General features: G+C 45.6%; 1 protein-coding gene across 1 annotated transcript; it reads left to right on the forward strand.

The window, feature by feature from the left end:
* Positions 1–444: 444 nt before the first annotated feature.
* XPNPEP1 (X-prolyl aminopeptidase 1) lies at positions 445–32,195 on the forward strand. Its single transcript, XM_082486201.1, has 20 exons — positions 445–543; positions 3,275–3,405; positions 9,351–9,414; positions 11,159–11,263; positions 11,572–11,664; positions 13,098–13,241; positions 13,612–13,707; positions 15,949–16,030; positions 17,000–17,210; positions 20,732–20,821; positions 22,156–22,206; positions 23,327–23,385; positions 24,067–24,144; positions 24,682–24,753; positions 26,506–26,566; positions 27,400–27,469; positions 28,662–28,835; positions 29,718–29,794; positions 30,507–30,605; positions 31,645–32,195. The coding sequence occupies exons 2-20, from the start codon at positions 3,289–3,291 to the stop codon at positions 31,771–31,773; spliced, it is 1,872 nt and encodes a 623-aa protein (XP_082342327.1). The 5' UTR covers positions 445–543; positions 3,275–3,288; the 3' UTR covers positions 31,774–32,195.
* Positions 32,196–71,137: the final 38,942 nt, after the last annotated feature.

Consider the following 71,137-nt stretch of genomic DNA (forward strand, 5'->3'; position numbering starts at 1 on the left):
GAGATGCTGTTCAGGCGGGATCTGGCCTGGGCTCTTGGAGAACTGAATCCTGTGGTCTGAGTGAGGTGTAGATAACATATGTCTAGGCAGTGACAGATCTTGGGATCCAACCCTGACTGCCATCGTGCTGCAGTGATACTTTGCGTGTTACTTTTGCTCTGCCTTAGTTTCCCCATCTGTGAAATGAGGTGTGGCCTCTGGCAGAATGATTGTGAAAACAAATTCACATAAAACAGCACACGTGTGCAAGATTTAATCGTAAGTCTTGACAAGCAAATGCCTGACCCTTGATGTTCCCTGCTCCAGTATGGGTCACCCTCGGTGCATCTCTAATCTTGCCAGTGGAACGTGGTGTTAATGCATTTTCAGCTCTTTGCTGGAGGAGGAGAACATTTTATGGGGGCCAAAGTTTGTTAGCCATTTCAGTTTTGCCCTTTGCTTTCTCAGGCACAGAGGAGCTTATGAAGGCGAAGCAAAGAGCTGAATGGTATTTTATGTGAGCAGAGGCAAGAGGCGTCCAGACGTGGGGAACTACAGAGGCAGGTAACACAGCAGTCTGGTACGTTTGAAAAAGGTAGGGCAGGGAATGGGACTGTTTCTTGCACTGCTAAATCCACTATCTTCATTTCACCTGTGCTTGGTTTTAATCACTGGAGTGATGAAATAATGATAGAGAAGCTGTTTTAACTTTGTAGAGGCTTATAATTATGGCCAAGAAAGGAAAGCTCACCTGTTAAAAATTATAGGGGGACCAGGGTAAATAACTACCCAAGGTCTGGGAGAAAACGGCTTCTCATTCTCTGGAAATTGAAGGCAAATTTTATTGGAAAGTTTGTGGAGGATTTTTTAAAAGTGATTTCTTTTATTGTAGGGGTTATCTAAAATAGATGTCCCCCTTAATATGGGTTTTGTTGCTAATCTAGCTTAGTTGTGTTTTTAATATTGCAAGCAAATCTTTCAACAGTGAGAGTACTTTTTAAATGAATTTTTTTTTGTCCTTGAGAGAATCTCTTGCTTGCTAAGAAGACTGTGGCTTGTCAGCAAGGAGCTTTATTAAAAGGCAAAGCCTTGTCATTCCTTGCCTGTTTTAATGAGACTTTCAGGCTCCTGGAGACGAAACCCAGGTCAAGAAAGGAAGCTGTGTCCTTATGAGTTTGTAGAAAGAGATTCTTTTCTGCTTGCTAATCGGTATGTTGTTGCTCTCTGTCCTTTGTGTTTTTCCTCTGTCTGAACATAAATCAGCAATGTTATAGAATGTTACAACAGCTCGTTACAGAGGACAGACAGAAACAATCACAGTATAATAAAGTTCAGTGTAGCTTGCAAACACTGTATAAAACTATGAAATTTTTCCTAGAAATAAATCTGAGGTGTAATCTAATCCCAGCAAAGGCACTGGAGTCAAGATACCAGTTTGATGATTTAGTGTAGGGTGCCTTTGGAGCTTGATTTGCTTCTTGTGGTCTGGGTTTTAAAATACAATGTACCTGTGGGCAGACAGTCAGTCACACACAAGTCTGTTGTGCTCTAAACTTCCTGTCATGAGATGTGTGAATGTTGGTCTTGGGTTGAGATTTTTCCACCTGAATGCATCAGATCTTGGTTCAGTTCCTGACTTGGTCAAGGCACTGCTGTGTGACCTTGCTCAAATCATGTCTTCCTATGGCTTGTGAAATGGAGGCAGCTCTTCTGCCTTCCCGTTTAGATGGCAAACATCACAGAGCAGGGACTGTGTGCCTTACTGTGCTTTGGCATAAGATCGTAATGTCACTTGGGTCTCCTGGTAGTTACTAAGGTGTAAATAGAATAAGTGCCTGGATCAGCAAAAGATGTTTGAGATTTGCATGCTATTTGCTTCTCCCATCTATGATCTGTTCGTGGACATGGCTTTGAAATGAGCTGGTCAGAATAAAATAACTGCATAGCGTGTTATTGGAGAGCACAGAGCCTACCCACCTTGCCCTGGAAAGTGACAGCATTAAAGTTGTAAGATCCCAGCACGTTCTTAAAGATTGTGAAAGGAATGGGTAGATAACCAGGAAGGGGATTATCCCACTTTGGGCATCCTTTGGAGATGTGAGTGAGGCAAAGATGGAGAGAACCTCTGAAGAGGTTCAGGTTACTTGATTTTCGTAGGCTTTCAGGCTAGGCCTCCCCCACAACCTAAACATCCTCTGCAGTCAGCTGGTGCCTTTCACTGCAGCCTTCATTCATGCCAGCGCAGCAGCATGGTCTGATGCACCGCTGTGCATGGTGCTCACAGCAGGACCCAGCTATTGGCAGTTTCTGAGTAGCAAACTGAGAGGCTGGTGTTCACTGCAATGCCAAAGATACATCCAGTGCAAAAACACAGCAATGGAGGGTGATTGGCCTGTGCCCTTGTTTTCCCCTCTGATCTGCTGTCTTCCATCCAGCCTGTGCCCCACCCCTGCCTGCTTGACACCAGCTGAGATCTGTAGAGCATTTGCCAAAGGTCTTTAGAGGAGGTTCCTTTAAGCCTCCCTAGTTGTCCCCTGGCAGTCACTTGTGAGAGCTCTACGGGCTGTTCTTATTTGTTATAGTTGTGTTCTTGCTAGGTGAACTAATGTGCAGCCCAGAGGTAAATATGCCCGGTGAATGCATCCTTGTGTATGTCCTTGGCAGCAGATTTCTTTTGTCTGAGTTAATCTGATCACCAATCCACTATGAAATCCTGGGCTATGGTGAAACTTTTAAAAATTGTATTCTTAACTGGTCCATTTCTGAGTTCCTGACATGCATGGCTTGTTCTCCTAGCAACCTGTGCTCCTGTGGCATATAAGACACGGTGTCTCTGCCCCCAGAGTGAAAGGACTGAAAGTTTCTCTCTGTGCACACAATGGGTGGGGTTTCTTGTAATCTGTGCGTACTTAGGACCTTTAACATCCCATGCTAAGACTTTTCCTGGCTGTCACAGTGCATGTCTGAGGTGCTCTGGTTCCTGGTCTGTCCATGTGCAAGAAGGGCTGGCAGGTGTGTTAAGCTCATGTGTATCACCACTGGGCATGCCAGTGCTTCACCAGGTGGGTAATGTCCTTTACAGGATAGACCAGCTTTGACTCTCTAGCCTCAACCTGATCCCTCATTCGCAGGGAACATGAGTGAGGTGACAAGACAGGAGAAATTCTGGGCTGAGAGCGGTGACATTGGCACAGTTGTCCTCAAGGGGAGTTTCCAGTGGTGACAGCCCCCAGCCTGTGCACATGAGTGGCCTGGGATGGCTGGAGAAGCTCTGAAGTTTTGTGCTTTGTTTTAGTTGCAGGTAGGAAGATGAGTCCAAAAATTACAACGGAGCTGCTGAAGCAACTGCGTCAGGTAATGAAGAATCCCAAGTATGTCCAGGAGCCTGTCCAAGCCTACATAGTGCCCTCCGGAGATGCCCATCAGGTATGCATGCATGGATGGATTATGGCAATGAGTGGACTTCCCTTCCCTGCAAAAAATACAAGCCAGGGATAACTAAAATCATCCTTCATTCACTCGCTTTAATGGTTCTAGCGTAAAAGCCAGGGTAACCTGAGAAACATCATGTTGGAAAAAGTTTCTGGAGACTATTCAGGAGACTGAGGTTTTTACATTCTTGTAACAAATCAGTGTTGATGTTCCACCAGCAACATCTCATCAGATTGTCTCCAGGGAGCTCACGCTGCAGAAAAGGGAGCTTGCCAGAGCACTTGCTGCCTCCATCCTGGCTGTTGGGATGAATGGATTTATTGGGGGAGGAAAAAGCATTATCTGGGTTTTAGTTTCTCCATTAGCACCTCCTGATCAACGCATATTCTTAAGCGAGGTGGCAAAGGATTAATTGCAGAGCTTTCCCTTTGCTAGATCCGGTTCTTGCTGGAATTTGCTGCCTTATGCTAAAGCCCTTCAGGTCCCACTCAGAGGGGCCTTTGGAGAGGCAGGGAAGTAACAGGCCACAATGACACTTCCCTTTTGATGCTGCTCTGCATCAGCTTGTTCTGTGCCCTAAAGACAGGAGAGAAGTCTGGACCCAGAATGGTAACCCGTGGTGGTAACTGTGTTGTGTGCTGCTTCCACCGTTAAGATTTTTGTAGTCTGTGATATGAATTCTGAATTGCTGAACTGCCTTTTATCTCCCCTGCCTGCTCATATGCTAGTTTCATTCTTCTGTCTGCTCTGTTAGGAGACCCAAGGACTGCCAAGGGTTTTTCCCTCCTTAGCCATTTTCAGGAAACAAAAGACCTGAAGCTTTCCTGGCTCGCACCCAAAGCTGTATTTTACCCCAGGATGCATGAGAGCAAAAGGCAACTGAATCGGAACCTTTGCCCTTGACTTGGCACTGGGGTGAGCTGGGCCCAGACATGCCTGTGCCCTGGGACCGTATGTGCAGCATCATGTTTCTTCCTAGGGAGATCCAAACTTGGGCAGGTAGAGGGAAGGCGTTTTCTGCAGCTGCTATTGTCTGCTGCATTCCTGCCTCAAGCTGCCTCTGTCCATATATAACTCTGGTTTCATTTTGCTAGACGTTAAATGCTGTCATGTGAGTTGAAGAATGTGACCCTCAGGACTTCTGGGTTTTTCTGTTGCTCTCTTTCCTTGACAGAGTGCAGTTAAGCAGAGAACCCCATGTTGCTATTTCCTGCTGGGCGAGTTGGTCAGGTTTCTCTGCAGAGCGACTCTATCTGGATGGAAACGATTACTAAAAGCTGCTGATTCTGGCGCCTCCTGACTAGCTAGTGCAGGATTTTGTCTGTGAGGTTTGGGAATTAGTGCAATTTTAGGCATTGGCGGAAACCTGTTGATCCCAGAACAGACTTACTGATTCCAGGTAAATTGTGATGAGCTGAGATTTGCAGCTTCCCGATGTTCCCAGCAAGGATTTGTTTCCTGTACACAAATAAGAACTTTACAGCCCTGCAGTCAGATTTTGCTCTAAGGCAGCTCCCTCCATGACTCAGAAGACTGTGGTTTAATGATACCCAAGCTTTTGGTGGCTTGAGCCATTTCCTTCCCACAGCCCAAGCTACTTGTTGCTGTCCTTGCCTCTCTCAGCTGTTCCTGAGGCTGTCCTGGGATCCACATCAGAGAACATGTCAACAAAGAGGGCTTTCCCTCCTGTGATGTTGACACAGAGTTTAGATTGGGGGAACTTTATTCCCTTCTACGTTGCAAAGGAACCCCTGGATCGGACTGATGCTGATACACCATGATGCTGTAACTTGCTGACTAATTTCTCTTTGTAACACTGGGAATGTTTGAGCTCTGAGCTCTCTGATGCTTTTAATAATGGTTTTCCTGCCAAGGCTGGAAGGCTTAGGTTATAATACTGCCAGGAGGCTTACCACCAGTTGTATCCTTTGCTTTCCATGACTGGTTGTGTAAGGAGCTGAAAGACTTGCAGAGCTTCTCAAACACAGCTGGCTTTGACTCTGGCTTAACCAAGGCTGCTAATACCTTGGATTTGTGGCTCTTGCAGCCAGCCCTGGATATTGGCTGCTTTGATTTTTGAAACTTGATGCTGGTGATAAGAAATGGGCTGTTTCCTTGGGGACCTGGGTGGTCCAAAGGCTGGTGAGAAAGGAGGGCAGTCCCAGCCAAAAGTGAGCTGAAGAGCCCACTTCCTTTCATGAGTGCTGGGTGGAACTTGTTGCTGGGGATGTCGAAGGAACATGAAGGGGTGAAATGCCACGTGTTTGGGAATGAGGCATCTAGGTCCTTTGTGGTTTGGTTAAAAATGCCGGTCTGAGCTTTTGGGGTGTTGCAGTGGTAAATGCAGGATCCATTTTTATGTTGAGTTGCCCAACTCCATTAAATTTGGAGTTTGCTTATCTAGGAATATTCAGATATTGGAGGAGCTTTCTTCTTAATGGGAGGGAATGATATTTGGATTAGAGCTTGGGTTTGGAGCCAGTCACAGCTTAACTGGAGCTGGCTTCTGCCCCCAGGCCTTGACTCAGTGAAAACAAATTTGGTCAGATCTGGCTGGTCTTCCACATCCCAGCTGAGGGCCCCGTGTTTGGGTTGGCAGAGATGCTGTCTTCTGCTCAGGACTGTCTCTTCTGACACACACTTATTTGGAGCCGAGAAATCAGCAGAATTATAAAGCAAGAGAGGAGACAGCTTATGCACAGGTTACACTGACCTGTTCCAGATCTTACCAATGCAGTTAGGTTTTTGGCAGTGAATTCCGACCTCCCTCCAAGTACACAGCAGTGTTTGTTCTTTACTGGCATCAGTATCGTAGCTCTAAGGGCAGTGAGCTGCACTTTTTATTGCTGATCTCAGTTGACATCAGAATAGAATAAGCTTTAACATGTTAATGGCCCAACCATGCAGGCTCTGGTGATAAGCATCTGTGATTTTTTTGGGTTCTTCCTGGCTTAGCTGAAGGTTTCTGTGTCGCAGCCCCCAGTTTTGTCTGTGTGTCAAGGACTGACAGGTGTGGTGGACAGCAGATGTGAAAGGCCAGGTTGAAGGCCATCAGAGCTGCAAGACAAGCCCTGGGGAATACCTTGTTCTGACTGTGCTGTGGCCTGTACTTTGTGTGGTGTATGCAGGTGTTCTCCTTGTAATTTTAGCTTATGCAAAACATGGGTTCATCTTTGCACAGTAGGGGTTGCTGCATGGAACAGAACAGGTGGACGTGCAAGAATTCAGGCTGACAGATGAATGAACCGTCTTCCTCTCCAGATCCCTCGTAGTCCCTTTTAAAGCCCATCTGCTCATTGTAAACTCTTAAAACATTCACTGGATTTGTCTGTGAATGGGACAGCATGAGATATTTCCCACTCAGTCAACGTCTTTGTTATCTTAGGTCAGCTTTTACCAGATCTAAAACTGGTAGACTTTTTTTTTTTTTTCATTGTAGATGATTTTTTTTTTTTTGTTTAAACTTATTTCAATCCATTTCACTGTTCTGTGCTGTTAATGCAGCTAGCTCAGTGTTAATCCTTCCTATGAATGTGAGATTGCACAAGCAAACCAGCCTGTAGTCTTTGCTGGGCTGGTCAAGAGATTCATAGAATGGTTTAGAGTTGGAAAGGACCTTGAAGATCATCGAGTTCCAACCCCTCTGCCATAGACAGGGACACTTCCCACTAGACCAGGTTGCCCAAGGCCACGTCCAGCCTGGCCTTGAACACTTCCAGGGATGGGGCCTTAACAGCCTCTCTGGGCAACCTGTTCCAGTGCCTTACAACCCTCAAAGTGAAAAACTTCTTCCTAATATTTAATCTAAACCTGCCCTCTTCCAGTTTAAAACCATTCCCCCTCGTCCTATCACTACATGCCCTAAAAAAAAAAAAAAGGAAGAGAAATCACTGGTCTGATTTGGAATGTACTTAGTGATATGATCCACAATGGGAGATTTCCAGCATCCCCTTCAGGCGTTGGACCCTGGGACGTGGTGTCCCAGCTTTGAGCTGAGGAGTGTAGGAGAGGGAGAGTTGTAGCAGTCAACAGGCTGAATAATTGTTAGGAAATGTTGAAATGGGGAATCCTTAGGTCCGGCATCACCCTGCCTTTATGTTCTGTCCTGCTGCTGTGAGACAGGCAGCCAGGGAAATGGGCGCTTGATTCTGTTGCCAGAGCAACTTTGGCTTCTCTATCTACTGATGTCTCTGTCATTATTTTAAAGGGGGTTAGTGGTGATGGTGGTGCTGTGATGGGCTGAGGTGAATTCACCCTATCAGCTAGAGGTATGCAGAGAGCAGTCATCCCTTCTCAAAGTGGGTATTCTGACCCCTCTCGTCCCCACAGCTGTTGAGTATGTCGCAGCCCTGTGGGATCTGTGGGGCTGGACAGGAAGAAGCACAGGCAAGTGGTTTGACTCAGAGATGAGGGCACCTGTGGTGTCAATACCTGCCCTATTTCTGCCAACTTTCATTAGTGGTTGGATAAAACAGGATTTCTTGGGAGCATAACCCAGGGGTCTTCCCTGGCAATTGGGAGCAAAAGCTACTGAGCCAGATCCTCTGTTGGGCCATGGGTTTTGCTGTCCCAAGGCTCAGTTTCAAAACATTAGTGGTGAGTGGTTGGTAGCTGCTGCCTAGGGCGTCTCCCAGGAGGGGAGAGACATAGCTGTTCTGGAGGGGTTTTGACTGTGGGGTTATTAGGAGCAGAGATAAGTTGTTAGTCGCAGGTGCTGCGATTTGTGCTTCTCACTCACTTTTGTGTGTTGAGCCTTCTGCCTTCTGTAGAACAGTGAAGAGTAACAGATTTGAAAGGAGTATTTTCTAACAATCACGTGATTTAAAAATAGCCCTGGCCAGAGGCAGGGAAATGCAGTATTTATCACAGTAGGAACTAAAACCTCCTGAGATTGGGCTGTGATTTCTCAGCTCAGTCCCCAAAGTTTTTCTTTTTCCACAGCACAGCTGGGGGAAGAGAAACTTTATGGGCGGAGGAACAGACTTTGGTTTCAGAGGTACAAATCCAGGGGTTTTGCAGCTCAAACATTGGTGCTGTCAGCCTGGATTAAGCTGATTTGCTGAGTTGCACTAGTTAATTAACAGGCCAACTCAGCAGTTCTGACCTCCGAACTTGCCAGAATGGGATCCCATCAAAATGGTGTGTGGGCCATTTCAAGGTACAATTGTTCTTTTAATTTTGGCAGCTCGTGTGGATGTCGGGTATCTGTACATTCTCAGGCTCTTCTGTAGTGCTGCCAACAGATGTGTCCATACACAGAGGTTATGATGGGTTTGAGATGAGGATGGACTAGTAGTCTTTGATTCCCTCTTACCCACCAAACCACGGTCAGGTGGTTTCTGGTGAAGTTGGATTTTGAGTAGGTAAGGAAGAAGTGAGAGGATCAGCATCTAATTATGAAAGGTCCTAAGGCTTAAAGCTTTTACAGTTTTATCACCTTGATGATTTTCTTTCAATGTCATTGTTGTGGAAAAGAAAGTTTTAAAGGAATTCTTATAAATGCCAGTGAGGGGACTTCACTGGAGATAGCGAGTTTTACAGATTTTACGCGCTGATTACTCTGGTCTCCAAGATCAAGGGGTGCTTCTGGTTTCTCTTCCTTTCACATTGCAGCTTCAAAGGCAGCATTTGTTTGTTGCCCAAAGGGGAGGCTGAGTGTGAAATAAACATCTGCAAACTCTGAAGCACTTCAGTGTTTACAGACGTTTGTGGGAGAAAAGTGCTGCAGCTTAAAAAAACCCAACCCAGTTGGACATAAATACAATATAATCACAGATGATTAACTGTTCCAGTGGAGTAGAGCCTAGGATTTTTTAACTCATTTCTTTCTCTCTGTGGTGTCCTTTAGAAGGAAAAGCTTATCAAAGTATTTGTCATCAGCTGATTTTTTTTTTTTTCCCCTGCTGCTATAAATAATTGCTGCCTCTTTTGTTTTCTAGAGTGAGTACATTGCACCCTGTGATTGCAGACGGGCGTTCATCTCTGGATTTGATGGCTCTGCAGGTACCTTTCCAGAACTTGGGTTCTTTCTACTGTACATAATTCCCCTGTAAAGAAATAGTGTCATTCATGGCATAGAGGCAGGATGGAAAAGAAAACCTATCCAGCTTGTTTGGACTGTTTTCTTCCCATTTCAGCATCTGCAGAATTATGTCTTGGCTACCCGCTGGAATTATGTAATATCAGTGCAATAACAAGTTTTCAGAAAATGTTTGACCCCTGAATGAACTGCTCGTAAAGTAAAATCCTGTTAACTCTTTAATGTGGTGCTTGTAACCTACAGTCATTTCTTTTGATGTGCAGCCAGTACGAACAGATTTTCACATTGCCCGTTTGGGCTGGGTGAATAGTAGGTGGACTTTAGCTAGCCTTTCTGTTTGAACAGAGCCAGGGCCAGAAACACTGCATTTGGAAACTGAACACTGTGGAAAAGTTTGCTTATCTTGCCGAGACAGGATGTTTTCTTGGCTGTAGGATAGGTCTGTTTCAAGAGACATGGTTTTTACCCTAGCTGTACCCTAAGTTCTGCAGCTTACTCTGCCGTGTGATTGTTGGAAAGTCGCTTTAGTCTATTGAGGTCTATTTCTCTCCCTAATTGTAAATCGAGTTAATAAATACTGCTACCTATGTGCTTAGAGGGTCCATTCATCAGTTCCTGTGAACTACTCTGGGACCTCATGTAGAAGGTGATAAATCCAGGGCTGTGGGCTGCTGTTAATGGGTAACATGAATCCTGTATTAATTTCACGCCTTCTGCATGGCCTCTTCATAACCTTCCTCTCTATTTTGGGCCCTTGTTATGTACTTGGAAGGTCTGTGTTCCCAGCCTAGTGCTCAGTGAATCAGTGAGGTTTCACACAGGACCTCATCTTGTGTTTCTTGCTCCATCTTTTCAAACTGAAGCAGCTTAAATGGGGTTTGTGTTGGGGAAGTTTGGTAGAAGACAGTGAGTTAATATTTGGAATCTCTGCTCTGCTAATCTGGGTTTCAGTTACCAAGAGTATGGTCAAGATGCAGAGACTCAAGACATTTGGATCCAGTTTCTGTTTGTGCCTTGGTTTGTTTTTTGGGTTTTTTTTTTTTGTTTTGTTTTGTTTTGTTTTTTTTTAATTGCTAGAGTGCCTTGCTGAGATCTCACTGCCCCTCAGCTGTCTGCTTGCATCCCTTCATCTGTAGTCAGTGGAATAGGACAGACACTGAAACAAGCAGAAGTTTATGTTCATATTTCCTGTTCAGTCATCTCTGCTCGAGCTGTAGCATTTGGGAAGAGGGTGCAGCTGACAGCTGGGAGTGATACCCACGTCTGCTAGCCTAGTGACAGCTGTTTCTTGTGGATGGCCAGAGCTCAGGCTTACTCCCCTTAAGATGGTGGGATGGAGTCCAGGGATGTACAGTATGTGTTACTGTGACAAACAGCCAGGTGGAGACCACAATCTCTCTTACAGAAAGTTTGGAAAGCCCCATTTACCCAGTTCCACTGACTGGCTGAGATATGCTTAAGTTGAATTCATCTGAGGCAATTCATTAAGCTGCATCCTTGTGCATAGTGTCTCTGATAGGATTTGCAAGGTGGTAGTGCAGGAGGAACGGTAAATATCTCCACTGAAACAGGACTGACTTTTGCAAAGTGAGCAGAGCTGTCTTTTGGGGTATTGGTGTGCATTTCAAACACTTCCCCAGCTCTCTGTGTCTCTGCATGGTGGCTGACCACCTCTAAATCACTGCATCTTTCTGCTTTCTTGCCTAGGTACTGCCATAGTAACTGAACAGCATGCAGCCATGTGGACAGATGGACGCTACTTCCTGCAAGCTGCACATCAAATGGATAACAACTGGACACTTATGAAAATGGGTACGCAGGAGGCTGGGATACTGCTCCCTGATAAACAGAGAATAGTCACAGGCTATGTGGTCACTTTGCCCATGTTACAGCTTGTGCTGTAGGGATACCCCATCATGCAGGGGCTTAGGGACATCCTGGATACACTGCTGCTCCTGCTTTAGTGTCCTGTGACTTCTTGCCCATGGGTCTAGTATTCATTAGCAGATGTAAGATGTATCTGATGTGTTAGCTTGGACTTTTTGGGTAGTGTGGGAATGCTTCAGTATGACTGCTTCTTTGAATCTTTTTTTTTTTTTTTTTTTTCCAAATCCGTGGAGGTCTGAAAGATACACCGACTCAGGAGGATTGGCTAGTGAGTGTCCTCCCAGAAGGCTCGAAGGTGGGAGTGGACCCTTTCATTATTCCGGCTGGTTGGTTTTACTTTAATTTATAACTCTGGGTTGGGTAACTAGATTTTGCTTCCTTGCTTCTCTGGCTAAGCTGGTGTGTGATGGTATGTAGCTAACCATGTTTCAGCCCAGATGGGGTGGTGGGTTGAACTTTTAGGCAAAACAGGTTGGATTTCAGTTTTAGGCATGTGTTGCAAGAGCTCTACAGCAGTGCATTGACTCTGAAACACAAAGGATAAGAACTACTCTCTGGGCTTGCAGTGACCTTACCTGAAGAGCAGAGTCATAGAATCACAGAATAGTTTGGGTTGGAAGGGACCTTTAAAGGTCGTCTAGTTCCTGCCCCCTCGCAATGAGCAGGGACATCTTCAACTAGACCAGGCTGGTCAGAGCCACGTCCAGCCTGACCTTGAATGTTTCCAAGGATGGCACACCTACCACTTCTCTGGGCAACCAGTTCCAGTGTTTCACTACCCTCACTGTAAAAAATGTCTTCCTTGTATGTAGTCTAAATCTGCTCTCTTTTAGTTTAAAGCCATTACCCCTTGTCCTGTCGCAACAGGCCCAACTAAAAAGTTTGTCCTCATCTTTCCTGTAGGCCTCCTTTAAGTACTGGCAGGCCACAATGAAGTCTCCCTGGAGCCTTCTCTTCTCCAGGCTGAACAACCCCAACTTTCTCAGCCTGTCCTCATAGAAGAGGTGTTCCATCCCTCTGATAATTTTGTGGCCCTCCTCTGGACCCACTCTGCCTCCTTGGAGCATGGAGTCCCAATCCGCCTCCTTTTGTCTGTGCTGTGGCTTGTCATGGGCATTTCAGTACAAAGTTGGTGAATGTCTTGGCCGGTATGTGAGCCTGAATACCCAGGCAAAACTCACACTGCTAGTCCTGCTTGGTGGTTTTGGCACCTCTGCAGCTCTCCCTGTAGGAAGCACATTCCTGGAAAGGTACCATTTATATCAGATGAATGAGCCTCCATCTACATATGTTTCAGAACATGGGTCCCAGTCCAAAGGTCACTGGAGGCAAGGGGAAACATTTGCTTGATTCAGACAGGCTAACGATCAGTCTTGTGGCTGTGTGGAAGCCCATCTCATCTCTTGTCTAGTTTAGATCTAGCATGGTACTGCACTGGGGTAGAGGACACCCTTATGGCAGCCTCTGGGATGGCTTCTTCTAGTGACTTCGGTCTCCCAGCTGGAGCAGTTCTTCTTCAGCTCAAGCATGAGGCTCCAGGGCTGTGAGGTTCTGTACCTGCTGCTGGCTGTAGTGGCTGCGTTTGTGGAACTATAATTGTAATAGCTTTTGCTTTGTTTTTTAAGGGAATGGGAAGAAGGAGAGTCTGTAAGGACAGGAGGAGTCTCAGATTCTTCAGTTTGCCCCCTGTGAATGGGGCTGTTGCTAAACCAGTGTGTGTTCTTTAAAGTCATCGCTCTTGACTCTTTCCCTTTGGCAGACCAGTGGAAGAGGATGTCCAAAGCCTTGAGAAGTGCTGGTCACGACCTTGTGCCTGTCAAAGAAAACCTTATCGATACAATCTGGACAGACTGTCCTCAGCGCCCCTGCAAGCCTCTCCTCACGCTTGATCTGAGTTACACAGGTGAGAAGCTTAACTCCCAATAGACAAGGACTTTTTCTACTGCCCTATCCCCCTTTGCTTTCCTCTTACAAAGTAGTGAGAAAAACAGTACTACAGTGCAATATGACCCACTATGAATAGATCAAGAAAGTGATAGAACCTCAGCTAATGACCCCTTTGTCCTCAAAACTTCAAATAACCATTTGCTAACTTCAAAACAAATCCATGGATGTCTGGAGGGTAGCTTGTTTGAGATAGTTCATATCAGTTATTAGAAAGGAGTGAGAAGCACAAGCCAAACACAGTGTGTTTTGGGTACTTCCAAAATCCAATGCATTGGTCTGTGTTTACGTAAAGTTGGTGGCTGTAGCTTTTATATTGTGTTTTGCAGGGGTCAGCTGGAGAGACAAAATTGTAGCCCTCCGTTCAAAAATGGCTGAGAGGAAAGTCCTGTGGTTTGTGGTTACAGCCTTGGATGAAGTAGCATGTAAGTCTTTGCATCTTCTTCCTCAGTTCTTCCTGCAAAATGAATGTCCTTCCTGCCTTGGAAAGGAAGTACCCTGCCAGGGTGGAGGCACTCATGAGAGCTGATGTGTTTACTAGAGGTCAATTAACTTGTATCGAGTGCAGTGGTGATAACAGGTCACAAATGGTGAGCCTGTATTTTTACACAGTGCCTTTTTACACCAATACGGCTCCTGAGTACAATTTTTTTCCCAGGAAATGCAGCAAATCACCACCTTTGAAAAACAGCCCAGACAAAGGGAAAGGAAGGTTATATATAAAGCCTGAGGCAGTTTGAAGGGGAAAAAAAAGACCTGTGAGATTTTCTGGCTTTAAAATATCCTGATGCTGCCTCACCTTATGGAAAGATGGAGACTGACTTCTGCTGTGGAGGCTGGGCTATAAACAAAGCAATGTAACATGTGGCCTTGTATACATAAGGCCAGGGTGGGGTACACAGCATTCACAGTAGTCTTCCTAATTGTCCCGACTTTTTAAGTCAGTCTCTACCTCTCCAGTCTTTGGCAAATGCTTTGGTTAAAACAAATAAGTCAGGGCTCAACTTGTATTTCCAGATCATTTCAACCCACGGTCCCACTAGAGAGTCCCCTCCATGTTTGGGGCCCCAGGATGACTAGGGCTCCACACCCTGGCTCCCAGCCCAGTGCGTAGGAAGGGAGAATGGCCAGAAACAGCAGTGGTTCTCCCAGGGCTGTTGTTACTAGTGCTGTGTATCCTTTGTGCAGAAATCACCAATGTGCAGATTTGGTGCAGTGGGAACATAGTGCTGGCAGGGTGTGAGTGCAGCTAGTGCCTGTGCCCTGTGTCTGATCTGAAAAGGTAGAAATGAAGATGGCATGTTCCTAGCTGCAGCACTGCCAGTGCAATATCTCTGGCGCTGAGAGAAGCCAGCTTGCTGGGGTCTGTGGACTCTCCTGGATCTGGGACACTGAGCAGAGAGCTTGTTTCATGAAAGAAATACTTCTGAAAGTGGTGATATGACTCCTCCCTGGGGAGGCCTGTGTGAGCAGAGATTGAGTGTTTCACCTTTTCAGGCTCATCTCCAATTAAATTAATGATAAATTGGTGCCCCAAGGTGGTTTCAGATTAAATGTCTTCAGCAAAGCCAAGCTTTGTTATGAATTGAGGGTTTTAAGATGGACCAGAGGAGGTTATGAGAGAAGCTTATTGCCGAGTGCCTGGTTGATTCCCATCCTAAAAGGGGAAGAGAGAGAAGATGTCTTTAATTTTATCTAATGCAATTCACTGTATTAAACTCCAGATGAGTTTCTGGGGACAGAAGGAGAGCCACAGAGGAGGCTGTTGCCTCCCTACTTCATTGGGAGTCGGCTGAGCAAGGAAGTTTGTACCCATGCATTAAAGATTTCTTTGTGGCTCCTTCCTGCTTTCAAGTGACCTACTCCTTCCCTGGGGAGAATCAAACTCTATTTTTACTTTTGTGGCAGAATTTGCACAGTTCGATGAATACAGTGCTGGGTTGTGATTTAGGACATGTTGGTTCTTTTCCCAGCTGTCCTGCTGGCTGGCCTTATTGCCTTGAGTAACTCATTTCAGCTAATTGGATACCCTGGGGTTTTTATTTGACCCTAAAATCAAGAGTCTGGAGATACTGAACATCTACTTCCCCTCTTGACTTTGCCTGGAGTTATTATAGGGATAAAATCTTTGTGAAAAAAACTAAGGCTATGCAGTCTGAATCTGAGACGTTGGAGGCACCCAAATGAGAGGCCTTTTTGGAGTATTTTGATCTTGCCTATTGCGTCTCCCTTTTCCCTCAAGTATCAAAAGAAGCACTGGAATGAAATTATAACTTGTAACTTTGAAGTCTTCTGGCTGTTGAGAAGTGAGCTTTTATTGCATTGCACAGACCAGAAGGAGGAAACGCTACTTTCTTTTTACATGACCTTATCTTTTTTTGCCTGTACTTGCTTTATTGCAAACCAGCCCTCCTTCAGAAGTTAAACTCAAATGTCCTTGCCCAATGGGAGTGTTTAAACTGCAGTTCTGGTGCCATCTCCTGGCAAAAACTTAGGATTGCCAGAAAAGGAGCAGGCCGTGGGACAGCTGGGTGGGAGCTGGACCCACGGCCTGCACCCATGACGACCCATTGACTTGACTGTGTTTTGCTGAGATTATTTTTGGCTTTCTCTAATGTTGCAAAAGATGAACCAGGACTGTGATTCTTGGCCTTCTTATTTTCCAGGGCTTTTCAACCTCCGAGGCTCTGATGTTGAGTACAATCCTGTGTTTTTTGCATACGCCGTCATAGGAATGAACACAATCAGGTGCTTGTATTCCCCTCTTCTGTCCCCCAAGATGCATTTTTCCGTGGGAGAGCTGTTCTAGCAAAGCATTTGTCTTTTTAAAATGCCTGCACTTGAGCACTTTAATGTCCCTTCTGAACACTTTTGTCTTTAACGATAATTACTCTCCTCCCCTGATCAGACCTAGAGAGGCAGCCAAGAGCTCTGCTGTGCTCCTCAGCACCTTGGCTGACTTGATGGCTGACCTGCTGGCTGACCTTGGGCAGGATGGCTGACCTCTCTGTCTGTCACCCTGAGATAACGTGGAGGGCCCTCAGAGCCCTGGGTGCAATGTGGGTAAGAGACACCGCTGGCCTCGACATTGGAAAACTTTTCTCTGATGTCATTGCTGAGTCACCTCAAAAATGCAGAGACTGTGTAGAAAAGTTTCGGGGCTGGTTTATGACAGAAGGCTTCTTTCCTGCGACTGCCTGTACAATGAGCCTCAGTAAGCACAAGTCTTTTAGAGACATCTCCAAGCTGCTAGCTAGATGCATCCGAGGTAAAATCTGGCTGGGTGGGTACAGGTTGTATGTGAAGGTTGAGCTGAACTTTCCAATTCAGTGAAAGCAAGAACAGTGTGGTACATAGAACAACGGTAGCTTTTCTATTTGCAGATGTTGCACTTAAAAATAGAGGATAATAACTTTTTCCTCTGTAACTTTCTCCTGCTTAATGCGCAGTGATGGGATGCAGCCATTTTGAATGTGTCATACAAACAAAAACACTATCAGCTCCTTTGCTCTCAGCGATGTGGTACGTCTTAATTTCAAAGCAGGATTTACGCTGTCTGAAGGCCAGTGGTTAAAACAATATAGAACAGAGTATAGTACATAATTAACGAATTCCTTTCTCCCTGAAATGTCACCAGAATGGTTTCTCCTTCCCTCCTTTACTCCAGCACCGTCAGGTATGGTCCCGCTTATCTGCTCTGTCCGATTTGTTTCTAAGGCTCTTCATCGATGGTGACCGTATGATGGACCCAGCTGTGAGGGAGCACTTACAGCTCAACTCCATCCTGGAACCTGAGTTTAAAATCCAAGTGATGCCCTACGGATCTATCCTGTCAGAGCTGCAGGCTGTTGCTGCAGGCCTCTCACCCAAGGAGAAAGTGTGGCTCAGTGACAAAGCCAGCTATGCTCTGACTGAGGCCATTCCCAAGGTTAGTGGCCCTTGCAAAGGAAAATACTTTTCTCCCCTCTGCTCACCATTGTCAGGAACGGTGTTAACGAGGGCAGCTGGCTTCAGCTTCCTCTGTGCAAAGCATGATGCGGGCTGGAGGGTGTATGGAAGGGATCCAGCCGTGCTGAGGTATCGAGGGGTTGTTAATCCTGTGGTTGCTCTTGCTGGAGCTGCCCTTCCAACTTGCTAAGCCGATTTACCCGAAGAATTGTCAGCTTAAGATAAGACAAGTACAGTGAGGTGGGGGAGGGAGAGAGGGAACAGGGTAAACTTGGGTCACTGTGCCCATGGCTGGAACACCAGCCTTATGTGTACCAGCAGTAAGAGCTGGAAACTTGCAGAAACGGAAGCAGGGAAGTTGGGCAGGACTTTTGGGACAGGGCATTGGGCTTGATCTGAATGTCTGAAAATGGTTCCCCTTATTTATTTCTGTGGTTTGAGGATATCAGGCAATATGCGATGTCTTGTATCAAAGATGGGAGGGACAGGGCAGCAGAGTTGTTGCAGCAGGGGACCTTGTGAGGGCATGGATAGCCTGCAAGCACTGGTTGTCCATGCAGTGAGTGCATCTGCCGAGGGACAGTTTTAGCTGTGCTTGCTCTATCTTACCCTTGTACTTGAACTTGGCTGTCTGGGAGTCCTTCAGTCCACCTAATATTCCAATAGTCATGAAAGGAGATACTTGGGGAAGGGCACAGCAGACACTATGGACAAATAAGCTATTTTCCATGCATCTTTTGCATGTCTTCTGTTTGCTACACGTTCTCTGGAATGCCATGCAGTTTACAGAGATATCTAGTACCTAACAGATACTGTGAGTAAATATGGCTGGGAATCAGGGACCAATGGGTATTTTCCAGATGTTGCCTTGGAAGACAGAGCCACAGAACAGAATCTGTGCTTGTGTCGGGTTACTAAGCAGTCCAGGCTTCCTGGCTGAGAATCACAGGGCTAAGATGAGGGGGTTGCTGAAGGAAGAACTAAATTGTAAAAAGTGTTTGTCTGCAAGTCTGCATTCACCCACCACCAGCTTTCTGCCTCCACCAGGCAGGCAGATATCTCCTGCCTGTTCCATGTGCTGCATGGTTGTGCTGCAGGCGCACATACGATACAGCCCTACCTGTGGCAACAGAGCTAACTCAGGGGACCTGAAGGCTTTTTCTGTATACAGGAATTTTAAGAGTGGTCTCAGCTTTGTACCTCCCAAAAGACAAAATCCCAAGAGCAGGGTCTGGTTTTGTATCCCCAGGCTGCCACAGTTTGATACCACCACAAATCTCTGCTTAAACTCTCCAGCTGTCACGGCCAAAATAGCAGGAACCATGCATTATTTTTCCCCAATGATGACATGTACTTAAATACCTTAATAGCTTCACTGCACTTGGTGCATCAGGACAGATGGTAAAACCAAACAGGTCTGGAAAGTTTTGTTGGTTTCAACATATCCCTTTAATATGGGATGTGGCACTCTGTGCTTTTGCACTGACTTGTGGGAATGTGCAGTTTAAAAAAAAACCATGATGTATACATGGGCAAGATAGTTTTTTGCCCCTGCCCAGGGTTAAGTCTTCTGACACCATCAAGCCATTTCAAGGTGCAAATCGCCTGTTAATATAGAATACTGAAACTTTTCCCACTCTCTTTCATTCAGGGTAGCAGAAAGCATAGAGTATATAGAGAATTCAGGATAAATTGTTGTTGCTCTTTTGACTTCAGAGTAGAATACCCCTTGCTGTAGTTGGAGTCAATGAACTAACCGCAGTTTGGGTAAATTACTGTAGATGATTTATGCAGAGCATCCCTATGGAGAAGTACAGCAGGTCTGGCCTAGGTTAAGGAATGTAATGAGTTGTAGTGACATTATTTACCCCTTTAGCACTGGAAGTTTTGGCTGATACAGAGTCATTATAGTACTACATGCTCTCTGTATGCAATGTGAGAGTCCCTGCCTCAAGGAGCTCTGTTCAATAGAATGCAGGAGAGGAGACTGAAATGTCTTGATTAAAAACCACTGAAAGAGCCAAAGGTTTCCCAGTTCCTCATTCTGGGTATTTTTCTCTAGTTCTACACCACTTTACACCAGCTGAGCAGCTGGCCTGGCTGTTTTGAAGAACCACAGTGCTGGAAGTCCATCTCCTTCCATCAAAGCCAAATACTGACATTGGCAAAAATCCAGTCCACTATTAGACACAGATCTGCAAACCCTTTATAGATTTGTCTACAGTTGCATGCAAATATACTTTATACTATATATAGTTTAGTAGAATTTACCAGTACTTGTAAAAGGCAAGCCAATCTAAGAATCTGACCATTGGGAACTTTTGTCCTGACTCTGATAAAGTCAGGATTTTCCTGACTTTCTTGTGACTGCTTCAGTACTTTAGTTTCTGCATAGTGCAGTGTAATTGTCTTGCTATTTTTAAGTATTTGGAAACTGTAAACCTGTAGGATTTGTTTGAAATTGGTCTTTGCTGAGGGTCTACCAGGCCTGTTGCATGAATTTGAGTGGTGTTTATTTGTATGCTGGTGCATTGAGAATAAGAAAACAGCATGTTGCTTGGGCTGTGCTTTTGTAGGTGCTCATCCCATCTCATGGTATATAATGGGTAGAGCAGAGAACTGTGAGGCAAAAGACTATGGTTTTGTTCCTTCTTCTGATGCCAAGTGTGACAAGGCTTGGGAAAGTCACTTCAGTTGGTGAATTTCTGTAGATGTGCTCAGAACCAGCCAAGCATTCCTGCTAATTTAAGGACAGCTGATGTTTGGGGAAGTGCACAGTGGTAAGGGATCAGTTACTAGTTCTTAATTCAGGGCCACCCTGTCCAGGCACAGGAAAGCTTTGTCTCAAGCCATTGGTGTAAGCTTCTTTCAGAAGTGGACAGCATGTAAAGCTCAGGTTTGTAAAGGCCTTTTGTGTTTCTTGGGGCTGTGGTGTGTTTATGAGAGCTGCTGAGCACTAGAAGTGGTGATGCTCAGTTCTGGAGGAGCCAGAGCCTTGGGGGAACCTCCAGGTTCAACTCCAATGCTCAATACCTGAGCAGGGTACCCTTTGTTCCCTGCTGCCTGAGGGTAATGGTAAGGTGACAAGTCAAGGTGACTTTTTAGGTCTGTTTGCACAGCCTAGGTTCCACCTGAGTCTCTGGGATTGGTGTTTCTCATTGACTGTCTCTGGGCCTTTAGTGTACAGCAATAACAGGAAACCAATAGTTCAGATGTTGATATATGTGGTATTTAGGATATCCAAATCTTCACCCTGTTTCATGACAAGCTGTTGACCCTTTAGTTCCTTGGATTTCCCTGTGGCTGTTCTTCCTTCAGTCAGGGACTGTTTCTCCTCTTTATTCCGCAGTGCACTTAGCTGACTACTGGCAACCAGTATCTTGCAGCGCTGAAGGTTGAGATAGAATGCCAAAGTACAAATTGTGGCCAGGCTGAGTTATTAAACCTGTAGGATTATGTAGTCTGAGTAATCCACAAGTAATCCCTGTCCTTCTGCTGCAGGCTTACAGATACCTCACCCCATATACCCCCATCTGCATTGCAAAAGCTGTGAAGAATGCATCGGAAACAGAAGGCATGAGAAGAGCACACGTAAGTGAAGCCTTGAGAGCCTTCTTGCACATGGCAGGAGGTTTGCTTTGCATTTAGGGAAAGAAATTACATTTTCCTTTCAGTTTCAGTGTTTCGGATTAAAAAGCAAATAAGAATTTGGATGGCAGGATAAAAATGTTTTTTTGTCAGACATCTACTGCTGTTGAAGCAGTTTTTTTGCTTGTTTAGCATTCCCTTGGAGTGAAGAACAACATTTGTAATAGCGTGAGGAATCAACCTTGCTCTGTTGGAAGACTGCAGACTTGAGAAGTGTTGTTTAGAGTATAGGCCCTCAAAGGGATGTTCTCTCCCCTTTGCTAGTTCTGTTGTCTTTCTCAGTGGAGTCCTCAAATTATCACTTGAATAAACACAGTGTAAAGAACACAGAGAAATTCTTTGACACTTGGTGCAAAACACAGGCCAAGATGTTCAGAAGCAGCCAGTGTCCTCAAAGCACTCTGGTTTTGTGTCATCATCATGACACTGGAAATGAGGCTGATTTCCCAAGAAGTTTCATAATTTCAAGCAAAGACGCTGCCTGTGAAACAGGTTCATGGTGGGGCTGAAGTTATCTCTTGTTTATTTCCTGTTAATTTTCAAGCAGCAGTTTTCACAACAGGAGAAATGTGCCAATTAAAGCAGGGCTTACAATTCTGGGCTTGTCCCATATTTTCTGCTAGTTTCTTGGGAACTGCTACTTTCTATTTCAATGCTTTTCTTTCCCTGTTAGTTAATGGGAAGTAAAAATACTTGTACTGAGCAGAGACGCTTTGTCACCTGCCACCTAAGGACAAAATTGTGCCTTGCTCTTGTACACTTGTCTCTTGTTTCTTGCCCCTGCATACTGCAAACATGTAGAAAAAAGGAAGAAAAATGGGGGTCATCAGGCAAGAGAGAAGCCAGAAGCTGTGTGACAGAGACTGTGTGATGCCTTTGTGTCTGAAGAGCATATTCCTCTGTCACATTGCCGTATGTGTTGTGTGGTTACCTTCCATGATCTGAGATGCAAGATCTTTCTTGTGTGCTGAAGCAAGACACTTGAAGGTCAGGTGTGGGGTAAAGCCAGCATTTGCTGAGTTCTCGGTAATTCTTCACAGTAACATACTTCCCAGCAGTAAACCTTGATTAACGTTTATTTAATTGTCCAGATACATTTCCAGTGCTTGTATTAATCACAGGATGCAGAACCTGGAAAGACCTCTTAAATCATGTCTTAGTTTGTGTTTCTGAAACTTGCAGGTCCAATTCTTTTGCATCAAAAACTATTTATGCTAAGGCTTGATAAATCTTTTTTTTCCTCTCAATTCCCTTTCCTTCTGCCTATTTTAACATAGGTTAAAGATGCTGTTGCCCTGTGTGAGCTCTTTAACTGGCTGGAGAAAGAGGTAGTGTATTAATTTTTTTTAACTTGGAGATTTTATTGCTATGTAAAATTCTTCATTAGCCTAAACTTTTTGATAGTCTTCATAGTGCCTTAGCTAAAAGTGGGGAAACAGTTGGGGTTTTATCTGTTTTGGGGTGGTGGATTTCAATCATGCTTCCATCCATGGCTGAATGAATTTTTTTTGAAAACGTACTCCTATTCATTTTACACAGACCAAAGCCAGACTAGGTGAGAAATTACCTGAACAGGCTTAATATAGTGTTAATACTGTCTTATGGTGGTTTGGTAGTGTAAATCATTAAATAATATCCGGTTTGGTGCAATACTTTGGAATTACTCTTGTGATAATCAGTGTCTGGCAGTATGGGCAGATTTGGTGTTTATGAATGGAGAGGTGCAGTCATGCCCATTGCAGTGTAAATGGGATGAAGAAAAATTACTTGTGTTTGCTCTGGTTTAGAAGTACACAGTGAAGGTGCAGAGTTCCAAGTGTTACACAGCAACTTACTAAGCTGTGCTCCTTCTCTGCTACTGCATGTCTAAGTCCATTGACTTTACCTATGGAGATGGCTTGATGACTTCCAGAAGGTGCCTTTTTACATGTCTGAGTACCTCAAGAAGTCTGCCTCGGGGGTTATGAGACCTAGCTCTTGCTCCCCTTTGCCTGTTGTCCAATCCTGGGGAAGTTCTGTCACAGGTTTTAATTTATTGAATGCCTAAAGTAGAATTTAACATCGTTTGTTTATCCTGCAACTGCTTCCATTTCTGATTTAAAAGCATAAAAATTCTGCTAATACTGTAGGCTGTTGGAAAGAACTGTTTAAGCTTAGTGTAACTTGTCTGTGAAGAGATGTTGGCTTGTGAGATGTTAACTTCTGTGAAGTTAATACTACACTAACTGCACAATCCTGCTGTGACCGTCTCTGCTTCCTGCTTCTCCCATGCCCTGCACAGTATTGCTAGGTTTATGTTTGTCATTACTGAGGAATGAGGACAGAAAACCTGGAAAGGCGCCACTTTGAGACTGGGTTTCATAGTGCACAGACAAGGCCCAATGCTTAAGCATATAGCATTTTCTTTGCTGTTGGTGTACTAATGCAACCTTCCTCTTTGCCCACTAGGTTCCAAAGGGAACAGTAACAGAAATAATTGCTGCAGACAAAGCAGAGGAGTTTCGCAGGTAAAAAAGTAAATCCCCTGTGAGGATGTTTTCTGGGTGGCATTTTTATCCTTTTTTTTATTTATTCTTTAGAAATCCAGCTCACTTGCAGATATATTTTACCTGAGGACATACCATTACTACAGGATTTCTTTGAACACTTGAAAGAGTTGGGGAAGAATTGGGTCTCTTGGGAGATACAAGTCCCAGCTCACTGGATCCTATCCGCTTTCCTTTTGAGGTAGCAATGAGGAGTGCCGCAGGTTAGGACACTTACATACAAGACAGTTGCTTTCTTACCATAGAGGAGTTGATGTAAGAGTTAGATTTCCTTCTCTTCTGATGGAGAATGAGTACCATTTGTATTGAGAGATACTCCTGTGTGTACATCAACAGAACTTCTAAAAATGTCTTTGAGTAAATAAGTAACAAGGAAGAAGTTGTTCAGGACATCTCTTCCCTGGGTGGTCAGGGTGGTGAATTTTCTGCGTGTCAGGAAAGGGTAGAGAGGAAAGCAGGTTTCCACACGGTTGGGAGGATAGGGCTTTGATCTGTACAATTCTCCTACCCAAGTGTGCTTGCCCAGCTGGCTTTCGAGGCTAAGGGGAAGTCTGGGGTGATGGGAAGTTGAGGATGGGGCACTCCAGGTGCCTGGTGTGCTCCTCTTGCTTGTGCTGTAGTGATCACAATCTTTTCTTTCAGCCAACAGAAAGACTTTGTTGAATTGAGTTTTGCTACCATATCAAGCACGGGTCCAAATGGAGCCATCATTCACTACAAGTAAGAGAACCACAGTTTCTTCTTTCATCCTTTGGCAAACATAGTTGGAATGAGCTGTCTAGCTTCTTTGTGGAGTCACAGCAGAGTGCTCCAGGGAGACGTAGTCACTGTTGATTGTCACCTTGTTTTATTCCATCAGAGCTTCCGCACTTATTAAATAAAGATCTCTCCCTGCTGGCAGCATGTATGTATTATGATGGTGGTCTGCTCAAGGGCCATAGAAAAGGGCTATTTTGGGGGTAGAAGTCTGGGAAGGATGAGTATGAAGCGCAAACTGTTCTGAAATATGTCCAGGGACAGATGTTGAGGGTTTTGCTGGAAGCAAGAAAGCTATTCTCTGTACTGTAGTGCTATTTACTGTAGACAAATACACTCCTCGGTATGATCCCTGGCTCAGCATGTGTGGGATTTCCATCACTGCCACAAGAAATGAGAGCTGACACATCCAAGCTTGCACTTAATATGATTTCTGGACTGCAGACGTGGGCTGGAGACCTTGAAACTGTGGAACAAAAATATTTGTCTTTAACTGAACAGGCCAGTTCCTGAGACCAACAGAACGCTGTCTGTGAACGAGATCTACCTCCTGGACTCGGGAGCACAGTACAAGTGAGTGGGATGAATGGTGCTAAACTGCTACTTTTTCTGCTCCCAGTGACCACTTAGAGGGTCAGCTCACAGTTGCTGTGGCAAGCAATGCAGTGCCATTTCAGAGAGAGCCTGCTTGTTGTGTCCCCTCTGGAGGGAGTTTGTGGGATTCTGAATATAGCCAAGTGCATCAGTCACTGGGTGACAGATCTGTGACAGGAGGCCCTGAGCTAGGCTCAGGACAGCACACTAAGGCTGCTGACAAGGCTTGTCTGGGGTAAGAGACAAGATCTAAAAGTGCAGTTGCCATCAGAGTCCCATTACCAGTGTGATGGTAGCTGTGCTGTAGCTGGTGGTGCATGTTTCTGTCTGCTGCAGCTCTGCTCACCTAGCACGTTGGTGTTAGAGCTGCAGGGAACAGGGAGCAGGCCTGACTGCCCTGGTTTAGCTTCGGGCTGCCTACACAGCCATCTGCACAGCCAAGTGAGGCACCTGCTCTGCCAGGATTTGAGCAGATTTGACTGATGTTGAGGTCAGAACAAGGTAGGGCAAAGAAGCAGGACAGCACTGCCCTGTGGTGTTCTCTGCCTTTACAGACAGTCTCAGAGGCAGGGTTTCTCATCTCAATGGCTACTTAGGTCTCAGGTGTGGTTTTGGGAAGGCGTCATGTCTGTTGACTCACTCATTTTTGACAGTGCTATTCAGTGGCCTCAATCTCTGCAGCTGTTTACTGTGGAACTCTAACTCCATGGAAAATGAAAGAAGTGATGTTTTTCACCAGTGTAAATCAATGATAAGTGGCTGGTTCAGAAAGATGCTGGACAGACCTGGCTGCTCCTTTGAGACAAGTTTTGTCTTTGGAGCTATGCCTTTTTGTTGTGTCGTTCAGGAAGAGCTTTGAAAAGAAACCATACAGGCATCCTTTGATAAGATTTTTACAAGGAGATCTTTTTTCCTCCCCTCTGATGGCCTAATTAACGATTTCCTTAGTGCCACTATGAAAGGCAGCCCTTTGAATACAATGTAAGCTGGACGTCAATGGCATTGTGACAGGGATGCTCTGCTTGTCCCTGCCGAGAAGTTAAACCGTGGATTCTTTGTGACCATGGCCTGTGTGTGCTGGGCAAAAGCGTAGGCACAGGAGTGAGCATTTCAAAGGGAACTCATTATTTCAAGAGCCTCTGTGTTTTTGACAGCAAGCTCAAAAAGGAACTTAGAGCCAGTTTCTGATGTCTCAGACTGACCCCTATCCAAATGTTGGATAACTTCTAGAAATCTTGGCATAAGACATCCTGAGGATGAAGGGGACACTATACCCCCTTACGCTTCCTTTTTCTGAGCTGGTAGCTGTTGGTTGTGCATAAGTATATATTTTTAAGCTGCTAATGAATCATCTTCCGTACAAATAGTCTAAATTTGGCTTTCTCTGTTCTGTTCTCAGTGGGCGGGTACCAGTTGCTAAACCTCAAATTAGCATCATTTTTATGAGCAGTTTAGATTCTAATTTGTGAGGAGCTTTGGGATGCTTATGGATGAAAGATAACACTTTGAATTGTAAATCATTATTGCTACATCTGGGACATGCATGTTCAGGAATTTTTGAGATTAGGAACTGTTACATCATCAGTCTTTTGTAGTACAGAGCAGATGACTACCCAATTGTGAGTTTGGTTGATTTACTGCAGTGTGACTGGGTTTTCTGTGCATTCTCACGTCAATCTTTCTTTTTCCCCCATCCATTTGCTTCCTGTGTCTTTTTTTTGCCTCTGGAAGAGATGGTACCACAGATGTGACCAGGACAATGCATTTTGGAACACCGTCAGCCTATGAAAAGGTAAGTTGGCATCTCAGTGTGGTTTGTGATCTGACCCTTATTATTAGAGATACATAAACAAATTAGTATTGTGCCCTATTGCTATATAGTCAAAGTGCACTATCAAGTATAATTTATTTAATAATATGTGACAACATTTTGATAAAGGCTGAAAAGGAGGCTGTCAGACTTCCAAAATATAAACTAAGTGATTTAGAAAATGACACCTTTCTATCTTAAATGCACACCTCTCACCTGCAAAGTGACACGTCTCCTCTAAGAAATAATAAAATCAGTGAGCTGAGGATAAACATTGCTGGCTTGTCCAACATGGGAGTTAGAGGGGTTTAATTTAGTGCAAAGCTTAGTGGCTAATGCAAGACTGCAATAGTGGTTTGTGTCTAGTGTACCATATCAAAAACCAGTCTCAGTCTTATCTGAGAAGGTCCATTTTGGAAATTCAGCGATGTAATTTTGTTTATTTTAAATTGCTTCTTTAATTAAAACTAATTTCATCATTACAGTTCACTCAGTGATGAAAATATGCTGTAGGGTATGCTCAGGAAGTAAAACTACAGCCACAAAGTCAGTTATGTAGGTCAGATGAATCCTGCTGCTAAACCTGCAGTCTGAGTTTGTGACGCGCTGTCCATAATTAGTGAAGAAAGATCTTCAGAGTAATTTAAAATCTTTCTGCTCATGGTTTGCTTTGACATTGCTAGCCATAGAAGAGCATGAGCAAATCTTTCCAGATCCTTCACAATTTACTACAAGATGCAGTCTTTCTTCCCATTCCTGGGGAAAATAAAGTTTTACCTCTCCCTGTTTACTTATGGCACACATTTTTTTGGCAGGAATGCTTCACCTATGTCTTGAAGGGACATATAGCTGTAAGTGCAGCCATCTTCCCAAATGGAACCAAAGGTAGGTTGGTGAGCTGGAGTGTTTTTACCACAGCAGTGATGTCTGAATAACCATTATGTGGTCTGAGAGCAAAATTTTGGTTGACAGGTCCAGATGCGTCATTGATGTCAGTGTAACTGTCTGTGTCTGTTTACATCACAACATTTTGGAATCTTGATTACTGATGTCTTCTCTCTCAGCATCAACTAGTGCTGATAATTCTGAGGGGGGGAAGTCTGAAGGGTGTTCAAAGTGCTCTGGTTCTAGGGTGATAGTGACTTTCATCAGTCAATGGCACCCTAACACATCTGTGGACTTTCTATGCTTGGAGGTTGTCTTTATGCTTTACTCATGACCCTATCAAAGGAAGAGGACACTTTTAGAAGCTAGAAAGACTGACTAATTCTCTTCTAGCTAATGTGGAATCTCATCAGTGAGCAGCAATAGGAAAATGACACACAGAGGAGCTGTTTTGATTTTGTGCAGAAGAAGCTGTGACATACATTCACACCTGGTGAATTTGTTGCAGGGCTATTTTCTCCCTGATCAGACACCTTACACAAAGATGCCTCTTTTTAGAGTTTTCTCCAGTGTGCATTCTTGGGTAGGTGAGGAAGAAGCAGCCACGAAGTAGTATGAGAAACGCCAACTGAAGTTGGAGGGTATCTGAACTTGGACATACAGGCTTGGTGTTCACATGCAGGCTACAGAAGTTCTCTGCATTCTAGTTGAAACAGTCTGAAATGACTGGCCATCCAGGCAAGAAGTCTAGCTGATGAGTTCACCAAATACAGTTGGCAAGTCTTCTTGATCTTCTACTTATAAGAAAGGCACTGAATTCTCAGGGGGAGATTTAACCACTAGATTCTTTCCTGAAAACCCCAGTGGAGCAAGCAGCAGTGCAATGTTTCTGTTACAGACCATCTTCTGAAGAGCTGTGTAACAGGAGAGGGACTCCTTAGCTGAGAAAAGGCTTGAATGTCAGACTTGCCAAATCTGCCCTGTAATTTCTAATAATCCAATGACTTGTTTTCTTTGGTTGTTGGTGGCTTTTTTTTGAGGGGGTGGTGGTGTTTTTTTTTTTTGTTTGGTGGGTTGGGATTTTTTGCATGTTTTCCAGGTTTGAGCCTTCCGTGTGATTATCAGCATCTCTGAGGGAGGCTGACTTGATCAGATTCTCTGTCTATGTCTGTCTCTTCCCCTTGGCCTGCAGGTCACCTTCTAGATTCCTTTGCCCGCTCTGCCTTGTGGGACTGTGGTTTGGATTACCTGCATGGGACAGGACATGGAGTTGGCTCTTTCCTAAACGTACATGAGGGTCCTTGCGGCATTAGCTACAAAACCTTTGCAGATGAGCCCTTGGAGGCTGGCATGATCGTCTCTGATGGTATTTAGCATTGATGATTCTCTCTGGTTACTGGGGGAGGGACCGAGATCTTAAAGGTGAAGAGGAAATAACTTTGACAATGGTGTAAAAAAAAAAAAAAAGCTCCTAAGCTCTGGTCCTGCCTCCTCAGTTTGTTATTTCAATTGTTATTTTAAGCTCTCTAGGTAAAGACCCACTGATTTTAGCTCTTTCAGCTTCCATAAAGCATCTTTGCAGTCAAATGCTGAACGCCTGCTTCCTGCTCTCTACAGTGCAAACCTCAGCAGAGCTGCACTGCTGACCAGCCCAGCTCTGGCATGCTGCCTCCCATTCTGCAGTTGAAGAGCTGGCTACAGTACAAGGTGGACACCAGGCTTTCAGGAGCTAATCCTGTCTTTGCTATGGGCTATTTGAGGCAGCTGTTAAATCTTTACATACCTTATTCTTCCAGTAGTAAATTAACAGCCTGCTGGGATTTGCTGAGAGACTTATATTCCTTCAGGGCTGCAAAGTCCTCTCAGGGAGTCAAGGGAGCACTCTCTAAAATAAGTGTTTTGGGGAAGGGGTTACCCACCTGTCTTTCATAAAGACAATATTTTCAGAGTTTCTGGTATTTGGAACACATGTACTCTGTGTTCTCTCTTGACTTGGAAGGAGACTCTCTGAGCTCGAGGGCTGTCTTGTTTTCCCTCCCTTTGAGAACTTTTGCGGTCACCTTGCTCAGGGCTTCTGTGCAGATTAAGTAGAGTCAGAAATTTGTTTGCCTCTGTGGATGCCTGATGTCAAGATTGCTTAGTGACTTCAGTGGACTAAAGCCATAGAGGGGAAGTTTTGCCATAGGGAATAAGTATTTGCACAGTGCAGCTATGTTGTGGCTTAGTTAATTACTGTCTGTTTCTGCAGAGCCTGGGTATTATGAAGATGGGTCCTTTGGGATCCGAATAGAAAATGTCGTCCTCGTGATTCCTGCTGAAACCAAGGTGAATGACCTGCTCAAGATGCACCTTTCTATATGACTCACTGGTTGTAAAACTTAAGTACTGGAACTTGAGGTGGGACCATGCTGCAGACAGTTGAATCCTACTCAAGACTCCTGGTCTCCAAAACCCTGCTTTGGTGAAGACTGATTCTAAGTCTTTCTTGCTAATGGAGGCATAGAAGACAGTTCTGCTTCTGCAGAGGTTCCATAGGTTGAAATGTGTATGTAAGACTTGTTTTAAAATGTTTTCTGTCTGGATGTCAAAGACCAGAAGCATCTTTATTCAGCCCCTTGGAGTCATTGCTGCAGAGTTGGTTGATCTTCTCAAATCAGGATTTTCTTCTCTGGTAGAGAGTCCTCAGTGGCAGTAGAAACAAAACTACAGACAGATTTTGACTTTATAATTGCCATTTTGGCTGGGTTATGCTTTTAGAAATGCCAAACTGAAAATGACCTTATAGTCATCAAGCTGAGTCATGTACAGTTGTGACTTGGGACATGGCCTTTAAAAAGTGACCATTGAAAGAAGTAACTAAGGTTTATACTGAGATTCTTTGCTTGAGCTATAAGAAAAAATGTTATTGTAAGTTGCTACCCTCTCATCTGAATGTTACATGGATTATTCTGTAGTGATGACATGAAACAAGGAGTAACTGTGAGCTGGTTAGAGCTGTTTCTAAACATTTACAACCCCGTTTGTCTTTCTGCTGCAGTACAATTTCAAGAACAGAGGGAGCCTGACTTTTGAACCCTTAACCCTGGTTCCAATCCAGACAAAAATGATTGATGTTAATTTGCTGACAGAAAAAGAGGTAAGTGAAGCAGTAGGTTTGTGTTGCCGCCTTCACACTAGAAGCATCTTGATCTGTTCTGTTCTGTTTACAAAAACCACTGGCCTCTGTTCCATTTCGTAGATCCAGAGAGCAATGCTGAGCAACCTGACTTAGTTTTAAACTTGATCCAGCTTTGAATGGGAGGGTGGACTAGATGAACTCTCCAGAGGTCTCCAATCTAAATTATTCTATGATGAAGGCAGTGAGGACCCCTCTGATGATGTTGTTTTGGTAGTTCCCTTGGTACAATATTTGCCGCGATCATCTCTTCTCTTTTCCTATTCCTGCCTTAATTTCATTCTGTCAGACTATTATGCTGTCTCCCCAGAGACTTATACTAGCGACTGTTCCATGTCGTAGTCTGTATCTACTTGTGACCAATCCCATTCAGCCACAGCACATTCTGCAATACATACAGACTCTGAGCAGACATCAATGATACCTGCTCAGCATTATTTATTTCCTGAATAGCTTCATACTCTTAGATTTTCTGTTTACATCTCCCACTACCTTCACTGTGATGTATTTCATCCTGTTTTTCTACCATACTCTTGTTTTGCCTCAATCCATCCTCCTTTTCTGAATGATAATCCTGTTTGCATTTCCTTTTTCTGAAGAGGACTGTGAAGAGTACCACGATCTGCAGTAAGGTTCAGATCAATAGGGCGGCTTATGTCTCAGGACTACATTGTTCAGTTACAAATTTGCAAAGCTATTTACTAGACTGTGCAAGGTAGATGATTTTCTGGAGGCAGTGATTTGCAGAGACTTTAAATACTTGTCAGCTGAACTGAACCTTGGCTTCTCTGAAAACCTGGGAAGAATTGCTTCATTTCCTATCCTCATCAAATTTACATGTTGCTTCCATATATTAGAGGTCTGTCTCTTTGGGAGAGGATTCCATTCCAGCCTAACAGCTCAATCTCAAAGAGCACAAGGGCCTACAAGTGTACACAACTTGTAAAGGCACAAACTCTTCTGGGCTTATGCTGAATGTCGTACCCCTCTCTTTCTCTAGTGTAACTGGGTGAACGACTACCATCAGAAGTGCAGGGAAGTAATTGGAGCAGAGCTGGAGAGGCAAGGCCGGCACGAAGCTCTTCAGTGGCTCATGCGGGAGACAGAGCCTCTCATCAGAGCTCAGTAGCACCACAGTGTCTTCGGTGTGTAGAACATCAGGACCACTTGGTGTCACATTAATCTATGTCTTCTCGGCCCTTGACACCACTGGGAGAACGTTCTTCAGTAAACCTTTGGAAATCAGGAGGGGATTTCGTGTTGTGTTTCTCTCCCTTCAACATGTGCGGGTAATGTGGGGGTAAGGAGGGTTACTGTCTGAACAGTTTTTTTGGGGGAGGGGAGGGGTTGAGAATAGAAAGCAAACAAAATAAATAAGCATGTTGCCTTTGAAACAGGGGTCTTATTGAAATAATTGTTCTAAGAGGCAATACTGGAATATTTTATACTGTCTGGTTTTTCACTGTGAAAACTCAGTATTTTTGCATACTTGGTTCCAGTTGCTAAGATGCTACCCACACAGCAGGACTGATTACTGAATAAAAGTTTCCAACCCGCTGTTTGCTTGGTCTGCCTTCTCTTGCAGCCAGTGACGTATTGGGTTTGACGACTTGAAGAAGGGCAAGAACCAGATAATTCCACCTTTATGTGTGCATCCATTCAGACAGTGAAGAAGTATGTATAGGGCTGCCCTGTGCTAGGCGCTGGGCAGATGTTATGGAGGGGCCTGACAGGAGCCTCTGATAAAGCCCTGTGCTTTGTGACAGGTGGTGGGAAGGATGTGGTGACACTCAGCAGATGTTTGTATGTGGGGAGCACCCAGGCCAGTGCTGCTTCTATTGTTATGACTTACTGAGTACTTGTATAACCCTTGGCAGTGCAGGATGCGTGGGCAGTATCATGGAATTACAGCTGTTCCTGGACACAAGGCAATTATTAAGTTAAATATATATATATATATAATTGCATACAATGGACAAAAGAAGGCTTCCATGCAAGTTTGTTTCAAAATCAGCCTGGCTTCGGCCACCAGGAGCTGTGCTGGGCATTGCCAGGCAGTGCGCAGACATCTAGTGGTTAAGAGAGCTGCTACAAGTTAAACCAGAGGCAGGAGAGGTTCCCAGCCCGGTGGGGGAGTTCTCTGGTCCCCTGAGCATCACTGTGTGCAGGTGTATCAAACCATTGTCCTTAAAGTTAAATGATGGGGTGAGAATATGTTTACAAAAAAAAGCAGTCATTCTTACCACTGACACTGAAAGTGTTCTGATGAAACTCGAGTTCAATATTAGATCAATAATTATAATTAGATCAATAACTAATTAATATCAATTAATAATCAGATCAATAATCAATTCAATATTAGAGCAATCGGATACCAGCAACTCAAATGCCTGATATATTAAATGCTCTGTGCAAATGGAAATGTCTGTATACGTAATTTTCTCACCCCCTCCCCCGCCCTGACAGGGAAACATTAATCTCTGCTAAATGGCATGAAATTAGTATTTCCCTCAAGAATTCTGGAAATTGGAAGCAGTATCACATAGCCAATCAGAAAAGGGCTGGGAAGAGAAGCAAAGTTGCCTGGCCTCCTAGCTATCACACAAAAGTGCAGTAAGTGCTTTAAAAGGTCATTTTCACACCCTGGCTCTGCAGGTAGGTATAGGTGTTTAAATATCCAAGTGGTTTCCCAGCACTGTGTGAAAATACTGGTTTTCATCTCAGCTGTGTCTATGGGAAATCCAGCTCACACATTGACCAGTCTGTTGTGTTTTACGAATGTACGCTACCAACACATCGGGGCAAACAGTCCTTCTAGAGGTGCCTGTTGCCTCTGTAGGTACTGACTGTGCTGCAGGATCAAAGGACAAGCGGGAGATCTCTGAACAGATTGTACTATGACAACCCGGAGCTTCCCCAGCAAAATCCGATGTGTGTGCAGTGAGGCTGAACAATCGGGGAGTTGTCAGCCGAATGCCGCAGCCTTCCCCCAGCCTGTGGGAGACCTGTGGGGCTGGAAGGCAGCTGCTCTCCAGAGTGATGGTGGAAGTTCAAGCAGATGATTCTGCTGGTCGGTGTAGACCCACAGCTGTGCTGCTGACCGAAGATGTTCCCAAGAACGGCATCCCGGATGTCCTGGCAAAGACCCAGCCTGGGTAGGTCTCTCCTCAAACTCGAGGGCAAGTGTTTCCTACGGGAAGGCAGAAGAGGGGGATTTCTCCCAAATGGTGAAACACGACAGGCAAGGAAGCTTTTGTCCTCTTGACCCAAAGCCACTGTGTTCAGCTCAGGCACCTCAGTAGGGAGGAGGGACACCAAAAGCAATATGCTAGGTTTGAATGGCCTTTCCCCACCACGATTCCCTCTTCACAGTCAGATGCCAGCCTGGGGGCATTCCCACCCAGATCCCAGAAATTCATGGCTCTTTCCTGTCCCAAAGTCCCCTGCAGTGCACAGGGACGGAGACCAAGGTGTGGCAATCCAGACTTGTCTTCTTGAGGCACCAGACCAGAGACCCTTAGCAGATACCTCCTGCCCTTCGCTCCCCAGCTCGTCCCTCCGTGCCACCTCGACCCTGTGGGCTTTTGTTGCGGGGAGTCTGCCACTGCCTCTTGGTGACAGCTGGGCGATCTTTACCCCTTTCTCGGATTTTGGCACCTCAGCAGAGGGAGATGGAGTCTTTCCTGGGGGAAGGAGGGGCTGGCTGACATGCATTTATGATATCAGATCAGATAAATGCATTCTAAGGCATTTATCTTTCTCCCTATTCACTAAAACACAACTACATTTCATGCTCTTTCCTGTCTAAGCTTCAGGTTTTCAATGGAAATTAAACTTAGCTTGTTTGTTTTTCCTCCTTCTTCCAGGTTTTGATTTGTTCCGTCAGTGCCTGCTTTCTCTGGGTAGGCTCTCCCTTCTTGTCTCCTGCTGGAAGGAAAAAATTAAGGAAGAGAGGAACAAGGAAAAGAATGAATGGAAACCAAGTTTCTGTCAGGTTGTATCAGTACTATCCACAGAAATTACAAGAAAAATTATGCTGCTCAAGTGAAAATTATGATTTTATTGGATTTTTTTTATAAATACTTTCTTTCTATAGAGGTTTTTTTTCATCATTGTGGGAAGGAAGGGGCACTTTCAGTAACAACATGCTTAATGGTCTGTTTTCAAACCCCTCAGTTTTGCAGTATTTTTAACCCAGTGGGTGTCTCGCAGTTTTGGATGATGCTGCAAAGCACATTTCTGCCCCTTCTACAGCCTTTCTGACAGGGATGCTCACTGGGATAAGCCCATCCGGTCCTACCACTTCATCCAGCCCAGGAGCTGGGCGGGTAGTTGTACCTCACCACCAGCACCACCACCTGGTCCTGTTTCCACCCATGGGACAGGAGTTCAGCAAATGCAAACCGTAATCAAGGTCCCTATGACCACCCTGATTTTTGTCACTAGACCACTTCCCTTGCTGTCCCCAGCCCAGCTGTTTGCCAGCATTTGTGCTAGAAATCTCTAGCTGTGCTATTACTGTGTTTGGGGGCTGTGAAATTTTTCCTTTTCCCTCGGAATAAAAATGTTACAGCAGGAGACAGACCCTATTTTTCAGTGAGGAAAGTCCACATCGGCTTTACTATTCAATCACGAATCATGACGTGCGCGTTGGCAATGTGCCTGTTGGTGTACAAGGCTTTTGAGGCAAATAGACCATTTCTCCTTGAGCAGAGGGATTCATATTCATTCATCACCAGCAACAAATGCTCCTTCTCTCCATAAGGCTGGTGACTGCTTGGCTTCTCCACAGCCACCCCTCCTTCCTCAATCTGAGGGTACTACCTTAAGTGTGCCTGGCAGCAGTAAAATCCAGTTGTTTTTTAACTTAAATGGCTCATAACTCACCTGTAATGGAAACCCCAGTGTTGTTCGCATGACTATTAAACCCATCACTTTCCACGACAGCTGTTGGAGCAAGTTTTTGATTTACAGCCCGGCCTTAGAAAGAAAAAGAAAACTTTGGAGAACGTCATTGCTGAGGACCTCCTCAGCAAATCATCGAACCAGCCCGACGTTCAGGCTGCACACAGTGAATTAACTGCCCAGTAATGATGAGGGGTGGGGGTGTGTTGTGGGGCACAGATGCTCATTCCCATGGTTCCTTCAGCAGACAGCGACAGTGAGAGCCAGGTGGTTGGAGCAGCCAAATATTAAAGCTCTCCTGGGGATCGGGAGATGACAGCTTTCCTTTGCTACTTCTCTTCTCTGTCACGTGCTGCTCTGAGGGGTCTCCTCTGGGTGGTGTGTGGCTGAGGAAAGCATGGAGGACACCTGCATTTTGGAAGATGCTCATGAGAGGCTGAATGAAGCTCGTCAGTAACTGTCTAAAAAACACCTGCTTGTGGGCACCTGATGCCTGGAGAGGACCTGTCTTTGACCCACACCATCTCCTTTTAGCACTCAGTGGGGGTGAGTTGGCTGCTGGTACTAAGGATTGCTATCACTTATTTTTGCTGACTTGTAGCAATTCACACCTCATTCCCAGAGTCCTCCGTCTTCTTTTTTTTGGGGAAGAAACTGCAGGCCTGAGCATCTGGTGGAGGTGTCTGGAGATCAGGAGTTAAGTAAGTTGCCTGGTGTCACTGCCCTCAGCTTGTTTTACATGATTAGGACAAAACTCCCCATGGCTTTGGATGTAATAAGAAAAAAAAAAATGAAACGAGTCTCTGGTGGGTAGAAATATGAACTGGGTTAGTGCTTAATTAAGTTGCCTATTAACAGTTGTGTAGCAGCCTGGAAGAATTTTAATGTACCAATTAAAGCACAGAGCTATCTCCTTGGCTTTCCACCACCTCTGGGGATGCTGTCAAGAATGGGGAGCTTGCAGATCAAGTGCTGTTTATTTTGCTCCTTCCAGCTTGTTAAAAATCATTCTAAATTTGGGATGTGGCGGATGCCCACAGACACGTTTGCTTCCGCGAGGCGGTGGAGTGACATCTGTCTGATGAAGATTAGCATGGGAAAGAAACAGGACCGTAATTCCGTCTGATCCCGTAAAACCCCTCCTGTTCCTTTACGGTTTCTCCGTGTTGCTGCAGGAAGAGGAAGTTGGCAGCCGCAGGGCGGCTCCACGCTGACGGTGGGTTGCGCTGGTCTGGCGCATCATACAGCCTGGACAGCCCGTGTGGGCTCACAGCAGGCATTTGGAAGGGATGTGACGAGTTATCCTGCCAGTTTGCTGGCTGTCCCGTCACCATGTCGCACCACCCTTCAGGAGCTTGTCCGGCTCGGTCATAAGCAGCAGGGATGGGGAGGTCCCCCATCAGGTGAGGTGGTGAGACAGCATTGCTGCTCTGATGACTAGAAACCTTCTGATTGACAGCCAGAAGGTACTTGAGGCCATTTTAGAGCCATTTGCTGAAATCGCTCTTTCTCCCTGGTTGTTTACGCTTCTGAAAACGCTGCGGAGGAGTGGTTATACCTCTTTCTTCTGACCAGCCCGAACAAGCTGACCTTCTCCCATTGCTGGGCCCCAAGCCCTTGCTCGTTGTTCTTCCTCCAGGAGGAACTCATGAGAGGGCTCATTAGCAAAACCAGCTGGGCTTTAACCCTCACATTCCTTGAGAGGTGGCTTTTTGGAAGAAGAGGAAGAAATTTAACCCCAGGGTTGGTATGTCATGTTATGTTCTTGGTCACGGGTAAAGTATCTTGAATTTGGACAAGCCAAGCTCAGCCACAATGCACTAAAAAGACTGAGCAGAAAGGGTAAATGAAACCTCACTGTCTGGTGGAGACGGGGCTTAAGGACAACAGGAGCCATCAGCCTCCTCTCTTCTGAACAGCACATGGTCTGGATCCCTCCATGGTGTCTGTTGGAAGGGGGGAAGGCTGCAGAGGGCAACAGCTCAAGAGCTTGGCCAGGAGGGGAAGGGCAGATGGATCGTTTCAGCCCTCAGCAAGACAGCAGGTGATGGGTACCCTGCGGGCACATGTCCCTGCCGCTTTGGGTGGGAAACAAACAGCTTTCCAGCCACAGCCCTTTGCGGTGGGCTTGGCCAGGGGCACAGGGACACTGGTGGAAGGGTCTGAGGGAGATTCACGGTGAACGACCCTGCTGATGGACAAGTAAGTCTGTGCAATCATCTCTCTTCTGCTGATGGCTCAGGCAAAGGCTGCAGGCAGAGGGTAGGAGAGGCAGTAGCAGTGTTTAGAAACCGGGGTCAGAAAAATGTAAAGACAGAGGTCTGAGCTCCTCTAACGATCTTTCAGCCTGATGAAGAGGGGCCCCTGTGCCTCCCCACCCCCAGCCCAGGGCTGGATCCAGGGGTGAATATTAGTGCATGTAACACTGATGGTGATCCTGACCACAAGCAGACAGGGAGCACACAGAGCCAGCAGAGAGCAGCCTAAGGAATATCAGTGGAGAGAGAAAAACTTTTGTTTTTAAATTCAAATTGCTGCTATTTCACTGGCCTGAGGGCTGGTGAAGGCTTCAGGGGAGTTTGGTTCCTCAGGGCTGCCTGTTGCCAGCTGTCCCTGGAGCACGGGCTCCTGGCGCACGATGCTGCCCCACTCCCACGATGCACTGTCTGCAGAGCAATTTCCGCACTCACATGGCATTTGGAGAAAAAAAATCCAATCTCATCCTTCATCCATTTTTCACGTACCTGCCAGCGGCTTGCTCTGCCTCCTGGCATCATGGGAGCCTTTTGCCAGCAGAGCCCGAAGGTGGATGTCCTCCCCTGTGGGTGCTCAGCTGTGAGCCCTTTCTCGCAGCACTCTCTGGGGCAGTTCGTATGGGCTGGCAACCAGGCGAACGCAGAGCCTGGTCCCTGCCACTGCCGCATACAGAGACACGTTGGAGTGACCCTGCTTAAAACCCAGTCTGGGGCCAGCATGTTGTAAACATCTCCCAAAACGGAGCATTAACCGACTGGAGAGGGTCTAGCATGAGCTTTCGATATCTGCCCCCATCACCCCAGCATTGTGACAAGCAGCCCTGGCTGGCCATCCCCGGAGCTGGAGCAAGCCCCTGGCTCGCTGCGCCACGTCTCTCTGTGCATCCTCTCTCCCACACAGCTGCTCGTCTCCCCTCTGCGGTGGCAGGGGACTCGGCGAGCGTCCTTCGTTTCCATTTGCATTTGGAGCACATCTTCCGATAAACACCACCCCGTTTCTCTTGAGGTTTGAATAGAAAATGAGCTGGGGAATTTCAGATGAAGGTAGCATTAGTTTGGAGCACCACGGTTCTTCTAGGAGGGGATTTAAGGAGCTTGGAGCGGTTGTGAGAATATCTCTGCTCAAATCCGAACCGGCAGCTCCGTAAGTGCAAAGTTGAGGAAAGTGTCCTCTTCCCCTTGTATGCTATTAATATTTAGGGCCGGGCTTCAATTATTCATTCCTTCAGGGTGTGCTTTTATCATCTCAGTGCTACAGGATTAGCTTGCGCACCTTCTCTGGGCACTCAGAAAAGATCTTTTCATAAGATTTGCGAAATTTCATATCTGAGAGGCCTTTTGCAAGCAAAATATATGCCATGCCATTAGTCAGAAAAAGCAAATCTTCCCCATCCCCACCTGCAGCGTCTTTAAGACCACACAGAGCTGAGCCTTAGTAGATGTACATGATCCAGCGTTGGCTGGAGATGGGGTAATTCAGCACGGCTTGATGAGAGGTTGTGTCCATTATTTCTTTTTCTTTTTACAGGAACAAGGAGATATCTAAAGATATTAGATAGACCCAGACCAGCTCCATATGCATCCATGACCCCTGGCACAGCCAGCTCATTTGTTTGAGCTGTGGTCAAATCGAAGTACGCTGTGATTAAATACTCCAAATTATTGACATCTGTGCTATAAATACCTGGCTCGTTAATAGCCCATCTTCCTGCTGGGTGGCAAAGCCTGACAGTCAGTTTGCTAAAACGAGGATAATCAGATTGCACGTTTCTGAGCACAGCTTGATCAGGGCAGGGTCTGGGAAGAATTCTATTTTATTTGCCCAAATATTCTTTTTATTTAATTAAGTAAAGCTAACCGTGGAATTAACAGTCCCTTTCTCCCTTCAGGAGCCTAAGCGCCTGTGGGAGCTCAACACTGCAGCAATCACTGCAATTTCAGAGTTGGCCAAAACAGGGGGCAAAGACGAAATCTTCTTTTTTCTACCTTTTAAAAATATTTTGTAGGGTTATTCTGTTCTAGGGTGAAATGATAAGGCCATGATAAGACCATTAAAAGTTTTGCTAACCAAAAGCCTGGAAAAATTATTGAGCCAAAAAAGTGCCATCCATCACACCATTTAGTTTTCATTGTTTTAGAAGATGTTTTGTAAATACTGGCAATTCTAATTAAAATTAAAAGATTGAATTCATTTTCAAAACAAAAAAAAAATAAGTAGAGGTTGGGAGTTGTCCATTTAGAACTTGTTGGAACAAGGCAGTATGACAATTTTTGAAACTGTATCAAAATATTTTTTGACATAACCCTGATGAAACCTGGTCCTAATCCCCTGTGCAGATCGCATTTTGAAGAACTTGAATTTTTCAGATAAGGAACACAAACCTTAAAAAACCCCAAAGTCAAACATCTTGCTGAAAACTTCCTGCTGCAGTGATTGCACTCCTCCTGAGAAACAGGAGTAGCAGCTGAGACGCATTGAGCTGTGCGTTCATCCTATCGGACAGAGCTAATACCTTGTGTTTGCTTTCCGTGGTCAGTGGAGAGAGATAGGTAACCCCAGAAATGGTGTAGCATACTTGTGAGCTGAAGCGTCCTTTTGGGGTTATGTCCTTCTCCATTCACCTGACGAGCAGACGGGGCTTCACTCGCAGCCGTCTCAGGCACGTGGTTACAGCTGGGTGGAATAAATAAACCTGTGTTCAAGTCACAAGACTCAGGATTGACGTGCAAACCTCTCCTTCACTTTGGGATATGTTTCCCACTTAGGACCTTGAGGGACCCTGCTCTGGGTGCAATGCTGTGTTACACTTCCAAAGTAATCACATCATTTACAAAGCTCTCAACTATTCAGATTTAAAAAATATTTCAAATCCAAACCGATGGCACTGGGCAGCGCTGAACCAACCAGGCTTTGAACACAGCTGGATGAGAAATGCCACGGTAAGCGTGGGCTGAGTCCCGCTGAGCAGCTTGGTGGACCACACTCGTGGCTAGTGGCCGTTTGGGCATCCTCACTGATGCTGAGGCCTGCCGTGGCACGTGTGGGCAGCCAGCGCTGTATGTCGGTGCAGACTAGCGAGCAAACTGCATCCCACCTCTGCTACCCACAGCCGAGATGTGGTAACACGTGTTTCTTCTAACCTCTTGTCTAGATTATGGCAAGGCAGTTTAAAAGGAGTCACCACCCAGGGCAGAGAGGTCAGGTGCTGTTACCGTCTCTGGGTTTCCCACAGGGGAAAGAGAACGAAGGTTTCCACTTGGCAAAGCGAATAACCCTGGACATTGATGCTTTTGCGTTTCTGCCACCGAAGGCCGCGGGTGGCGGTACCTGGGCGCCTTGCGGTGCAGGGGACGTGATAGAGACGTCTCGTGGAGTTAAGTGCTCCTCGCTGCTCGCTCGTCAGGTGGCGTTGCCTTGCTTCTGCCGCAGAACAAAGGCGACAGGAGGCAGGTGCCTGGGCCGTTGCTTAAAAATAGCCCCTCTCCACAAAAGCATGGTTTAAAGATGCTTTTTCTTGTTACCACAGGAGCAAAGTTGGCTGTTTCCATAACACCGTAATGCCGACATCACGTGTTTGCCACCCAGCAAGCAGCGCATCAGCAACACAAGCTCCTTCCTGGGCAGGAAGCAACAGGTAAGACCGTCGCTATTTTGGGATAACCAGCCCCTTCTGAAGCCAGGCTGAAACGTAACATCTCCTGCAAAAAGTTCCCCTGAAAGCATCGTTAGTTGTGATCGTGTGAGCAGCCTGACGGAGAGGTACCCAGTTCCCTCGCCCTTCCTCACAGCATCTTTCCACCAAAAGCCGCAAACCCATTTTATATTAAAAGCTCAGTGTAGCTACAAGGAGGCTCAGTAGGACTCAATTTTTAATTGTGAAATATCGATAGAGACAGCTTTTTTTTTTTTTTTTTTTTTTTTTTTTTTTGTGTGCGTGCTGCCTCTTGCTTCTGCAGCACTGGGTATAATTTCTTATCAACTGTGGATTTTGCGAGCGACCCCGGCTGAGCACCGGGGAGGTGCTGGCATTAAAAAGGGGGCACGGCGGGCCCTGAGATGGGGCTGGAGAGCGGGAATGGTAACTGGCAGTAAAAGCTGACAACCGGAAATTAATGTTGCTTTTAACTGTCAACTCTCAGTAAAAATAAACCTTGAATCCTAGCAGGCCGAGCTGTAAAATTACACGGACCTTGCTTTAATCATTGGCTGAGCACACTGCACTCCGCTTCTGTCTTGGAGAGGACGCTGTAATGCCTGTCTGGCTCATTAAACATGATGTGGGCTGAAAGATGGAGATTATGTGAATCCAACACTCTGGCAAGGGATGTTGGCGCTGTCAAAGCATGGGCTGTCCCCAGGGAACAGCCTTGTCCAGGAGCAGCCCTACTCATATCAACGTGGTGCTACCACGTCTGCCCTGGGATGGAAGACGGGCTGCAGGACAGGGCTCACCCACCTGTAGTCTTCCTCCTGAGTGGTGTGAGCTGTCTTAAGAAGATCTGGGACACCCGTCTCTTCCTGAGCCTGAAGATACGAAGTTATCTTGCAACACATGTGATCGCAGGCTGTTGTGCGTGATCTCGATAAATGGTAAAGCTCCTGAAAAAGTTTCTGCCCTTGCGGAAAAGCACTGAGAACAGTATGGAGGAGGCTCCATTTATTCAGTTCTCTGCGTACAGAGGGACATCGCTTACTTCATCACAGGCCGGATGGTCTTTGTAGGTTGAAATATCTGGGACACAGTTAGACCTATAACAGGAGAAGAGGGTGAGTTCCCAACTTAGGGTGGAAGAACAGTAAAAATCCAGAAAAGATCCAGCTGCTGAATCAAGAGAAGAGAGGCAATGGCACAAGAAAAGCAGCAGTCCCAGCTAACCTGCTAATCACCCTGCAGTAGAGCAGGTTCCTATTACCTTTAAAGAACAAACCAAGTGAGCTTTATGCTGCTACGGCCACGTGTTTAAAAGTGTGTTTCATAAAGACAGAACTTTTAATGCAAGCCATTCCACCATTAATAACTGTCTGCTTAGCATTAAAAATTGTACCGCAGATGCATGATTTTGCCAGTTTTGAAACATCAGCAAATTTAGCTTTAATCTGCTGTGGAGCTAGAAATAGTCACTGTAAGGACGATACTGTTTTGCATTCAGTGCATTTATTGACATGAGAAAACCAGCAAGCAGTAATTTAAGGTGATTAATTCAGGAACATGCAAATGTGAGGGCTGTACGGAAGCACATAAGCCACGTGTTGCAGAACTGGAGTTTGGTTCCTCGGTTTCCCCGGGTTCACCACCTCCCAGCAAGCCTTCTGCACACGGGGGGAGAGAACACAGTCTGAAGCAAAAGTGCCGGTACCAATGAAGGATCCAGGATGGGTTTGGGGTCAGCACTTGGCTACCTGGGTGGCAGAAACCCAGCAAGGAGGGAGACCTATGGGTGGCAGTGGGCAGTGAGTTGGACATGAGAACCTGGCCAGGTGGGTCAGTGTGGTCCAGAGACTTCACGCACAAGAGGCCTGAAACAAATCCTACCCAAAGAGAGTGCGGGGGAGCTCCTGGAAGGCAGTGTGACCTATCCCTGCTCCGTACATTGTATGTTGAATAAGACTCTCGGCTGTCCATGACATTTTTCATAGCACTTGACAGTGTGAAAGTGCTTTTAAAAGAGATGAAACAGCCCGGGGAGAAGAGCCTTTCCACAGCCCTCCTCGTTTGCTGGAGAACGGTCAAGGGACCTATGCAAGCTCTGCCCTAGTGAATGGGGCAGGAGCAGATTCAAGCCCATTGCAAATTGCTTTCAATTACCACCTGTCCCCCAGGCTCAGGATGACTTTTGGGAAGACGACAGCTGTAAGACTCCTCCATCTCACTGGGGACTACCCACCACGTTGCCATAAAGAAGCCACTGTAGTGATTTGCTCTCCCTTTTGAGAACCGAGCACTGGCTTGGTCTGTAACACACGCGTCCCAGCTGACAATGACAAACTGGATCATTAAGACAATAGAAACAGTAAGTGTACAGAGAAACATGAAAAAATGACTCTGAGATGCATTCACATTTTATGCATTTAGTGGGATAAAACCTCGAGTCTATAATATTAAATCAGAATGTCAAAGAGATAGCTTATGCTAATTTAATTAAAAGCAGCATCCTGGTGCACATGTGTGAGGAGCTGAATTAATACTGGGCACCACCCACTAATTTTGCCTGCTGTGGTTGCATGTAGTCTGGGATGTCCTGATGTGCTCGCAGCTCTATTTGTTTTTCTGGACAGGATGAGTATTCTTCCCCCCCCCCCCCCTCCCCCCCCCCAAATTTGGCAGGGTCAAATTTTACTCTTTTCAGTTTCAAAGCTGGCAAACTGTGTGTAAACGCCATCTTTAGTCACCAATTCATCCACCTGTGCTAGAGAGGGGGGAGTCCTTGCCTGCCTTTGCTTCCCATGGACGGAGAAAGGGAGAGGTTTCTCGAGGAAGCCTGAAGCTGTGTGCTGTGAATGCCCCACCGCCCTTTCTCTAAGTATGAAACAGGATTGAACTCTACTGGAAACCAAACCAACTTGTTCATGGAGTTTGAGGCATCACAAAGGCACCATAAGCCTTCAGCTTCACACTTCATATGTTTATATCCTAATTTTGTTTTGGGCATATTCTTTTCCTCCATGTGTGTGGACTCATCCTCCAAGAACTATAGGAGGGTGCAATTTCAAAAAGCTTGACCTTTACGTGAGTGACACGCAGGAGCTTCACTATGTGGCCGGCAGGGACAGAGGATGGCGAGATCTGTCTGCTGTTGGGGTGGAGAGACACATTCAGCCACCGGTCCCCTCCCTTCCAGCCACGTCCTCCTGCTCCCAGCAGTTAGAAATGACAGGGATGGACGTCCCTGCTATTTATACAACGGGAATCTCTTAAATCCTCAAAACGGAAACAAATACCTCACCTCCTTATGTGCTGGACTGTGGCAAAAGCTAAATGACTCTTTGGGAAATTGTCTCTGGGCCCAACTCAAACCTCAGCCAAGCTGATGGGAGAGTTTTGGTGGATCTCAAAGGGTTACGGATCAAATGTTTTGCTTGTCCCGGAGTCAGAAGCAGAAAAGTGCTTATGGCTGCTTTGTGCAACACATTGTGATGTGCTGAACTTGGAGAACGTGTAGTGTTGAAGTTCCCCAAAGTTTCTTGGTAGCACCAAAGCTGCCAGACAGCATCTGAAGCACTAGGTCCTCTCTGTTTCACCTTTGGCATGGCAGTGCTTGTGAAACAAACTTCAGTTCTTCTTTCCCAGCTTGGGTAGGGAAAAAGGGAGAACAGGCAATTCAGCCATTGTTGGGTAAAACCTGGTATCAGTCCATAATATTGATTTCACACTTAGATCTTAAAATCTTCCGGCAAGAAGCTGTTTGAATACTTTTGCCCTCTGCAAATCAGGCAAGGAGCTCAGGTCCATCGCAGATGGAACTACACAGTTTGGAGCTGAAGCTGAAGCTTAATTCCAGCCTAGCAGAATTGAAATCAGTCTGTCTGTCTGTCTGTTTGCTTTAGTGGGGCATCGGCTCTCTGCTCCAAAGTGCCTGCTGGCTAAGGGTGCCAAGAAAGCTGAGAGTTTCATTACTAAGTAAGAATTGTGGAGGGAAGCACATCTCTGAGGGTGTGAGGATTGCCTTGCTGGGGAATAAGGCTGTCATTATAAGCAGGACTGGACGCAGCTTTAATGTGAAGAAAGGAAAATAGGAATAAATTACAGCATAAAGTTTCTTCTTAATGCTTTTTTTTTTTTTTTTTTTTTCAGGCAGAGGAAGCACGAAGCACGAGCGCACTGAATGGGCAACAAAGCTCTAAGACTGCAATAATACCTTCTGCTGGTAAGTAATAAGAAGAGCAAAGCATTTGCTGGGTGGTACCTCTAACTCCCCGCTGTTAGGCTGAAAATGACTTTTGGAGTGTGTGAGTGCCTTTGCAAAGAAAACTGCCTGTATGCAGAGATGTCTGTGTTCTCTCTCTCTGTGCCAGCTCTGCCCATTAGCTATGAACACACTCAAATTAGTTATCGTGGAGCAAAAGTGCCCAGTCCCACACGAGGTGACAAGACTGAGCTCTTAGAGAGTCCAGGTGTCAGGGAGAAAGAGGGAGCGTTGCCACCGTCCGGGATATTCAGACAGGAACTTTCTAGACTGTGTCAGCGCTGAAACACAAGCAGCTCTGTTCGTGTGGTCTGTATAAGAGATGCTTCAACAGAGTTTGCCGAGCCACCATCCTCACCGGTTTATAAGAGAGCACCTTGCTGCTGCCTCAGAGCGCCCTGCCCTCTGAAAAGGTGCAACTGCAAACACCTGTATTCTGCAAAGAGGAGGACTAAAAGGCAGACTTTTCTTCTTCCATTAAATCTGAGCTTCTCAGATGATAAACACCTACTTATGAGAACTGGAAAAAACCTAAGACACCAAACTAGGCGTGAAATCTGCAAATAGTTAGGACTTGGATTTGCACTCAGTTCTGCTTCCTGCTAAAGGGCATAAATGAAGCAAGTTAATAACTTACTTGCCTGAGGAGTATGTAATGTCAGACCCCCAGAGGAGTTGGAAGGACTGCTCTCACCCCTTGAAATTTCCCGCTGGCTACCAGATATTCTTTTATCATCACACTTTAAAGTGAAAACACTCTACATTTTTCTCTATGACTGTATTGCAGAACAAGACTTGGGAATGACCTGAATTGGAAGGTCTGACAGATTGCTTTTTTCAAAGGTTCTTTAGGGAAAAAAGCAGACATGACCCTCTACTAAATTACACCTGTGTTAAAGTAATGGATTGCCACTGCTATTGACAGCATCACACCTGGCTAAATGAGTGTGAAAGGAGGACTGGGACCAGCACTGCATCATTTTCCACTTAGCAGAGCTGCTATGGTCTCCCCTGAGCTCAGGGGTCCTAGAAAAACCTCCTTGGATCTGACCCCTTTCCCCCAGGTTTGGCAGGTCATTAGAGATGGGGAATCAGCCATATCTTCAGCCTAGTGATTTGAGGCACTTGAAATGTAAATAGTGGCTGGATTTCAAATTCTAAAAAAGATTTCTTTATTCTGGACTACATCAGTGGGAACACACTGTGATTTGTGAGAAAGGTATTTGAAGCCAATTTGTTGGGTATGAGCTGCTGAACTGCAGTGATCAGAATACCACTTTTGGTCCATTTTCTGCCCACTGCACTAAGGTTATCCATCCTTTCCTCATTCTGCCTTTTCTCCCCAAAATGCTGTGTGTGGGGGTTTGGGTTATGTGATTGTGTCCCTGCTTTCCAAGTTGAGGGGAGGGACTATTGATTTCCTTAAGCCCAGGGAGGAATAGTATTTCTGGTTCATTAAAGTTCTGACTCCATCAAAAGCCAGACTATCCGGCAGCCTGAAAAACTGGAGCGCAGGCAGTACCTCGCTTTGTCTTTGGGATGTGACTTGCTGACCCTGTCCCTGCGCTGAGGTGGAGGAGAGGGAAGGGAGAATGGCTTCAAAATGGAAGAAGGTAGATCTAGACTAGATATGAGGAAGAAATTTTTCACTTTGAGGGTGGTGAGGCACTGGAACAGGTTGCCCAGAGAAGCTGTGGATGCCCCAAACCTGGAGGCGTTCAAGGCCAGGCTGGATGGGGCTTTGGGCAACCTGGGCTGGTGGGAGGTGTCCCTGCCCATGGCAGGGGGGCTGGAACCAGATGATCTTCAAGGTCCCTTCCAACCTAAACCATTCTATGATTCTGTGATGCTGTGGGGCTGCACCGCGGGGGTCAGGGCATCCCGCGGAGGATGCGCGCCGGGCTGGCGGGGCATCCAGCGGGGCAGGGCTGCGCCGGGCTCCCCGGGAGACAGACCTGCCCGGGGCTCCCCGGGCTGTTCAACCTCCGTAAGGAAAGAGCAGGAGCAGCCCCTTCTCTGCTCCCGGCCGCCGCCGCTTCCCATCGCCAGAGGGACCCCTCGGACCGGCCATGGGGTCCTCAATCTCGGCTGGGCTGGGGAAACTGGTGGCAAGTGGGGGAGAGCCCAGCTGGGAGCCGGGGCTGCCCAGCCCCGCAGCCGGGCTTGTCCGTGCCTCCCAGAAACCCCTCGGAGCTCGGGCTTGGGAGTAATAATAATAATAATAATAATAAAAAGGTTGACACGAGGGAATAGCAAACAGCAGGCTCCGCACGGAGATGGCAAAGGAGCTGGATTTGCCCCCCTTCTTCCAGCCCTGCGCCCGTGTGTGGCCATCAGGAAAATCTGCTGATAACGATTCAGCGATGCAACATGTCTGAGAGGTTCGCGGGGACCCCGCATAAATCACCTGCTCTCCACCGTGGCGAGGCAATGTGGAAAAGAGCTAGGGCTGAAGGAAAAAAAAGATGGGGGAAAAAAGGAAGAAGAGAATAATCAAGTCTGTCCGGTTACCTGCGGTTGGCTCGGCACTTTTTTGCTGCTGACAAATATTTGAAATTAGAAATGTAGAGGAGCCTTGATAAAATTAAGGCCTGTTGCTACCAAACTTGTTCTGGAAGTAGTCTTGTTCATGATTTTCTGGGCACTAAGACTCAAATAACGTGTGATTATATGTCATTTTAGGTGAGAGTAGGAGTTTGGTTTCTTTCCTTGGGGGACATCATGTGCCTCTACATATGCTGGTGGCTCAGCATGAGAGGGTGAGTGTCATTGCCCCCCTCCACCCTCCCCCTCCTAAAAGAAGTAAATGCCTCATGGATTTTTCTTGACAGAGTCATGAGGGTAATAAATTAGCAATAGGAAAAAAGCAGAGCAACCAAAGGGCATCTGCTGCATCTTAAGAAGTCGCTGGGTTCCAGCATGCTAAAAGCTGCAATTATTAATGTAACAGACAACGGGGCTGATTTGAAAGCTTAGTGAAATCAGCTGTAGCATTTTTTTCACCCTTATCAGGGCTAAAATTTGGACAAGGGCCTTGCAGAGAACAGTTTTCCTCAAAGAAGTGCAGGCCCTGGGTTTGAAGGAGGACACAAACTCCCCGGCCTCAGCTCGCTCGAAGGGAATGGCCCTTTGAAGAGGAGTTTGCTGCTCATCTGCGCTTGCAGTGCAGCACGACAGCTGCGTGCTCACGCTGCGCCCAGAGCTCCCCGGGTACCCCTATGAATTCTGCAATTGAAAGTGCTTCAGAAAGTTGTTGTCTTTCTGCTGTCCTTCAGAAACTGCCAGCTGGAGGCAGAAGACGTTTTAGTGCGTTGATCGAGATTTGTTTCGGGAAATGAAACACTTTTTTTGTATTTGTCACTCCTTTCTGTTTGCAAAGGATTTCCTTCCTTTCATAATTACCCAACGCAGCGCTGCGGGAGTGTCTAGGAGATGCCAAATATGGGTAGACAGCCATCAAGCCAGAAGCTTTATGCCCACCTGAAATGGAAGGACGGGTCCCTGTCCTGGCAGCTTCAGTCATCTGTATTCATCTTTGCTACAGTAATCCTTCCTGCAAAGCCAGCCGTGTGCCTTTGGTACAGCTGCGTGACTAATCCTTAAGTAATCGTTTATTTGGGGAATGTCACCTCTGGGTGTGCTATTTGTTGGCCCATAACGGTACATTTTGAAGGGAGCGGGTTGAAATAATCCAATCAGCATTTCCTGAAGGGGGATATGACCCCTTCCCCTTTTCTCCTTGTCCCCATCAGAGTACAAGAGGCACATGTTGTGCATGTGAAGAGATGGGAAAGTGCGTCTCAAGGAGATGAGGGGTCTGAAGGCTGATTGTGGTGTGAACAGTAGACTTGAGAGGAAACACAGGGTAAAACAATTCGGGAAAAATGCTTTGCCTGGCTGTTGGAGCTGCCTGCTGTAGGGCAGTAGAGTTCCGGAGTGCTCTTTGAAGAGATGGTGGGAGCCATAATACTGTGCCTCATGGTGAGATGCTTTGTGGCTGGAGAACATCTGGGCTTCCATGTCTGAGGTCATGTCACAGCCACACTGTACTCTATGAGTTAAAAGCAGCACAAGTGTTTCTAGTACTCCTGAAATGTCCAGGCCGTGATCCTCCAGGGTGCAGAGTTCACTAATCCTGATCTCTCATGAGCTTTGGTGGGCTGGAGGAGTGTAGTTGAGGCTAGATATGTCTCTCCTGTTACCAGCAGGTATGTTGTGAAGGTCACAGCACAGCCAGCTATACTTTAAGGGTGCTGGCAAGACTGACAGCTAGGGAGAATGTTGAATATGGAGCCATATCCCACCTCAGCAACCCCCATGGTGTGGAGAACCTACCTTCTTGATGGTCAGCTCTTGAACATAATGCTTCAACTTTTGTGTACTGCTTAACTCCAGTGGAAAGAACATTTTCAGTCCAAATGCCTCCTGGGTTTTGACTTCATGTCTTTTTTTTTTTTTTTTTTTCCTTATATAAATCAATCCAGGAACTTGGCAGCTTGAAGAGGAGGGTGCCAGCAGTTCCTGGGGCTGGTTCCTCACTGTGGCCTGCATCTCAAGATGTGGTTTGAGTTGTTGGCATAACTCAGGGAAAATTCAGCCCATTGCAGGACTGATTGCTACGACACTTTGTAGATCACCATGTCAGGAGCTATTGGTGCAAGACTAACCTACATTCTGCCTTGTGCCTGATTAAAGCCTTTTTGACAGGAACTCTATATGTTTGCCATGAATACAGATGATTTGGGCTTCACGAACGAGAAAAATTTCCATTCATCCAGTGGTGATAAAGGATAACTCCTGTGGGACAGCTTGGGTCATTACGCCTTTTAAGGGATAAGTTAAAAAGAAAGCTATTTTTTATTCATCTGTGGCTAATACTCATCACTTGCATTTTGGTATAGCAATGAAGAATTCCTAGGTGACAATTTGACTTGGAAAGTCAGAGGAAATGCTTATGAAGAAACTGATTCCCACTAAATGAAGAGAAGAGCTGGATGGCTTTTTCCTCCAGTATAAGACAAAAAGGCCAAAACTGGGCATTTCCAGACACGGCTGAAGGTATGTTCCTGTCCTGCTCACTGAAAACTGGGGATGATCAATGGGTCATCGGTCAGTTGTCCTGGGGGCATTGTACATAGGTCATCTTTGATAACTTCCAGTCAACCTCCTTAGCACTGCTGCAGTGAAGGAAAAAAATCTGGTTCAAACGAGGACCGGGATCTGGATGTCTGGTTCCAGGAGCATTTTTAAGGCAATGCAAACGTTTCTTAAGGCTATTTTTTTTGCATTCTAGTTCAAACTGCTGTCTAATCCCGTCTAGCATCTGGTGCTTCAGAGGAAGGAAGGGAAGAATGAAATGAAACCTCCCTGAAGACCCAGAACATCCAAGTAAGCTGCAGTTTTTCTTGTCTTAAACAAGATTAGCAATCATTAAAAAAACAACTCACAGAAGAACAGTGCTGGGTTATGGTCATTTCCATGAAGTTATGAATATGTCCTTAGGCATGAAGTCGTCATTTTCAATGCCTTCTATTAAACACCAACAGGGTCATCACAGGGTTGCTGACATTATGTGAATCGGTTACTTTTCCTAGCTGATGCTACCACTTATTTTTAGCTTTGCCCTTTGGCTTGCCTTTGGCACTTGAACTGGGTTAACCACTAGCAATATGAATCAGTCCACAGGACTGACAGTCTTACAGCCACTCAGGCAGGCTGGAGAAGCGCCGAATAAATAATCGAAGCTACTAATGAGGCTGCATAACGCTGGGGGCTTGCAGGGAATTTTCTCGCAGTGTGGTCGTGAGTGTCACAGTTTTTTGAGAAGAAGAGGGAAAACATAATGTTTGTTACAGCAGAGGGGAAACCCGACTAGAATATTTTAAGTGAAGTGAGTAGCAGCTACGGTGTTGTTTAGATTTTCTTGCTGCACGGTTGAGTATGTTCATTATTTATGATAGCATTGTTGGAGCTGCAAGTGGTATAAGGAGAAGGGCAAAATGATTTTTGTAAGGAGAAGTAATAGCTTTTAGTTGTAATAAAAGCTATTGCTGCTATCTAAAAAAAACTTTTTTCATTGTTGCCACGTAGGTGTCCACATCTGGGGAGTGATGGTGCAAGCTGCAAGCTCTGCTTTTTTGGCTAGAGGAATCGTTCATCAGAGTGTTTTCAAGCTGTAGGCTTAGGTCCTCCAGGAGATTCCACGTGTTGATCAGCTGGGACTTGTGGCAACCTACTGACTGCCAGGTCCACTGAGGAGACTGCTGCCTCTGTGCTTCGGGTTCACCAAGAGAGAGGGAAGAAGGGAGACGCAGAGCCCACACGCGGCACTGGGAACAAGCTGTAGCAATCCTCATTAACCCACAATGCCGGAGCCTGCTGCCCGTCTTTCCAGATGTGACAACATACTTTATGTAAGGCGAACATTATCAAGTCTTACTGTCACAGACTTCCCCTGAGCACATCTTTGCTCATCTGGCCAGCCAGCTAATCCCTGCCTGCCCTCAGTTTTGCTGCAGGTCATGGCCAGGGGAGGAGGAGTGAGGAGGGAGCTTGTCCATTTCTGCCCTGTGCTGTAACATATCTTTTTAGCCTCTTGGTCTCTCTTCCCCCCAGGACTAGAGGGGAGGGTGGAAAATCTGATTTGATTGAGATAACTGGAACAGTTATCAGGTAAAAGCCTATAGGATCTAAAGGAAAGCAGGAGCGTGAAGTGCTCCTCATCACATTTAGGGTATTTCTGAGAATCCTCTCCTCCTCCACCACATTTCTAAATGCTGCATTTGGATTTTTTTTGCTCCCCCCCAAAAAAAAATAAAAGGTGTGTGATATTGACCCTTCTCTCAATTTCTTTCATTTTGCAGAGATTTCCTTCAGTCACAAGGGCCATTATCCCTCCTCGCCCACCCTGCTGGGGACCTGCTGCAGTCCTGTGACTGCTAAACCCGCCTCGGTGTCTCCACGTATGGGGAGGGGATGGGGGACGCGGCATTTGACACAGCATCCTCAGTCCCTCGCAGTCCTGGTCTCGGAGGACCTGGATACATTTTGCCTGGCTGCCCCAGGACACGCTGCTTTCGGGAACGCCTCGCGGAGCCCGGACAAGTGAGGCAGAGCTACTCATAACTTTAAAATCCTCAGGCACCTTATGCAGAACTCAATTCATTATGCCCTGGCCTCCAAAATCATTAGTCAGCAGTGGCCATTTTTTTCAATTATGGGGCTTAGGGGATTATCGTGAGTCATTACCCGGAGGCATTAATATCTGCATGGCTCCCGAAACAGCTCAGGTGAGGAGGCGGCGCAGGAGCAGCAGGCAGGGCGCCGGGCGCTGGGAGCGCCACCCTTTCTTTTGCTCTCCAGAGCAGAACTGAAAGGCAAACGTAGCCTCGTGTTAAAAATTCGACTCATTCCACAAGCTCTTCGCTTTGTCTCTCGGGGGGTCAATTAAAGCTTCACGGTCTTTCCTGCCACACTGGCAAAAAAAGATCTTCATCTCCCCTTCCTTTGATTAACTATGTTGTTATAAGCAGACGAGGCGGCACGAGCAAAAGAAACTAATATGCTTTCCCCCCTAGCCGAGGTCCTTGTAAATGAAGCCATTAATTTAAACCAACGCACCCCTGTGCTCAAAAAGGTGCAAAGCTGGCACACGGCTAAAATCCTGCTGAAGTCTCGGCGTCGCGGGGGGCGAGTGGCCCCGGATGTGGGAAGGCACCCCTGCGCGCACGGACTTCACACACGCGCTCGGGCACGGGCCGGCTGAGGCTGTTTACTGCTGCAGGTCCCTCCCCCAGTTTAAGAGGTTTTCTTGGCCTCTTAGTTCCACAAAAAAAGAGACTCATAGCAGGCATTTAAATTTTTATGAAGTGCTTGCTTTATTATCTTAATAAATCCTTGTTTGGTTTGCAGAATGCATCCCCATTGAAGTTAAGAGTTTATATGAAAATTAAAACGGCACTATATCTTCTTAATTAGACAAATGTATAGATAAAAAGAAACATGTCAGCTGGCAGTGGAATTTAGCTTTGCTGGGAGGGCTCTTTTTATTTCTCTCTCAAGATGCTCGCCGAGGTTAATGCTGGTGCTGCAGGCATTCAAAGGGACAGCAAAACCCTCCCTTATCAGTAGGCAAAACACGGGCACAGCCCATTCTTCTGTGTTGTGCGTCTCATCCTTCCTGAATTATTTACTTCCAAAAATAAGTCACATAATTATTATCACATAAAAATTAAGCAGATTTTATTTTTCACAGGTGAACAGCCAAGGCTGAGCCCATGCAGTCTTTGCTCTGGCGTATTTTTTAAGGCACATTAACTTACAGGCTTAATTGGCAAAAAATGGTGGGAGAATATTGATCAATGAATTTTTTATTTAGATTGTTTTTGGCTTTCAGAAGCAAGACATTTCAGAAGCAGGTCACTATTATTTCTTACATGTCCTAAAGACTGTAGCTGTAAATCAAGAGGAGTCATCCCATGTTCTTTACAAGACAGCTATGGGTTTCTTTGGAGAGGACAAGAAGAAAATTTTAGCTGGGTCATGGGAATAGTTTTGTTCTAGCTCAGAGCTGGCTGCAGGGTGGACCTCAGGCTGCTTTTGCTCTCTTAGCTACACATGGCAGAAGAATTTCTGGTTCTCATCATGAAATATAGTGGGAGAAACTACTGGGTTTTAAAGCAAACTCTTGCAGTTGCTGCCTCTGATGTCCAGGGTTTTGGTAGTGGGTTTTGTTCCGTGTAATCGGTTGGGATAACTGCTGCCCTGCAGCAGGTCTTGTGCAGCAGAGACGGTCTCTGCTATATATATATATATCTCTATATAGCTATATATATATCTATAGGGCTCCTCATCTTCTTTCTTGTCTTGAGGTGGATGGAGACTTAACAGGAGGCATCAACCTGGAGATCTCCTACCAAGACGTTTCAGGATAGATCCTGTTTCTTTTGTGACGGTAGCATCGCTGGCTGCAGTAGCTACCTCCCCTCCCTTCTTTTCTCAGGCAGGCCAGTACACAGAAGAAAGTACCTGCTTTGGCTTTGCGGGGAGAGCGCTGGATTCACAACCCTGCCCCGCAGCGTGGTGAGTGGGACCTGGCAAAGCTGTCACTGCAGTGGCTGGAATAGAGGTACAAAGCAGAGGACCGAAAATATGATACAGAGTTTAAGGATCTCTTCTTAAAGCAGATCGGATACTTTCTGTTTACCGTACAGCCTAAAACATTATTGCCAATGAACCCTGCTTGACAGGCTTTTCATCTTGACTTCTCACGCTTCTTTTAAAACTTTATAAATTAGGGAATTTGTTCTGCTTTTAGAGGGAACATGACAGACTGGAGGACACTTTCAAACTTTTCGAACAAAACCAAGACCAACAAAACAAAATCCTAGGTCGGGGCAGTATTTTTGTCTAGGGGAAACTGCAGGTGGGAAGTTTGAAGGAGCGCTGACATTGGCAAGGCGGCAGGAGACCTGCAAACTTCACTGTGCCATGAGGTCCATTGCTAAATTGTCAGCCTCTGGGGAATGGGCCACCAATTCCACGGGTGGTGTGAATCTGTGGGCACATCTTATTAATCTGCCGGTGTCTGGGTGCCTTTTGCTTTGCTGATGAGTTCAGTCGCTGCCGAGTGGCTGAGCAGGGCTGGTTACTGCTGTGCATGGGCACAGTGCTGCTGGGATGGAGTTCATCTGTATGAATGGACATCCACAGGACACGCCGCTAGGCTTGGGCGTGCGTTTGGGGGACAGCATAAAGGTACTTGAGGAGTTTTTGGCAGGAAAAGAGCCCAGCTCAAATTTGGAAGCACTGAGCTGCGACTGCTTGAGATGTGGGTAGGGGCTGGGCAGGAACTGAACTTCTTTTCTGCCTGGGTTATCTGACCTTCACCTCCCCTGGGAAAGGCAGGAGGGGACCAGCAGCCTTCCAAGAGAGAACAGCCTTTTGGGGGAGAATTCCTCTCCCAGGCACACAGCAGCAGCCATCATTAGTTATGTTGCGAGTGTATCTTCCAAATGCAGAAATCAATTCTGAATATTTTACGGCTTTAATTACACCTCCCTGCATGTGCTGCAGAGAATGGGTTATTAGGCTGCCGGATGCTAATTTCCTTCTGGGATGAGGGTTTTTTTTTTTTTCCCTCATGCTTTTCCTGCTTTGGATAGCAAAATATTGTATGCAAGAAGGCAAAACTCCATGACAGCATTGAAATAGCAGTTAGGCTCAAAGCAAGAGCTGGCAGAGCAAAAAATCTCCACTCTTTTCCAATACGAGTCAATAGCCGGGCTATTAGCAGCATATGGATCTCAAAGGGCAAGGAAGGAGGACTTATCAGAAAGTCGTTCATATCTGCTGCCAGGTAGATTCTTCTGCAGTTTGATCAAAAAGTACTTGGAGTCACTCGGATTTGGTCTAACACCCAGAATACACGGACGGTTCAAGAGCAGGTAATTCAGGCGGGGGGTGTTGCCTGGCCCTTCCATGTCTGCCGCAAAGAAAGGGACCAAACTTACTGCTGTGATTTGCCACTAGACTCACTCTTAGTGAGCACAGTCAAAGTCTGGGTGTTGGAGCTAAGTGTAGGGCTTAGCTTCCAGCAGTGAAACAGCAGTGATATTCCAGCTCTCACAGGCAGGGTCTGGACTATCTCTTCGTGCTTTCTAAGCTCACCTGCAGGCAGGTCTGGCTATGCAGGCAGGTCTGTGAGAGTCCGAGAAGTCAGGTCTAAGGAAACAACCAAGGCACTATGAGCACAAATCAGAGCCTCGAGGAGTTTGACTTCTCCCATCTAAGCCATCTGTCTGCCTCTCCCCTGGTGTCTCTTACCAGTATTGATCTTTCCAAGTCATTTGTTTTGACAGTCTGCATGATGACATGATATAACAGATGCTGTCTGTTCCAGCAAGTAATGAGTTCAGATATTTTGCTTTGTATATGGATGCAAAAGGCCATAGTTCTCAGGTTGTAAGGCCTTGGCCTATCATCGCTTCAAATCTCATAAATGAATTGGGATTGAGCTGACTTCATCTTAGCATCTTCTGAGGGAGCGGGTCTGGTGATTGAAGGAACCATATAATCTCTGTTGAAACCAAATTCCAGGTTCTGAGCATCCTGGGAGAGGCTATGCAAGCACTTGCATTTGTTCTGAGATTTCCAGATGTTAAAATAAATCCACACATCTTTGGGCAATCATGGGCTAAGGGGTCAGCCAGATAATGGCACATGCTCTTTGCCAATGTGTGAGTGCTTGAGCTGCTCTTGTCTCTAAAGCAGATTGTGCTGCTGTACTGCACTGTTTAAACAATCCATGTCCTGCCCAGCAGAGGCTGCATTTCAGAGGACGCTGCTTTCAGCCATGGACTCCACTTGGCTGAATTCAAAGGAACTGGTTATAGCTGGAAAATAGCTCTCCTCAGTTCCATCATTTATCAATGCCAGAAAGTACACACATTGCACTTACCTTCTTTGGGACTGGATTTATAGCCTGAGAAAGTCATTGGCAGCCTTTTCATTGACTTAAGAGGATTTTTGGGTTAGTTTCTCAGTTACCACCCAATACACTGTAAGTACACTGCCTTTGCCAGTAAAGAAAAAATAATTCATGTTGCACCAAATTTTACTCTCCTAAATGGTGTGCATTCCTTTTATGGCACTATTTCCCATAACTAGGCTGTCTTAGGAAGTCTATTTTGTTATGGGGCAGAAGAGACAGTTCTCTTTTTCTCCAAATAACTTCCAAATACACCTTTCAAACGTGTTTTTTTGCGCTTCCTTCAGTGCAGCTGAAGGCTTAAAGCACGTCAGCTTTTAGCAGATCTGCCTTTTAAAGACCTATCTGGCTTCCTTTGTGAGTATTCTTTGTGGGGCGAGGAAATGACACTTTTCTTACATCCCCTCCCACAGCAGGAATTTCTCATTCACCTCCTAAAATCCTCAGCTTTTTTCTTTTTCCAAATAGTATTTTTTCAGGAGCTCTTGACACTCGTGTGAATTTGCTGTGCATTTGGAAGTTGAAAAGCTTTTAGTGAATGAATCTCTAACAACTCCCAGTCTGAGGTTCTCATCGTGGTTACAGTGCCGTTGGGGATAGATTACAAAGAGTGTTAGCAGAAACCTGGGAGGTTTCCTGACAAGGAGCCTGGACCAACCTCTTCCTCCCGTCCCTCATCTTACCTCCATAGGGCTTGCTACTTTGGTGCCCATGGGAAAGCCCTGGTTATTATTCCTTTCACACTGGGAACCAAGGCAAGAGGGTGGTCTGGCAGTGTTCCTCATTCTCAGAATCATGCAATTTCTCTTGCATGCAAAATAAAAGATTGTCTTTCCCTATAACTCTTCCCCTCTCTTCATCGATCTCCTGGGGAGAGGAACAGCTGCATTTGCATTACTACAGATCGTCTTCTCATCTTGAAGATTTTCCCATCCCAGCAGAAGAGATGATCTTCATCTATGTTTATCTTTAATCTTATTCCATTGCTTATGCTTTCTGGTGTGATTTCATTAAGTGTACCTTATGCTTATCTTGGAGAAATTTAGAAAAGCATGGAACGATCCGTGTGATGAAAAGGCGATGAGAAAGTGTGCTCTCAGAGGTGTATAGCAGGTAGGAAAGAAATAATGATTGCAAGATACGTGAATGTTATTGCTATGGGGGTCAGAGTTAAGGTTAATTAAATGTCTTCAGTGTGCATTGTCTTCCCCTTAAGGTGTTTGAGAGCCTTCTAAGAGAACCATTAACTCTGAACAGCCAAAGTTTTTAATGAATATTTTTATTGATTTTGCTTGCAACAGGTTTGCTCTTAACTTACCTATATGTACTCTTCATGTATTTTACCTTGAAATTATTCAGTATTACTAACTGGTATATTTTTAATCGGATATGACATGTAAATATTCCTACTTTTTAAGACAAAACCATCAAAGTGCATACAATTAATTTTTTTTGGTCTTTCTACAAACATAATATGAATAAAATAGTCTGAAAATTACATGCAGCTAACTAACGTGGCAATTAAACCACCTGAATATGAATGACTTGGAAAAGTATATGTTTTAGCATTTCGTACATTATACAGGATTTAAGATTAAAAAGAACATTTTTCCATCTAGATAAAGATCTGAAAGTTGTTAGGTCTCTTGTTTATAACCTGCATCTTAGTGCAAGGTATTTAAATGAATATTAAACATGAGCATTTGTGATTCATTCCTTCTATATGTATGAACATCTCCTTTCAACATGCCTGCTTCTCAGCTTGCATGAGAACTACTGTTTTGCTGCCATGGAAATGAGAAATTGTGAGAGTTAATGGCATGATGAATTTCCATTGCTTGAAGACTTTCAATCAAGGCTGGCTGTCTTGGAGAGTTATTGTTCTCATTGCAGGAGGAACTAGAGGAGGTAGTGACCTATGTCTTTTTTTTTTTTTTTTTTTTTTTGTTAAGGCCCTTTTCTGGCCTTTATATGATGTCTCTGATGCAAATTGCTTCTTTTTGTACTCAGTTTAGCCAGATCTTCTGGAGGTCTCAGCTCCTGCTGACGGTACTGAATGTGTCTTTGGGAATGGTCTTGACCTGACACAGGTTTGGTTAGAGTTCACTTGGGGCAATGCTATGGACCTCCATGATATTTTGGTTTCTCACTTTCTGCAAATGTTCAAATTATTGTGGTCTGTGTTTGGACTGTGGGGCAGACAATCTACACAGAGTTCTCCAAAGCCCTTGTCTCTCATTTTCCAGACTGAGGATCCAGCTGGACCACCCCTGCTCGTCTGTGTGCCTATTCAAAAGAAGACTGAGGGATAGGGAGAGTTAAGTACTGTGTGCTGACACAGAGTTGGGGCATAAGCTGGGAAGCTCTCCTGAGTGCCTCAATTTAGTCACAGTCATGACTTAAAAACACTGGCACCATCTTCTCCATGCAGTGGTGGCAACTCTTCTCCATGGGGTTCAGGGTGATGGGGGTAGCTGCATGTGTGTGCGGAGTGGATCCCAGGATTGGAGTGCTGCAGGTGGCACATGCTACACAGGTACGTCCCTTCCCCACATATGGATGCACCTGGACGTGGCAGCAACTTAGTCCTCAGGGAAGCTCCTACCACTCGTAGATGGGGAAGCTTAGTCAGAGATTCATAGAATCATAGAATCATATGATAGGATCTCCTACCCACACCCTTCCACTTGGGCAGGGTGGAAACCCCAAGCTGTTAGCTGGGTGCTGGAGGAACCCTTGGAAGCTGATAAGTGTTTACTGCACAGTCAGGTGATCCCTCCACCATCTGTAAAAGTATGCATCAACTAGGCTGAAACTTCTTGTGTGCCTCAGATGGATACCCCCTTCAACCCTTTTTAAATGAAGTACCAACACTTTGAGTAAGGCTAAAGGATGAAGTAGTCCAGCAAAATCCAAGCAATTCTGTGCCCCTTGAGAGAGGATTTTCTCAGCCACTGATTACAAGGAGTGAGAGTCCAGTCTCAGGAACGATCACTGATCTTGCTCTGGTTCTTACTCTTCCCAAGAGCATCTGCTGCTGGCCACTGGTAGAGACCAGAAACTGAGGGAGACTAAACTCTCTTCTGAACTGTAATAGTGTTTCTCATGTCCATACTGGGAGTTATTTTTGACTGTTCGCATTTTACCACTGCTTGTATGAACAAAGATTTAAGCTTTCTGCAGTTCACGACTCATTTCACCGACATCATGGGTTATTAAAATTCTAACTCCAATACATGTAGACCAGATGATGTTTAGCAGCAGGTGGGAAATGCCCCGTAGTTTGATTTTATAGCTCACCAGCTTCTAGGGAGTCAATCGCAGTACTTGGAATAATGACCCACCCTTCATATGTAACCTATGTGAAGCAGTGGATTGTCCACCTCCTATTAACAAATAGCTGGAGATGAAGCAGGCAAACTGGAAAGGTTCAGCAGGACACATGACTTAAAAGCTAAGGTGGTCATCCGAGTGGTTTTTATATTTTTCCTGCGCCAGTTCAGAGGTGCCTTGCTTACAAAAGACTTAAACTCGCTAGAGGTCTTGTGTGCCCTACCACTGCTTGTTACTCATCTAACAAAATCCCTCAGGCCTCTTTTGTTTTTGCAAAAAGAAATATTCAGTTCTGCTCCCGTTCAAATGATCTATCAACTTGGCGTTATGAAATACAACGGTACAGATCTAAGACCATTAGTTAAAGACATAAAGAATCACGACCAAACTTGTAAACATAAATTTTCCTGAATTATTTTTTATTGAAGTATGTTCGGGAAATTTACATATAGATTAAACCTTAAATATACCAAATGTCAGTCTGTTTACATCCTGATGCCTTCACATTGCTGCTGTGTATGGATTGGGTTCAGAGCTGGAGCATTCTCATCGCCTCTAACTAAAACATTGCAGCAGTGAGGGTTAAGAGAGATCCTTATAGGCCACAGACATGCTGGGAGGTGTTTGAGCTGTTTGGACTTTGGTATGAACTTGTCAGAATTTTAATGTATGTTGCCTAAAAAAGCTAATGAGCCTCCATCTGGAGACATATAACTGATTACAGCCTCAATTATTTCTCCTACCTGAACAGCTCAGTCCTTTGTTCATACTCACTTCTATAAAAACAACAGCGGCAGCGACTTCTCCTTGTCGGAAGGAGGTAATCTTTGCTGAAGGCTGTTATTCCGTGGACCTGTACCCCATGCAGGCAAGCACCTCATTTTTTTTTGCCTTTGTCTTTTTTTTTTTCCCTCTAAATTTCATTTCTTGGACATTTTAAATGCCTCCTCTTTCAAGGTGATCTTGTAGTGGTTAGTGGTTCATCAGGTTGGATGTATAAATAATATCGATATGTCTTCACGGATGGGGCCGTATAATCTAATAGCTGAGGCACCTGAAGGGTCAGAACAGTGGGATAATGTGGAGTGATCACTCCTAACTAAAATATGATAGCACCGAAGGAGAAAATAAAAGCTTATGGATCAAAAGAAGGCAGAAGGTGCATTTGAATTGTTTGGATAGTGATATAACACAGTGGGAATATGTCCACCAAACCTTACCGATAGCGCCTGACTGTCACGGCAAAGGAGTTGAAATCTGCCTTATAGACTCCCTATTTCCTGTGCAATCCCCTTCTTTCACCTTTCTGCCTTCATCTGGAAAAAAGAAATCAGATTATAATCTGTCTAAATAAAGGTTGTGCACAGCACCCGGGTCTGTGGGAATTCAGCGCCGTTGGCATCTCTGGGTCACTGAAGCGAGGTTGAGCAGAGGTGATCGCTGTACCCTGACTATCCGGAGCACTTCGCTGCAGGGCTTGGAAACCAGAGGGAATAGAGGAGGTTCCTAAAAATGGAATAACTCATTTGTGAATGTCAGTTGATGCGTTTATTCCTCCATCAGTTTGAAGGGTCAGGTTTTATGGGCACTTATATTTTACAGGGTACCCACCGTAACATTTTTCTTCCTCTCCCTTTTGCTTTACCCCCACGAGCCGGCGCCAGCCCATCGGGGGTGACCTGGGTCCTCTCCAGTTCAGTGGGGCAGAATGGAGTCACTTCTGTAATGAATTGGGCAAGGCTTGTGTCAGCCTGCTCTGCTGGACGGCACCAAGACCGCTGAACCGTGGGTGATATGCTGCAGTTAGCATCTGCTTTTAAGTCAGGCAGTAAAGATTGGAAGATCTGTGTCAGTGAGGGAGGAGGATATAAACCCTAATGAGACAACGGATGCAGCCACACGATGATGGGGACATTAGGATCTCAACCCTACTTCGCAGGAATGTAAAAGCTGCATTTTGACTTGTTGGGGACTGGAGGAAACGATCCTGTGCAAGCAATAACTACTTTCAAAGAGATGCAAACTTTTTTTCCTTGCTTGGCTAAAACATCCATCCGAGATGGTAACTACCTATGCCCAGATCTTGCAGGCAGCCGGAGAAATGTCCCCAGGTCTTCAAGGCAGCTGTGAAATGAAAACTTTCCCCTAACAGATGATACATGCCCCTTATTAGTTACAGCCCGGTGGCCACTGTCAAACACATATTAATTATTCCTCTGTTTTTTCCTTTTTAGCACCTGCAAGAAGCTTTTGCCTTCCATAAGCAGCTCCTTATTGACCAGCAGTTTGTTATTGATTTCTGTATTCGATAAAAAGTGTGGTAAATGGGGACAATAAATTACTCTAGAGCTCTCACTTTTAAAAATGCCAGGGAAAATAGGACACTATGATGTGTTTTGTACACATCACACAAGATAGGGGGAGAAATTTGTCTGTTTTGGTTGCAAATAGGCAGAATTTGGTTGTTACGTGCATCGGCGACCGCACGCGCATGCATGTCCACACACACATCTGTGAAGAGAAGCTCTTCCTCCTGAGGCAACTGGGAGTTATTTCTCATTTGAAGCCCAAGTCCATTCATTCTCATTCTCAACTGTAAGGCCATATTATGACATTCGCTAGGCAAAACTTTGGGAACAGTCCATCTGGCTGTGGTCAGACCAATCACAAAAACATGATGTGGGGAAAGACTCGGAAGTAAATTTAGTTTAGGTTTGTGTAAGTTGGTTGGGTTTGCACAAATTGGTGGAAAAGTTAGTCTCCGCCATTGACCCCCTCAAAATGAACACAGGCATTCAGCTCTGGGGACTGGATCTTTGGCCACAGAAAGGGTTGTGAGATGTGTGAAGCAGTGGGGTATCCAGCTTTCTAACAGTGAAGTCAGTGACCTTAACTTTTGAGAGGCTTCTCATTTTGGCAGAGGACTTCAGGGTTCTTGCAGACAAACATCCCGAGGTTAAGTGTCTTTCCCTGCTAGAAGTAAGTGTAGACGACAATTTGCTCACACAGATCTTGCCTTGACCTACAACAAGCACGGAGTTACAGTAGCTTTAAGACAGGCATGTGTGGTTTTAACCCAGTTAGTGAGGGTGAAATCTGGTGCAAGGATGAAGGTGGGGGGAGGTTAAGTCACAGGGAAAGCAAATCTGATACCAATCCCTTTTGTAAAGGGTAAAATGAGGTCTCTCTTTTCCTCAAGTTTCCTTTCAATGTGATTCACAGTCCAAAGCCTCCCTAAGCGCATCTGGGCTGTGCCTGGTTTTCTGTGTGATTTTGTTTTCTCTTCAAACAGGGAGATGAAAACTGGGTCAGGTAGTGTAAATGCAACTAAGCAATCTGCTCAATGGGGGAAGTCAACTGCAGGACTGGGGTGTCTCTGGAGGGTTCCTTGAATGCATGTCCCAATAACTTTAGGGCTGGAGAAAAAAAGCCATTGCTTTACCATCTGCTTGATTTCTTCCCTTTTAGCGCTATAATAAATAGATATGTGACTCCTGATTCTCCTTCCACGCTTGTGGAAGTCAGGACAAATTGACTTTGGGCTCCGTGGAATTACACGGAGGTGGGGCGGGGGAAATGAGGTCTTTCTCTTTCTGCCTGCTATGGTCTTCTGTAATTCTCCCCAGTCGCTGGATGCTTTGATGTGGTTTAAGGAATATGCCGTAGTCACCTGGATTTGCTGCTACTGCTCTCTCGTCTGCAAAGAGAGCTGGCATGGCTGTTCTGTGAGTACAGTATTTATTCTTTTTTTTTTATTTATTTATTCTGTGAGTACAGTACATAGTTGGCTGCTGTCCAACAGTATGAGCTTCTTAAAGCAGCAGACTTGACCTATTGTAGATTATGTGTATTTCTAAACGGAACTAGATGGTGGCCATGATCATTTATCCCAGCGGGTCTGAAAAGTGCCTAGCACAGTGCTATTGGAGTAATGACAACAGCAAGAACCTGTCCAGTCCGATGCTTCTAAACAGTGACGGTATTGAGCCTATGGATGTATGAGCACTTCTCTCAAGGTGCTTCATTAACTAGCTACCCCCACCCAATACTTCTTGCACATCTTTCCTCTCTAGGCAGCCACATCTCTGCAAACCCCAGAGGTTTCTCAGTGGCAGGCAGTGGAGCAATTCCTGGTGCTGTGTGAGGAGCAGTGGCGACCATGCTTGCAGACATCTGCCCATGTCACCAGTCTCCAATGGTGCACACTGCTCTGGTGTGGCTCTGCCCTGGAACAGCCTCTGCTGTTCGGGGGGGATGTGATGCCATACGAGAAGGGCAGAGCAGGGCTGAGCAGGAAGACAATGTTTTCCCAGGCAATCTCTCTTCCTCTGGGGATGCTCTCTGCAGTCTCAGAGGTCCCTGCCTCTGGGCTTGTGAATGACACTACGTCTGCACTGTCACATCACGTTGGGATTTGAGCTCACCGAGGCTCAGACTCCCCTGTTATCAACCCCACTTATGTGCTGGCTTCAGCTTTGCGCTAGTTCCTCGAAGGCCAAGGAGAAGTGGGGAGGGACTGGGTCAGACTGGGCTCCAAATGAACCCTCTCTCTACAGGCAGTAGGGATGCAGCCTGCTGGATTCCTGCCTTTCCCTGGGCACGGACGGCGGAGGCACAAGAAACAAATCTAAAGCCCATCTGAAGCTGTAACAACTGAACTGGGCAGAACTGACAGGGGAGGAAAAAAAGACAACAGGCTGCTCCGTTATTCCTGCACTACACAGTGCTGGAGGCTGTGGTGGGCTACTGAGGGGCTACTGGGGCTGAGCTGCTCTCAGCAGCTGCTGAATCCTGTATTTCCAGGGTTCACCTTGGCAGCATTTGGAGGCTGAGGAAGAAAAGGGGGCAGATGCCTGCAGCCCAACTACTCCTTCCATCACCAGGAGGGACCCCAAACAGCCACAGGAAGGGACAGGGCTGGGGCTCCCATGGCAGCACCACCGCTGTGGTGTTGGTACCACGGACCTGTCTACCTCCTGCTGGTGCTTCTTCTTCCCCTGGAGGCAGTTGTACCAGGAGAGAAACAGGCTATGGTCCTTAGTCTTGAGAAATGCCTGTGTTTAGACCGCCGCCTGCACAGAAGCGGAGAGGAAAAGTGGGGTTTGTGCTCGGGGAACTCCGCAGACCCTGCAGCCCCAGCACACTTTAACCACCCCCCAGGGTGCTTGCACCGCTCCTCTGTCTTTCCTGAATGAACAGGGACCTTGAGGCTTTTGGGCCATTTGTCATTTTTTATGAACACACCAATTCACTTAAAATTCTCCCACACTATCTTCCTCTCGGCTCTCTCTCGGTCCATTTAGTTGATTGCCGCATACTCCTGTTAGTGCTCTGTTGGGCTGCTGATGTATGTTTAGTAACTCTCCATAGTAGACTAGTTCTAAAAAAATACAGTGTTAAGAATTTTTGACACAGGGAGCTGGAAAGCCAAGGATACGTATTTCAGGGCGAAGCCCTGCTCTTGGCCTCCAGCCCTCTCGCTGACATTGCATGGCAGGATTGACAAAAGAAATTTTTGGCCCGCAGCCCTGCATTAAAGTTAGTTAAACAGGGTTGGGTGTTTGTGTTTTGGGTTTTTTTTTTGTTTTTTTTTTTTTTTTTTCCCCTCAGTTAATTATAGTTTGGCAATCGTGCTTTGTGATGATTGGAGCAGCTCTGCATATAATAGATGTACTCAGGTAATTACCTCGTCTGTTTAAAAAGGCCTCACAGACAAATAAATTTCCCTTTCTCGTTTTTTTCCCCCTTTCTGAGAGGAAGGGAGGAGAGGAACTTTGGACAAACCGCGTATGTATTCTGAAAGAGCCCTGACATATATCACACAGAGGAGCAGGTCCGGTTCTCCCAGGCTAGGGGGGCATGGTCAGACCTGAGATTCCCACCCCGCGGTATCTTCACGCTACAACTGCCCTAAGTAATAGCCAAATCTTTTAATGGGTCACACTCGGTGCTTTCATGACACGAACCCGTCAGGCTCCATTTCCCTCCTGCACACACCGTGCTGTTTTACAGCTTTCTCATGCCTTGGTTGAGAAAAAGCTTCCTCTTGCTTTCAGTTCTGGCTGGAGAACTATTTTATCTCTCCCTCCCAGCTATCCCTGCTTGGCTGGCAGCTCCCTGCTGGCATCGGGGCAGCCCCGCGGCGCGGGGGGGTGTGCGACCACCTGCAGCCAGAAATGCTCTCGGCTGTCGCTTGACCCAGTGTCAGCGGGGGCACGAGCACACGGGTCTGGGTCTGCGGACGCTAAACGGGGTCACGCTGGAGGCTGCTCCTGCTGAAATGATTGCTCCGCTGGTGGTGGAGGGAAATTACTCCAGCTCAGATTTAAAAGTGAGTGAGCTCCTTACAGCCGTGGGAAGGAGCGAGTGCCTCGTTGGCTGAGGTTTCCTTTGAAAGGGCCGACCTCCGCTGGCGGGGGATCGCGTCTGGTCACATTCCTACTGCTTGGGTAAAAGGCACTGCTGAACGACAGCGGTAGTTATCGGGAGAGGATGGTTTACTACAGCAACTTGTGTGTCTTGCAGCTACGGCACCATACATGTGGATTGCCGAGGGAGTAAATCAACCACAAAAGTTTCCACTAATTAATGTAATGTGGTGTTTTCTACATACGATATAACCACAGATCCAAAATTTTACATCTGGGGCTAGAAGGAATTGTTTGCTGGATTTTCTTTGCTCACGATTAATTTCCTAGTCTTGAAGTCTCCTTAGGAAAAGGAATAATTATGAGAGGTCATTTGTCAAAGAGGGTTCATGCATATGATTGATTTATTACATTTCAGCAATTTACCGTGGGCCAGCTGGAAGATGGAGACTGTTTGTGTGTCCCTAGCCCTAAGCACACATAAGGGGCTAGGCTAACATGTATTTACAGACCAATATATTTCTATAGGACGAATTTTCAAAACAGTGGTGAAAAAGCTAGGGATTTTCATGGAATTGCTCATATTTTTGCGAAGCCTGTGCTATTACTGTGCTGCTACTGTATTATAGAGCTCAAACTGTAACCTGACAATATTTCCTAAAGGTGGTAGTACTGTTGTTTAAGTTAATCTTCCCTGGAAGATGCTTTTCAAGCTGTATCTTATTAGCAGATAAGGTTTTGCCCCCAGCTATCAAACATTTCACCCTTGGTTTCATGAACTCCCCATCCAGAGAAATGCTTGGTCATTTATAGAGTGAAATCTTGACTTCGATCCAATTAATTTTGTTCTCCTAAATGCTACCAGGTCTCAGTACTCTTCTCAACGTCTAATACTTAAGAATTTTTTCTCATTTCACTGACTTTATTTTGATTATTCTTCTTCCTTATGTATCAAATGTGCTGAAATGCCCCGTGTCGTCTTGTACAGGGTCATTCTGGGAGAGTTCTGCAGTGAATAAGTGAAGACATTGCTGGTACAGTCCCACTGAATTCATAGAGGTTTTAGAGCTCTTCCTAACTTTGTGTCCAACTCAACCGACTTCAAGGAATTCCTGTGGTTCTTTGGTTTTACAAGTTCACTCATAGTTTCCAAGACCTTCTTTTAGCTATGGTTTCTTTGCAGAAGGGGAAATTTTAGTGTGTATACACACACATGTATATATGCACACACACTCACACAAACTTTCTCTATATATAGTGTTTCAGCCTGACAGGAAAAATGCCAGGTTAAGATGGAAATGCCAGTCCTTCAGATACCTGCCACTGATACCTGATTGATACACCATTTTATACCACATCCTTTTAAACCTTGTGTTCTTTATAGACATGATGAATACTCCATTTATCTCCTGGTGTGCAGAGGGTTCACCAGACCCCTCCTGCACGCTGTGAGAGTGTTGCGTAGAGCCTGATAAACCAGCAGTGTTGTCCTGTCACCGTGGGTGCCCCACTTGACCTTCTCGGGTCAGGGCAGCCCTCGAAGCTGCCAGGATGGCCAGGACCTGCCAGACAGTTCATTCAGTGCGGACTTAGAGCCATAGTGATGGCGAGGAATGAGAGAGATTATGCATTTCTAGCAGATATTTTATTGCTCTTATATATTTATATCACAGCAATGACTAAATACCCCTTCGTATTGGGAGATGACCTAAACAATTTACATTCTAATAAACAAAACAGAGAAAAGGAAATATGGTTATGCATCTTTTACAGATGGTGAACTTACTCATAGCAAGTTTAAATGGCCTTTCCAATATCATGCAGAAAGTGAATAATGAGCAAGCAGTAAACCGAGATATCCAGAGTCCCAGACTGGAATTTTAATCACAGGATCATCTTTCCTGGTCTGGTTTGTCCCCAGAGGTAAGAATCTTTTGCTTGTATATTTAGACAGCTCAGCGCAAATTTGTCCTTCCCTCCATAAAGGGAAGGATTTATGCTCAAAGGCTTCATTCTCCTTGTATAGGGAGGAGGTGGTTTGGATGGGAAGAGGAATATCAGCCTAGGAGTTTTTGCATCATCCTCCCTCAATTTCTCATACAGGAAAAGGAGAGAAATCCCCCAACTCCGCAGGGTTTGCCTCTCCATTATAGGGATTCAAAAAGCAGCGGTGCTGGGTCCTTAAAAATTGGTGAGGCTTCATCTGCTGGACCTGCCTGCAGCCCTGCAAGGTGGGAAGCCCTGGCCGGAGGTTTGCACGGCCATTGCCACCAGGGCTCATAAGCTCCAGTCTGTCTTGCTGCAGGTCTCTGTTATCTTCCCTGTGCAAAAGTACCTGTACTTCTCAGTAGAAAAGTACTCAACCCTGCTTTAAGCCACGGTGTGCTGGTACTGAAATATCAATGAAACATGGGTTAGAAGATGCCTGTTAGAGAGGTTATCCTGTAATTGTCTACTTCACTTCTTCATAAATGACTGGTACTGGATATGGTAAAAGCCAGTTGAGGCTCTCCTGTCACTTTTGCTCATTTTGCCACGTCCTCTTCAGCAATCAGGGACAAAGCAAAGTGAGACAGCTTCATTCACTAACAAGAGGATGGGGAAGGCTCAGGTAAAAGCCTTCTTGGGCTCAGAGCAGCTGTACCTTTTCAAGCAGCACTGTAAGATGTGGGTCATCTTCTTTTGGACTTCTCCAAGCTTGACCTAAGTGGGAATCAAAGTGTTGTAAGGAGTTTCTTATTGCCAGTGCTCATACTAGTTTTTATTATGAAACAATTTTACACCCTTTCTGAGTTGACCAGAGTTAGGACAGGACACCCAGTGGGAAGGTGTTAGGATTTGATCCTGATTGGCCAAATAAACTTCCATGTCCTGCAGTGTCAGAAGTCACTTGCATAAAAAGTGCTGCTCAGGGCTTTCAGACCTTCTCTTTGGGCTGAAAGGCCAAGAAAAAGCACACACATATGCGTGTACGTGGGAGGCTGAGAGGACGTATCAGAGACAGGGTTGAGCCCTGTCGTGGTGAAGACTGCCAAGGACTTTCTTGCCAGGAGAGTTACCAGTTCTTGCTCAGTCGAGCCAGTAAGGATTGCTCAGGTGACAGTGGCCTTTTCTGCTGTGGGAATTGAATGCTTCCCTGTTTATTGCCCTTCCCTTTTTATGAAGCAGAAGCCAGGTCAATTAGTTGGAGAGGGCCAGCAGCCTGCTGGGAAATCTGCAAAGCTAGAAAGAGCGTTATGAGAATACTTAGATAAATTGCTGAATCTGCACTCATTAACACATAATAAAAATGCTTAAGCATGAGTTTAGGCATGATAAGCTTAAGGGACTTGTTAAATAACATAAACTCTAGGATTTCACAAGCTCTCTCCCTCTCTGGAACAAAGATGACTGTAAAGATACCAAGTAGACAATATTATTAAAGTTCATTTGTTGCTTAGCCTAGCTTGTACCAGTCAGACTATTTCTTGACATGAAAAAGAACAAGGAATTTCAGGATCTTTTGGTTTATGTTTTTTTGCAATTCAGAGGCTCAACGTCGATTTCCCAAAGTAAAATTTTGCCTTTTGAAGCAAAGTATGTGAACAAAAAGAGAAAAACCCACAGTCAGGATTTGCAAAAGGTCTTTTGAGGACATCATAGAGCTAATGACAGGCTCAATGGTTTTCAATTTCCAGTGTAATTTTGCAGATTAAGGAAATATGAATAGTTCAGAAGTCTCTGCACTATGGCATTATTATTTCACCTAATGCAAATCCAAAACCTCTGTAAGCCTCTTCTATCCCTCTCCTCAACAAACAGGAAAAACAGAGGGGTGGTCTGAGGTCTGCAGTTAGGAGCAGGTACAGAACAGCAGGGCTGGAAATTAGATGACTCTGTTAGTATAAGGTTGCATCCAGTGCAATAAGCCTGTTCTTTTTCCCCTTTTCCTGGGAAGGGATATCCTCTTCTGACTATGAGTGAGTGGATTGGTGCATCGTTGTCCAGGAAAACTTACAGGTGAAATGGTCTACCTACTGCTGTAGTTCCTAGGGATGAGCTAACCACCATGGCTTTGCCTGGGTTGACCAGTCCCAGGAGGGGGCGGGTAACCATGCTAGCTTGTTTGCAGGCCAGCAGATGTAACCAATGAGGCATTCACTGGATTAATGATAAAGCAGGAGAGGACCAGTAAGGAGAGCACATAGGGAATATTTACAGGTCCAGCTGACCCCTAACATTAGTTTCTCGCTTCCTGGC

The sequence above is a fragment of the Vanellus vanellus genome (assembly GCF_965231255.1).
Source record: "Vanellus vanellus genome assembly, chromosome: 7".
Classification (NCBI taxonomy): domain Eukaryota; kingdom Metazoa; phylum Chordata; class Aves; order Charadriiformes; family Charadriidae; genus Vanellus; species Vanellus vanellus.

Excerpts from the sequence above, each read along its gene's own strand:
- XPNPEP1 (XM_082486201.1), top strand. The coding sequence starts at position 3,289 with ATGAGTCCAAAAATTACAACGGAGCTGCTGAAGCAACTGCGTCAGGTA. Across the intron at positions 13,242-13,611 it reads GCTTGATCTGAGTTACACAG|GGGTCAGCTGGAGAGACAAA; the intron begins GTGAGAAGCTTA and ends TGTGTTTTGCAG. Across the intron at positions 24,145-24,681 it reads GGAGCCATCATTCACTACAA|GCCAGTTCCTGAGACCAACA; the intron begins GTAAGAGAACCA and ends TTAACTGAACAG.